This window comes from Bidens hawaiensis, unplaced genomic scaffold (assembly GCF_021521415.1).
Source record: "Bidens hawaiensis isolate Kalapana, Puna unplaced genomic scaffold, B.hawaiensis_p1.1 tig00024435_1, whole genome shotgun sequence".
Lineage (NCBI taxonomy): Eukaryota > Viridiplantae > Streptophyta > Magnoliopsida > Asterales > Asteraceae > Bidens > Bidens hawaiensis.
The window spans coordinates 242,289-314,377 of NW_027493853.1; the positions used below are offsets into that span (position 1 = coordinate 242,289).

Genomic DNA, 72,089 nt, shown 5'->3' on the forward strand with positions numbered 1-72,089 from the left:
AATCCAAACCTGTTCCTGTGATTAAAGAGATTTTGAGAAGACCAGTGTCTTTCTATGATGAAACTCACATTATATTTTCTGATTTCAATCCTCGAAAGTTTATTCATGTTAGTGAAAATGTATGTAACGTAAAGCCCAAATTCATTCCTACGGAACCTATTTGTAAAAACGTGAATACAAATATTGTTTAAGCTGCATACTTGCAACAAAAGTCAAAACGTCCTGTGACTTATTCACAAGCGGCTACACAACATTTGGATTCTTTGAATGTTAAGACTTCAAGAGAAACTCAAGAGGTGCCCAAGACTGAGGCCTGGGCTGCCTTTTTGAACTGATCATTTTCTTTTCATGTGTAGGGTTCATCCAAGACCGTTTCTGGTGAAAACTAGATAATGGATAGTATATGCTCTCGTCACATTACCGTCAACATCAATATTTTAACAAAGGTCAAAAATATACAAGAAGGGTATGTTGCGTTTGCTGGTAATTCGGGAGGTATGATAACTAAAGAGGGTGATGTGTCAAATGGGTGCATCATGTTTGAAAAAGTCAACTATTGTGATAAAGTTGATCACAACTTGTTGAGTGTGTCACAAATCTGTGATAAGAAATACACTACCGTATTTACTGATAAGGAGTGTCTAATTTTAAAACCGGGATACATCATTCCTGAGGACATGGTAGTCATGAGATATCCTTGATCGAATGATATTTATGTGATGAACATGACTTCTAAAGTATCAACTTCTGTGGAAACGTGTTTAGTTTCTAAGGCAACTGAAAAGGACACGATTCTTTGGCACAGAAGAATGGGTCATATTCATGTCAGGAAAATGAATTATTTAATGACAAATGACCTGGTTGATGGTGTTTCTTTGAAACATTTTAAGTTATCTTACCACTATGTTGCTTGTAAAAAGGGCAAACCGAAGAAGATATCACACACATCTAAGTTAATCAATACCATTGATACTCCACTTGAACGACTTCATATGGATTTGTTTGGTCCGGTGAATCGTGTGATTATTGCTGGTGATTGGTATTGTCTAGTCGTCACTGATGATTACTCAAGATATTCATGGGTATTATTTATGAGTTCAAAAGATCAGACACCCATTCTGGTTCAAAGTTTAATCACTAAGATTGAATCACTATACAAACTGAAAGTGAGACGTATTTGAAGTGATAATGGTACGGAGTTTATAAATAATGTATTGGATTTCTTTTTTATAAATAGTGCTCTCTACGTACCACAACAGAATGGGGTGGCTGAAAGGAAAAAACAGAGCATTGATTGAAGCAGCAAGAACAATGCTTGCAGATTCTAAGCTTCCTGTTCAATTTTGGAACGAGGCTGTGAATACTGTTTGCCACACGCTCAATCGTGTTTTGACTATGAAGAAGCTTCAGAAGACGAGTTATGAACTTCTGAACAAACGTAGGCCTAATTTAAAGTACTTGGAATCATTTGGGTGTCCGTGTACTATGTTGAAGAAAGATGCGGGAAAATTTGAAGAAAAAGCAATTGAAGGTTACTTCTTAGGTTACGCATCACCTAAGAAACGTGTATTTAACTTTACCTCGGGCTGTGTAGAGGAATGGTACCATGTTTATTATCAAAGGTACATCACACCTTCCCAAGGTAAAGGACCTGATTGGATGTTCGACTACGAGAGTTTATTTAATTCATTCACTCAAATAGTTGACTAACCAGATGAAGACTTGGTATGTGCGTATTTGGAAGACCAATACTTACCTCCGAGATCTTCTATTTCTAATTATGAAGAAGCTCTACAAGATGATCTCCCTGATGCATCTGATGTGATTTCTATCTCTTCGGATGATACTTATTTTGTTGATTCTTCCTCAGCTCCATTTCCTGAAACACATGAGATCGGTGAATCGTCTCATAATGCTGAGGAGAATCTCACTAATTTAATGGACAATGTTGTTGTCCCTGAGAATCCTATTCTTCGGATTCATAATTATCATCCATAGGACAACATCATTTGTGAACTTGATGTAGGTGTGCAAACACGTCATCAAGTTGCTCCTATAAGTGAGTCAAACATATTGTGTGCTTATGCGGATTTGCATTCTTCAGGAATCATGAATTTCACCAAATACACTTGCTTTTTATCTCAGGTGGAGCCAAAAAAGTATGGCACTTGAAGATTCATCTTGGGTAGAAGCGATGCAAGAGGAATTGCAACAGTTTAACCGACTGGGTGTATGGGATCTCATTGAATCACCCGCTAGAGTTAAGAAGCCAAGTCCTACGAAGTGGGTATTTAAATGTAAAAAGGAAGATCGTGGGGTGATCTTGAGAAACAAAGCAAGGTTAGTGGTACAAGGCTTTCATCAGCAAGAGGACATAGACTACACAGAAGTATATGCTCTAGTTGCAAGATTGGAAGCTATACGAATATTTTTGGCTTATGCGGCTTACAAGAACATTAACGTTTATCAGATGGATGTGAAAAGTGTTTTTCTCAATGGATAACTACATGAGAAAGTGTTTGTTTTGTAGCCTCCTGGCTTTGAAGATCTTGATTATTCGGACCGAGTTTATCATTTAAACAAGGCCCTGTATGGTCTACATGAAGCCCCGAGAGCTTGGTATGGCACGCTTGCTGACCATCTTACTGATAACGCCTTCATGCGAGGAACTGTAGACTGCACATTATTTTATAAGAATGTTGGTGATGCTCTGCTCCACGTCCAGATATATATCGATGACATTATCTTTGGGTCAACAAATTACAAGTTATGTAAGGATTTCGAGAATTCAATGCAAACTAAGTTCGAAATGAGCTCGATGGGAGAGATGAACTTCTTTTTAGGGTTACAGGTTCATCAGTCTGACAAAGGAATCTTCATTCATCAGACGAAGTACGTGAACGATGTCTTGATACGATTCAAGATAACTGCCGGAAAAATCCCTTCAACGCCTCTCCCCATGGGTCACAATTTATCACCGAATGAATTGGAGGATACTGTCGATCCTACCCTTTATCCAGCAATGATAGGTTATTTAATGTATCTAACTAATTCTCGACCTGACATAATGTTTGCAGTTTGTTTGTGTGCTAGGTACCAAGCAAGTCCCCGAGTGACTCACCTGGCGGCAGTTAAGCGTATACTTCACTATTTGAAGGGTAATCCGGACACCGGGTTATGGTACCCCAAGGACGATAGCTTTGATTTCACTGTGTTTTCCAATTCGGACTATGGAGGATGCAAGATTAACTTTAAATCGACCACAGCGGGTTGTCAATTCCTAGGAAGTCGGCTTGTTTCCTGGCAGGGTAAGAAGCAGACAACGGTCTCCACTTCAACCGTCGAAACAAAATACGTTGCAGCCTCGAGTTGTTGTTCACAGGTTTTATGGATCCAAAAACACTTGCGGGAATACGGTTTGAATTTCTTACTACTCCCATCTATATTGATAACTCTACTGCTATAAGTATCACCAAGAATCTCGTGCAACACTCAAAAACTAAACATATCGAAATTCGATATCATTTTATACGGGATTGCTCTAAAAAGAAATTAATTGATATTGAGAAAGTGCACACTGATTTTCAAAAAGTCGATCTGTTTACCAAGGCATTTGATAAAACACGTTTTAACTTTTTACTTGGTTTAAATGGATTAAAAACTCTTGCTGATATCCTGAAACAAGGATGATTATCTTTATTTTCTGTTTATTTTTCTTTCATTTATTTTTATGTTTCGGGTTTTGGGGGTGAAAATCTGAAAATTCAAAAATATAGTATTGCCAAAACTTAACAATGTTTGGTCAAAGTTACACCCCGTTCGACCTCCAGTCGAGAATAATTCAGGGTGGGGTTTGTCAAACCCAATAGTACTATTTAAATTTACCACGCCAGTTAACCTTAGTTAACGGTCCGATGTTCGTGAGGACTTTCCATGGCAAAGAAACACTACGTTATAAGCAACCAAACGGTTGTGTAAAGATTTAGAGCAAGTAAAGTAAAACAGTTTTGCATGTTTCCTCCCCCAAAGGAAAGGTATAAAAGTGGGGCCGTAAACTCACCTTGTTGGTGCTTCGGGTATTACACAAATCCGACCGAAGTAAATGCGTCACGTGCTAAGACCCTAAAAATGCAAGTACGTAAGTAACTTGTGGGATGGTTCCTAGAACCACTAGTATCCAACAATCTCCCATTGTTTTTAAAAAGACTTTTGACCAAAGTTTGACTTTTGTTGACTTTGACTAAAGTTGACTTTGACTAAAGTTTTGACCTTTGACTAAAATATTGACCTTTGACTAAAATGTTGGACTTAGAATGTTTACCTTATAATTCTAGTCACACTTAATCAATCATCAAGTATACACACTTAGCCATATTCCTTGCAATTCTATGATCAATACACTTTCACAACATCACAAGCAAGACTACTATTTAGTCAACTAGTTCTAAGTTGACTTAAAAAGTCAAAGTTCTAATTTACCACAACTAACATATCACAATTTGCAATTATCTCAATTCAACCAACACCTTTATCACCTTTAACAATTTATACCACCTAAACCGATTTTTCTCATCAATCAAAACTCACAATTAAATTACTGAATAAATCACGCATGTACACATCAGTATTAGGTTCAACATATATTTTTCTCACAATTTTTGGATTTACCAATTCGTCCAGAATATTCATATACTACAACAACATGATTTATATTTCTACAACAACACAGCAGTAATCAAAAATTTGTCAAAAAATCCATATTTGTCCAATTGATGCAAGACCAATTGGACTAGATTCCTAATTCAATTTACAACATCCTAGAAGTAGAATTATATCCATATCTATTTTTATCATCAAGTTATAAAATTTACAACTCAACTCAGAATTATTTTCTCTAATTTAGATTTGCATCCTGATTTTGTAAATTAATAAAAAGTATTCAAACAGTGTCCAAAAATTAAGATTTCGGACTTTCTGAAAACTAGATTCAAAGTACATGTTCATAGAATCAAAAATCGATCAAAAACTCAAACATATCATCAAGTTATCAACAATCCAAATCCGTAACATCTAATCTGCCAATAAACAGTTTTAACCACAATCAACTACAAATCACAACTTTTCTATCCTTTGATTCAACAATCATCAAGAAACATTCTTACCAAATCAAATTGCATGTCTTATTTTTATCCATTTGATTTCATAATAAGAACACAAGTATTTATAAAGGACTCAAAATATTAATCAAGACTCATACAAAAATCCTTTTTATTTGTCAAACTTTGATCATCCCCTTTCATGATCCAATCATTTGGATACAAGGTTCATATGAATTAAAAGAAAAATATAAACATAACCATCTACTCACTTGTTTGATCCAAAGGCTTAATCCCTTGTTTACCAAAAATCACCAAGTCTTTTGTTATGAAGATAATACTTGAGAGAGATTGTTTGTATGAAAAAGATGAGAGTATGTGTGTGTGTGTGTGTGATCTACGGCCAAAGAGAAGAGGAAAAGAAAAATATAACATTCATTGTTATTTACTCATCATTTACACACTCATTAAGGCATAATAAATTTTAGTTAACTTTAGATAACTTTATTTTATTTAATTTGTGACATGTTACAATTTTTAAAACATTTTCTAATTAACTCTTTAGTCTAAAGTTTAATAGTTCATCTAGCAAATTAACATGTAACACACCATATATTGTGTCACCTTAATTACCCAACGTTCTTACAATATCGCACAAGCATATAACAACTAGTCATGTAACATATAAATCATGTAACACATTAGACTTATTATATAAGGTACATGTAGCATATCATGTTTATTATAACATGTGTGACGAGTTTATTATTCTAATTACAAATAACTAGTTACTCTTACTTAGGTCATCAACTACACGACTAACTCAATGTATGCATACATGAAACTACATATATAAGAGTTCCTTAACTTAGTTGACAGAACTAACGGAGTTTACTGACACAGTTAACAGGATTTAACTGGGTTTAGTTAACAGAGTTAACCTAAAAATGCCGGATGTCACATCATCCCCTTGTTGAAAGAATTTTCGTCCCGAAAATTAATGTGATGTCACCACTAGACTAGGACATGAAAGGGATAGAAAAGAAAATTTTAGGTTTGTCACATCATCCCCTTGTTAAAAGAATTTTCGTCCCGAAAATTTTAATCGTACCTATGGTTTGGCTTCAGGTTTGAATAGATGTGGATACTTTTCTTTCATCTGGTCTTTGCGCTCCCATGTGAACTCTGGTCCACGCTTAGAGTTCCAACGAATGCGAACGATAGGAGTTTTACTGTGCCTACGGGTCTTTACGTCCTGATCCATGATTTCCACCGGCTCTTCGATAAAACGTAACTGTTCGTCCACTTCTAGTTCCTCCAAAGGAACTATCAAGTTTTCGTCAGCCAAACACTTTTTAAGATTTAATACGTGGAAGACGTTATGTACCCCGCGGAGTTGTTCCGGTAAGTCCAACCTATAAGCCACTGGACCGATTCGTTCCACGATTTCGAATGGCCCTACGTAACGTGGGCTCAACTTTCCCCCGTTTTCCGAAACGAATGACACCCTTCCACGGTGCCACTTTTAATAAAACTTTGTCCCCGACTTCAAATTCCAAAGGCCTTCTACGCTTATCAGCATAACTTTTCTGACGATCACGTGCTGCTGCCATATGGTTTCGGATCTGAACTATCCTCTCCGTAGTTTCATGAACTATTTCAGGGCCAGTTAGTTGGCTCTCACCCACTTCCGCCCAGCAGAGTGGTGATCGGCATTTACGCCCATACAGAGCTTCAAAAGGGGCTGCTTGTATGCTCGTATGGTAACTGTTATTGTAAGAGAACTCAACCAAAGGCAAGTGCGTCTCCCAACTGCTCCCAAAATCGATGATGCACGCCCTTAACATATCCTCCAATGTTTGTATTGTTCGCTCGCTCTGACTGTCTGTTTGTGGATGATAAGCCGTGCTCATATCCAGTCGTGTACCCAACGACTTTTGCAACGATTTCCAAAAGTTTGAGGTAAACCTAGCATCACGGTCCGAAATAATCGATATCGGCACACCATGACGGGAAACGATTTCTTTAATGTAAATGCGAGCCAGCCTATCCGTCTTGTCCGCTTCCCGGATGGCTAGAAAATGTGCGGATTTGGTCAATCGATCCACTATGACCCAAATCATGTCACAACCGCTGGGTGTCTTGGGTAGTTTGGATATGAAATCCATGGATATCTGTTCCCATTTCCCCATAGGAATTTCGGGTTGTTGAAGTAATCCCGGCGGTTTCCTATGTTCTGCTTTCACTTTGGCACATGTCAGACACTTAGCCACGTACCCAGCAATTTCCTCTTTCATACTCGGCCACCAGTATAGCTCTTTTAAGTCATGGTACATCTTATCTGATCCCGGATGTACTGAGTATTGGGATTTGTGTGTTTCGTCCATGACCAGTGTTCTTAGATCCCCATAACGCGGTACCCAAATTCGATCATGGTAATATCGAATGCCATCCGACTTAACCTCTGAGTTCCCGTCTACACCGCGCAAAGATTTGGCATCGAAATTCTCGGCTTCCAGAGCTTCTAACTGGGCATCCCTGATCTTTTCGGGTAAACCAGAGTGAATCGTTAGTTGTAAATCCCTAACCCTCCTGGGCTTCAAAGTTTCTTTTCGGCTCAAGGCGTCAGCCACCACGTTGGCTTTACCCGGATGATACTTAATAGCGCATTCATAATAGTTAAGCAACTCGACCCATCGTCTCTGCCTCATGTTCAGTTCTTTCTGCTCGAATATGTGCTGGAGGCTCTTATGGTCAGTGTAGATCGTACACTGGGTTCCATAGAGGTAATGCCTCCAGATTTTTAGTGCAAAGATGACGGCTCCAAGTTCTAAGTCATGGATTGTGTAGTTCTTTCAGCGGTCTTCAGTTGTCGAGACGCATATGCGATGACCTTTTCCCGTTGCATAAGCACACATCCATTTCCTTGCAGTGAAGCATCGCAGTAAACAACAAAGTCTTCTACTCCTTCGGGCAGTGATAGGATTGGCGCACTACACAGGTTGTCTTTCAGAGTTTGAAATGTTGTGTCATGTGCCTCGGTCCACTTATACACAATGCCCTTGCGGGTTAAGGATGTGAGTGGTTGAGCAATCTTGGAAAATCCTCCAATAAATCTGCGATAATAACCAGCTAATCCCAGAAATTGACGGATCTCGGTGGGAGTTTTAGGGTTTGGCCAATCCTTGATTGCTTCAATCTTGGACTGGTCCACTTGGATTCCCTCCCCACTTACCACGTGGCCCAAAAATTTTACTTCACGCATACAGAACTCGCACTTCGATAATTTGGCATACAGTTGTTCCTTCATGAGTAGCTCCATCATTAATCGCAAGTGCTCTTCATGTCCCTCCCTTGTCTTCGAATATATCAAGATGTCGTCTATGAACACAATGACGAATTTATCCAAATAAGGCTTACAAACACGATTCATGAGGTCCATGAATACGGCTGGGGTGTTTGTTAACCCAAATGGCATAACGGCGAACTCATAGTGTCCATAACGAGTGCGAAACGCTGTTTTCGCAATGTCTTCTTCCCGAACTCGGAGTTGGTGATAACCCGACCTAAGGTCGACCTTCGAGTAGTAACTGGATCCTTGCAGCTGATCGAACAGATCATCAATACGTGGCAAGGGATACCGGTTCTTGGTCGTCACCTTATTAAGTTCCCGATAGTCGATACACATGCGTAGAGTTCCATCCTTCTTCTTCACGAATAGGACTGGGGCTCCACACGGGGATGAACTGGGGCGTATGAAACCCTTATCTAGCAGTTCTTGCAACTGCTTAGACAGTTCCTTTAACTCCTTCGGAGCAAGGCGATACGGTGCACGAGCTACAGGAACAGCTCCTTGTGTCAGGTCGATTTGGAACTCCACTTGTCTGTGAGGCGGAAGGCCAGGTAGGTCTTCGGGGAAAACCTCAGAAAAGTCTCTAACAATAGGGATCTGATCGATTGAGACCTCCTCCTCCACAGCCTCGTCAGTACCTTTGTCGGTGATTAGGGCTAAGATCGCAGTATGGCCTTTACGCAGTAACTTCTGTGCCTTCATAAGGGAAATGATCCCAACTGTTGCACTCTCTTTCTCACCATGAACAATGAGAGTTTCTCCCCCAGAGAGAGGTACGCGGACGATGTTCTCGTGACAGACAACCTCGGCTCGGTGCTCGGACAACCAATCCATCCCAATAACTAAGTCGAAGCTACCAAGTTCAATCGGCATAAGATCTATGGGAAACAAATGACTAGACAATTCTACGGTACAACCCTTCAAAATATGAGACACTTGGATGGTTTTACCATCTGCTAACTCGATAGTGTACTTAGACTCAAGGGCAGATGGGGTGCTATTAACCATTTCACAAAATTTAGTTGACACGAAACTTCGATCGGCCTCGGTATCAAATAAAGTTAGCGCATAACAACCATTCATTTTATATTTACCGGTAATAGTTACGGAGTCGTTAGAAGTCTCACCTGAACCACCACCAATAACAAAGGCTCTTCCCCTGCCTTCACCTCCGTTGTTACCATTCCCATTGTTACCATTCTTCCCGTTGCCATTTGCCCCTCCGTTACCAGCATTCTTCAGTTTGGGGCAGTTTCTCTTAAAGTGACCCTCCTGTCCACACTCAAAACACCCTTTCAGGGCCTCTTGAGGTGGGGCTTGTTTATGGGGGTTGTCTGCTCGGCAAAAGTTGGTTTCGTGGCCATGTCTGCCACACTTGTTGCAACGGTACTTATCACATTTCCCCGCATGATGGAAGTTACACTTGTTACACTTTGGGAGTTTCCCCTGATATCCTCCCTGTTGTTGGTTCTGGCTCGGGTAGTTGTTCTTGCGAGGAGACTCAAACCGTCTCTGTTGATTGTGGCCTGAAAAGGTGCTCTTGTTGTTGGAGTTGTTGTTGCCACTACTCTCCCACTTGCGTTTATTATCGGATGTGCCAGTAGCAGACTTCTTGGACGAGAGAGTACCTTGTTTGACGGCTTGATCAGTTAACTTATGAGCTAACCGGACGGCATCGTGAATGTTGGCGGGATTTGCCGACGTCACCATACTCTGGATCTGCGGAGGTAAACCGTCAATATACATTTCGACCCTCTTATAAGCAGGATCGACCATTTGAGGGCACAGTATCGCTAACTCATGGGATCGTGTCATATAAGCCTCAATGTCGGAACCCTCCATCCGCAAATTCCAAAACTCATGCTCTAACTTCTGCACTTCACCATGTGGGCCATACTCGGTCTTGATCAGATTTTGAATTCCTCCCATGACATAGCATTGGTCGCATTTAGACCCAACAACTGAACTTGGGTATTCCACCAAGTAAGTGCTGACTCCTCGAGAGTCCCTGTAGCAAACTTCACCTGGCTCGCAGCCGGGCAATTACACATAGCAAACACTAATTCTGCCTTCTCTATCCAGCGCATCAAACCGACAGCCCCGTCGGTGCCTTTAAACGCATGGGGTTTACAATCCATGTAGTTCTTAAAGGTGCACCCTGCGGCTCCTAGATTTTTGGTTCACAAAGTAAGTGTTAGTGCCTGAGTTTCGATAGGTCATAATGACAGCAAAGTGTATACTTACCCCCTGCCGCCTGCCCCGGAATCTGGGCGGCTGCAATCGCTGCGGTCACATGCTCGTTGATGAGTGCCGCCAGTTCTGCTGGAGTGAGGTTGATGCTGCCCCTGCCATGGCCACGTCCACGTCCCGACATAATCCTACGCAGTCGTGAACATAGACCGGATTAATGCCTTAATTCTAGTACATCAATAACAATCAAACAACTAATTTATGAACATCACAACACAATTTAAGAAAACAATACTTGAAAAGATAACTTGTAATCTGATTACAATCATTCAATCCAAACATCATAGTTCAAAAATATCCTCTGTTGGATGGGAACAACCCTCCCACCTAGGTTCATAAAAGAAAGAAATCCAAACGAATACCAACTGACGATATCACTCGTCAAATACTCCCGATGACCCACTCACCTCGAGCTCCTCCTCGGGGTCTTCCTCCGGATCCTCCTCTGGGTCTTCTTTAGGGTCCTCCACTGGGTCCTCTGGAGGTGCCAGCCGGTCCTCCAGATCCCTAATACGGTTACGAGCAATGTTCAGTTCGTTAGTCAGATCTATCACCCTATCTGCAAGCATCTGCATCTTCTCACCTAGCCTCTCAACTTCAAAGGTTAACTTGTAGTGCATCTCTGACCTCTGATCGCAGAGCTCCCTCAAGAAATCCATCTTATGCTTGGCTCCACTCTGTTTCTGCGCTAGCTTAGCAATGTCCGACTTCATACCCTGTTTCCCACACTGCGCCTTATCCAGGCCAGAAACAAGTGCAACTATCACCCTCTCAGGAGGGCATGGCAGGGCGGGTAGAGTAGGGCAAGAAGGACCTACAACAGCTAGGGGTGGAACCTCCTCCTTCTCAATCATCATGGTCACCATCTCTGGGTACCATTCCCAGTTGCACTGGGGCTTAGGCAAGAACGTGTGCTCGGGTGAAGACTCCTCAGCAGTAGATGTGCCAGCATCAGGGATGGTCTGCTGCCTCTTCAGTCTCGGGGACGCAGGTGGTGTGCTCTCCTCAGCGATGATAGGTGCTTTCTCACGGGCGTGATCAGCTGACGACGAAGACATACTGTGACACAAGGGTTGGGGTTGGGATGAGTGAGTGGTATCTCATGTATATATGTGCAGTGTAACTAATGCATCATGAAAAGCTATAAACCGGACTGCAACCTATATGAAATGGTATGCAACCTGGTTCGCTATAACCAATGGCTCTGATACCAATCTGTCACACCCCCAAATTTCCACTAACGGAGTTTTACTGTAAGGCGGGTGACAAACCAGGATCCGAACACATTAATCACACCAAACGACATCTACATGGTCTTAAAAGTTTTAACAAATCAAAATAAAATGTTCAGAGTACTTAAGTGCTAGTGCGGAAGCTAAACAAAGTGCGGGAGCCATCTCCCAAACAAGTTTAAATAATTCATGGCGCTACAAGCGCAAAACCAATATCAAGTAAATGTTTTCAAACTTAAACCAATGCGAGTCCATGCATGCAATGTTATCCTAATCCAAGTGCTTGCTAGTGACCTGAGGAAAACATGCTAAAAAGAGTCAACACATATGGTTGGTGAGTTCACAGGTTTTTAAAGTAAGTTATGCTCTATCAGTTCATAAACATTTATAAATAAAAGTGGCCCATGGTTAACTACACTTAGTTAACTCGTTGCCGCATAGTGTTATGTTTCCGTCACGACCGAAGCTGACTAGTTATTGCCTCAAGTCAAGTATTGCCAAAACTTAACAATGTTTGGTCAAAGTTACACCCCGTTCGACCTCCAGTCGAGAATAATGCAGGGTGGGGTTTGTCAAACCCAATAGTACTATTTAAATTTACCACGCCAGTTAACCTTAGTTAACGGTCCGATGTTCGTGAGGACTTTCCATGGCAAAGAAACACTACGTTATAAGCAACCAAACGGTTGTGTAAATATTTAGAGCAAGTAAAGTAAAACAGTTTTGCATGTTTCCTCCCCCAAAGGAAAGGTATAAAAGTGGGGCCGTAAACTCACATTGTTGGTGCTTCGGGTATTACACAAATCCGACCGAAGTAAATGCGTCACGTGCTAAGACCCTAAAAATGCAAGTACGTAAGTAACTTGTGGGATGGTTCCTAGAACCACTAGTATCCAACAATCTCCCATTGTTTTTAAAAAGACTTTTGACCAAAGTTTGACTTTTGTTGACTTTGACTAAAGTTGACTTTGACTAAAGTTTTGACCTTTGACTAAAATATTGACCTTTGACTAAAATGTTGGACTTAGAATGTTTACCTTATAATTCTAGTCACACTTAATCAATCATCAAGTATACACACTTAGCCATATTCCTTGCAATTCTATGATCAATACACTTTCACAACATCACAAGCAAGACTACTATTTAGTCAACTAGTTCTAAGTTGACTTAAAAAGTCAAAGTTCTAATTTACCACAACTAACATATCACAATTTGCAATTATCTCAATTCAACCAACACCTTTATCACCTTTAACAATTTATACCACCTAAACCGATTTTTCTCATCAATCAAAACTCACAATTAAATTACCAAATAAATCACACATGTACACATCAGTATTAGGTTCAACATATATTTTTCTCACAATTTTTGGATTTACCAATTCGTCCAGAATATTCATATACTACAACAACATGATTTATATTTCTACAACAACACAGCAGTAATCAAAAATTTGTCAAAAAATCCATATTTGTCCAATTGATGCAAGACCAATTGGACTAGATTCCTAATTCAATTTACAACATCCTAGAAGTAGAATTATATCCATATCTATTTTTATCATCAAGTTATAAAATTTACAACTCAACTCAGAATTATTTTCTCTAATTTAGATTTGCATCCTGATTTTGTAAATTAATAAAAAGTATTCAAACAGTGTCCAAAAATTAAGATTTCGGACTTTCTGAAAACTAGATTCAAAGTACATGTTCATAGAATCAAAAATCGATCAAAAACTCAAACATATCATCAAGTTATCAACAATCCAAATCCGTAACATCTAATCTGCCAATAAACAGTTTTAACCACAATCAACTACAAATCACAACTTTTCTATCCTTTGATTCAACAATCATCAAGAAACATTCTTACCAAATCAAATTGCATGTCTTATTTTTATCCATTTGATTTCATAATAAGAACACAAGTATTTATAAAGGACTCAAAATATTAATCAAGACTCATACAAAAATCCTTTTTATTTGTCAAACTTTGATCATCCCCTTTCATGATCCAATCATTTGGATACAAGGTTCATATGAATTAAAAGAAAAATATAAACATAACCATCTACTCACTTGTTTGATCCAAAGGCTTAATCCCTTGTTTACCAAAAATCACCAAGTCTTTTGTTATGAAGATAATACTTGAGAGAGATTGTTTGTATGAAAAAGATGAGAGTATGTGTGTGTGTGTGTGATCTACGGCCAAAGAGAAGAGGAAATGAAAAATATAACATTCATTGTTATTTACTCATCATTTACACACTCATTAAGGCATAATAAATTTTATTTAACTTTAGATAACTTTATTTTATTTAATTTGTGACATGTTACAATTTTTAAAACATTTTCTAATTAACTCTTTAGTCTAAAGTTTAATAGTTCATCTAGCAAATTAACATGTAACACACCATATATTGTGTCACCTTAATTACCCAACGTTCTTACAATATCGCACAAGCATATAACAACTAGTCATGTAACATATAAATCATGTAACACATTAGACTTATTATATAAGGTACATGTAGCATATCATGTTTATTATAACATGTGTGACGAGTTTATTATTCTAATTACAAATAACTAGTTACTCTTACTTAGGTCATCAACGACACGACTAACTCAATGTATGCATACATGACACTACATATATAAGAGTTCCTTAACTTAGTTGACAGAACTAACGGAGTTTACTGACACAGTCAACAGGATTTAACTGGGTTTAGTTAACAGAGTTAACCTAAAAATGCCGGATGTCACAGAATCGGTTTAGCCTTATACGTATGTTCTGGAACTCAGCTCTATACGTGGAGTCTAAGGATCATATAGTTGCTGAGGTGAATAATAGACCGGTTGTGATATCAACCGAGGTGATACGACGGGTGTTGAGGTTTGGAGATAATATGGATAACACGTGTGAATTCAATAAAGGGTTGATCAGTGGTCTGTTCGGCCGAGTATTTATTGCACGTCTTCATTCATTGTCTTAGTGGACGTAAAGCTGGATTTGACGAGTGCCGGATTATGCTTCAATCGGCATTTGTCGCGTTGATTTTGAACAAACTGTTCAATTTCTCCGAGATGATCTTCTATCATCTCAAGGGAAATTGTTTAGTCAAGCATCGACGAAACAAATTTCTTATGTATCCACGATTTATGCAGCTATTTATTCAAGATGCTATTCCTGATCTGGTGATTGATGCAACGCTTCGCAACGATGTGCTGAACCTTGATCATATGACTGCTGACACGATGAGGAGAATGAATTTGTCTCATCAGTATACACGGAGGACCAAACGCTTGATTGGTCACATTTCAAATCTGACATATGTCTGTCCTTCTGATGATCGTTGGATCCACGATGATTTGGATTCCGAACGTGAAGAGGATCCAGGTGGGAACGAGGAAGGTTATGATGGAGATAATGGTGGAAATGGTGGAGATGGTAGTCAAGGGGGTGACCAACATCATGTTGAGGTTGTGGTGGCAAGTTCATCTGTTGCACCACATAAACGAAAGGGTATGGAGCTTGCTTTTGACGAACCGTCCTCACGTCGTGTTCATTATGGATCTGGAGTTGAAATAGGTTCTTGTGAGCCCAGGATGTCTGATACTCAAAGCCCGTCAGTGCCGCTTACTCCTGACACCCCGGAATACACATTAACGACAACTCTGACATCTGATCCAAGGCTTGAAGGAGACAAAGGAGCTATGTGATATTGTCATGGCTCAGGGTGAAAATTAAGGAACAGGAGGATCTAATTCTTCAGCTCACGTGCAAGGACGATCAACTTAAGAAGCTGAAGAATGATGACGATGATCCTGATGCCTTGGGTGCCGGAGGAAATGAGCCGAAACAAACTCACGGCTCATCCTCTAGTGTTGGTATGAGTAGCGGTATAGGCGGTGATAAACAAATGGTGGTTTATCATGATTCGACTAACGTTCAACCAATAGAGTCGATCAAAGCCAACACCATCATGTTCATGGATGACAAGAAAGGCATCGTGATGAGTTCTGCCAACCTTGAAAATATTGAAGAAGGGTAGTTCGTCGATCAGACCCTGTCACGTCAACAGATTGCTTTATTGTTGGGACTGAACGATGATGAACTCGATATGCTTGAGGCTGAGGATGATGTGGAAGTGATCAATGACGAGGAAGTCTTACAAGATCCGAAGATTCCTGATACGAACACGTCGTTTATTAATGAAGATGAGGAGATCGAGATAGAATATGTGACAGCAGAGGAATACCCCGACCTTTATCAACGATCCAATGTTAATAAGGTTATTCCTAATTTCAATGAAGAAAATGTAAAAGATACTAAAGATCATTTGGAAAAGGTCTCGAAGGGCAAGGGTAAGAAGTTTGATTGGAATCCTGATCTGTCGGTTGAGGATATTCAGGGTTGGTTCATGTACCGGAGAAAGCGAGCTTGTAAGATTATTGAAGCATATGGGTACGTGAATGAAGAGCAGAAGCAGGATGCGATCGTACGCACTAAAGCCAATCAGAAGACAACGTTCAATGCCGTGTTGACAGTTAAAGGTGATATCGTTTCCTGGCTTTATGATTTTGAGCTTAAGGTCTGTATAATCAAATGAAAGAACGGTGTTCAATACTATCAGAACATCACTGACATTCTCTCATTACCGCGATGGGATGTTCGTACCCTCGCGAGTCGACCTTTCATCAACCGCAGTGGAGATCGTCGAGCAGAATGGTTTCATCAACATTTGCTCTTCGAGGTAAATCACGGGTTTAAGTTCTTTAAGCCGCAGATTCCGATCCGTAAGCGTATTAACGAGAAAGATCCACGTACGGAATGGAGGAAGCTCATGCTTAAGGTAAAACCACCAAAAACGATGAAGTATGTACCGGTGAGGACTTTCCCGCAAGATCTTCACCTAACATTTAACCGTTGGTCCTACGACAATCGTACATGTGAGTCTGTCATTATCCTTAGGAAAGGTTTGAAGACTAAATTTATTAGAGTTATCTATCCAATGTGGCTCATTAACTTATCAGAGACTAGCAATGATGTGATATTCGTGAATAAGATATTGATAGAGCGCCAAGAAGACTATAACCGAGCTATGCAGTTCCAGCGTGTCGTACGCGTATGTCACGAGTTCGGTTTTCATAGTTGTCATGATTGGGTGTCAAAGAGCTTCAAATAAAGTAAAGACAAAGAGCTCAAGACGATGGGGTGTTTGTTAGTGCACGGTTTTGTCGTCTCGAGTCTTTGTAATTATCGTTTGTAATTTATTATTATTCTAATGTTAAGGGCATTTATGTAATTTATATTAGTCCATTAATGTAAGGCTAATTCTCTAAGGATGTTTAACGAATTAGCCAGTTCGTCTAATGTAAAGTCTAGTTCGTTATGTATGTTCTCATTCATCATGGAATGTTGACGAATGGGGGCATAACGAATCGAAGATTGGTTATGCTTTTCTTTTTTAGTCTACAAGTAAACGAACTGGATCCAATTCGCTACGGGATGTGTAACAAATTGGTTTCATCGTGTATATATAGGGTGTTTCATACCCTGTTAATTTAAGCTTTGATTATTGAGTAATGAATCTTTGTCCAAATTCTCTCTCGATCATTTCTTCACATTAACGTATTACTAATACACATATCTAATAACTAATACATACATATATATATAACTAATTAAGTGTATAATCATGAACTATATCCATTAAAGTATATTGATCTATTAAGGTAATCGATATCGTTTAGATCGTAAAAGGTAATTACAGTTTGGCTAGCTAATAAAATACGTCTTTGGATGTCAAAATTTTCCATTATAAATCATAATTTGAATTTGTGTTAAACGATTGTATGTTTGATTTATTTGTCTCTACTTATCTTATGTTTGATGCTAAAACTTCATTTACCTTTTTGACATTAATGTAATCACCAATGTGTCATTGGATCAACTCAATCAAACGTTGGGTCAAAGGTCAACAAAACTCAAACCGTTGGTCAACGGTCAACACAAGTCAAACTTTTTGTCAAATGTCAACAAAAGTCAATATTTGGTCAAAAGTCAAACATTGGATCAACTCGATCAAACGTTGGGTCAAAGGTCAACAAAACTCAAACCGTTGGTCAACGGTCAACACAAGTCAAACTTTTTGTCAACTGTTAACAAAAGTCAATATTTGGTCAAAAGTCAAACCTTTCAGTCAAGGTTACAAAAGTCAAACTTTGATCATAAGTCAAACTTGGTCCAACTTGGTTAAACACATTAAACAATAGGATTTTTTAGACACTGGGGGTTCTAGAAACCATCACACGTATACTCACGTACTTGTATGCTATAGGATATTTGTATGGGACACTCTACGTTTAGCTATTGATCTTTACATAACACGCGTTCGAGGTGAGTTTCACATCCATCTCTTTTACTTACTAATTTTGGGGGAGAAAGCATGCACAAACAATTGGATATTGTAAGACCGTTTTATCTCATAGATACATAGTGCAATTACCAACTGCAAGTTCCACACACATTAGACCGTTAACTAAGGTTACTAGGCGAGGTAATATTAAGTAGTACTACTGGTTTGACAAACCCAACCCGCGTTAAAACTAGACTAAAGGTCGGACGGGTGTAACACTGACCTAAACACATTTCCAAGTTCAAGTAAGACTTGTCGGGAGGCACATAAATGAACACATGTCGGCTTAGATGGTGATAGAACCCCATACTAATGTATCATGGCATCTAGAGTAATTAACTAGCAATAAACTTTGGTTACAATATCTACACGTTGAACAAACTCTATTTTATTTACAAACCTGTGAACTCACCAACCATTGTGTTGACACTTTGTAGCGTGTTTTTCTCAGGTCACTAAGATGCATATCAAGAGTTAGGATGCACCATGGTTGCATGTAATTCATCAAGAATCTAAGCATGATTTAGAGTTTTCATAAATTGTTATGTATGGGTGCCTAGTTGTGAACTCGTGTTTTGAAAATTATACTTGTTTTACGCTTCCGCTAATGCAAATCATGTTGTAACTGTATTTTCTCATTATTAATGAGTAATATTAAATGATAACTTTTCATGATTTAATGGTTGTTAAGTATGCGTGGCTAGATCCTAGTGTATCACGCGTCTCACGATAAAACTCTGTTAGTCGAAATTTGAGGGTTTGACATGAAGCCACCTGTTATCTAACTAACTATAAACCAACATGGTGCATTTATCTCGCGTGGTGATTTTATGTAATGGATCCCAACAACCAAGTTGTTGGCTTGCATTGTTCCGATTTGGTATAGTCTATGCAACCTGAAAGGTACATGTATCTATCTTAAGTATGATGTTTTTTTTGTTTTAATTGTATTCGCATCTAGACTCCTCAATGGTATTCTTGTTTGAATCAAGAACGAATGTACTTGTAAGTCTTTTGTGCTTTACTTTTAAAACTCAAATATGAATCCCAATTATATCACTTTAAAACTAATCGCATGATGCTAATTTAGCTTAGTTATGCTCTCTTAAAGTCTCCCAGTTTTCTCTATGATGATTATTTATCCTAGTTAGGTTCTCATTCATATATACTACATATTTATATACATACAATTATGAGAGAAATTATGCATCAACACTTGTACTACTTGTTTAATGGGTTATATCCACTATTAGGTTTCTCTCCACTATAGCTTCTCTCTACTACTCTACAGCCATGACCACCGTCGGTGGTGGTGGTGGCAATTCGACAGCCGGTCAACATCTCACTCGTTTCATTCACACACCGTCTACGATTTGGAAATATTTTCTTGTGTTTAACACCAGTGGGAGATGGCAATAAAGGGAGATGGTAGTGGTAGTGGTGGTGGATGATGTTTGGCAGCGATGATCGGTTGTAGTTAATATTATTTATATACATTAATGTCCTTACATGAAGTTTATGTTTGGAAATTCTGTGATTTAAAGTCTAGATAATGTGAGAATAGTATACATTTTCATATCTATACTATTTAATAAATAAAACTTTCTAAATGCCACATGTCATCATTATATTCATTTTTACAAAATTTTCTCTCATCTCTCTCATATTAAATACATTTTTCTATTTAATATTTCATTTTCAAGTTTTAATAATTTCATCCAAACTTAAAAGAATTAATATCATCATAAATATGTTAATTTGTTTAATATAAAATATATTGCATTAGTTATTAATATTAGATTTTTATAACTAACCAATACGAAACGGGTGAGTTTCTTAACTGATTAAAGTATCAAAAATTGTTCATGTCAAAACAGTTTAAGATTAAATTGAGTTTTGGTTCACGAGTTGGTTTAAAAAAAGTAGTCATTTACACCTAAGTTTTGATATAGAAAATAACAAAGAAATAATTTATGATTTATGAATTTTCTAACAACTTTTTATTTCCAAATTACGTAATATGTAATTTTTTTACCGTATAATATATCTTTATATATGTGATACCTTTTTTTTGTATTTCACATTATGTTATTATTTGAAAAAAATACTTATTCTAACCCGTGTGCTACACAAGTAACTAACCTAGTTGAAAATATTTGACGGTTCTCCTGTTTTGGTCAAAAATTACTAAAAGATAATTCAGTAATCAAACTTTGATTGTGAAATATGATGTTTGTAAGAATAATAGTGTTGACACAGTGACCTACGAGTAGAACCCTTGATCCTTGAGGATCGCTGGCACAAAACTTGAAAGTCGACTTACCTTAGAGAATATTAAATAAAAACGCAAAGTACAACTTGAGAGTGCATAACCGTTGCTTATAGTTACAAGAGTGTGTGTGTGTGTTTTCTTATGGGATCATATCAACTCTATATATAGTTACAATAGTAATAAAATGCACTATTAGGATCCTAGAGCCGTTACAAAATATCATTATTCATGATTTGACTATTGTAATAGCCCCCAACATCCTAATATTTATTGCTTGGGCGAGTCTTTAGCTGGGTATTAATTACTTGTCATTTCCTGCACGACCAATTCAAAGGTGAAACAAAATATGTTAGATAATAACGTTAGTAACTTAGGATATTGTCTTCTGTTCTAGATCATGACGCGCCGCTAAGATCCTTAAGCTGATTCTGACTTATGGGATCCTTAGAAATTTACCTATAACATCTCCAAACAATCAATAGGATAAAACTCAAACAAGACAAGAATTTTAATGGTGGTCGAGACCGAATTTTGAACAAGAGTATAACCAAAAGTGACGATCAAATCGTATAAGCTGGATTAGGGTTGGAAATTGTCAAAATACAGCTGACCATTCTGAAATTCAAATTCATTAAAACAACCCTTAGTCAAATTCATTGTGTGAAAAAATCTGAAAATTCATTATCTCATGAATTTTGAATACAATAATAATAGTCAACCCCGACAAAGAGCTCTGTTTCTTGGACCATAGTCAACCCGAGCCAAAGCTCTACTTCTTGTACCATGCTACCAGGAGCACTGCCCCTGGACCCAGCCACTAAGGGATGTTGCCCCCTTAGAACCCCGTTGTTAGGGATACCTAATAACAAATGCAAACAAACGGCACCGTGTACCTCCTAACTTGTTTAATATATGTAATAATTTACATTGGTCGACAAGTCAATTTAATTACACTTATCTAACATTAACATTAACATTATATAGATGTGTAATTATTACCTCAAATATATGGACATATGCTATGTTTGTGACATTGTATTAACATCAGAAGGATGTCATTTAGGTAAATAACTACTATTTACTTCACATTTCTTATGCATTTGGGATACATCATTATCCATATAATAATACGTTTAATATTGACTAAGTTATGTTTAAACATATTTGAATGAGATTTTGATAATTCTACTCAGCGTGTTCCTTATATTTCATTAATAATATATCGTATCCTGGATATATATATATATAGATCCAAAAGTTAGTTCCATAACCCCAGCTAGATGAGCCATTACTAATGCATTTTTCATCAATTCTTTTACTTATTCCTCAACTCATTCATGCGTTGATTTTTCCCATTCATGTATTTCAACTCAACCTACAATATAGCAATTAGTATTTCCATACTACTAAAATGACTTGAGTACTCTAAATCATCAACCAAAGTAACAAATGACGAACGAATTATAAAGAAAAAAGAAATAGTATAATATATATGTTTCGCCCTTAATGTCATGAATTTTGTTTGTTCATAGGAGTTAACGATTATTCTAAGCCAAAACATAGAACTTTTATTTCATTTCAATCACGAAGCTAACCATGCGTCTCCGTAAAGTTCAAACGGAGGAGGTTGAGGTTTCGGCAATTAATATTGCTAGTTTCATATGTCTCTCGCAATCACGATGACGGGTAGAGATGTAGTATCTTGTCCCGCTGCTGGTTAAGTTGACGACTCCTGGGCCACTTGTGATGAGGAGCGTAGCGTCTGCAGTATAACATTCTTCGTACGCATATTGGGGGAGTTCAGCAACATCATGGGTTTGATTAACAAAGTTAAAGAGTAGAGTGTCTCCGACGTTGAAGGTATGCAATTCTGCCCACCACGCATAGAAGGCCGGGTATTTTGGGTTTTCCCATCCATAACTATCGCCCACCACAAACTCAGTCGCGTGGACCATTGGTGCCACCAAAATGGCCAGAACTATAAACATGCGGAAGTTGAATGGTGTCATTTTTATTAGTCGTCGTAGCTTCCATCTCCTTCAATAAGTATGTATTTATAGGGATGTTAATTTATGGTTTCAACGTTAACACTTAATTCTTATTTTAGACGGACGTATTTGTGTCAAACTGTCAATATATTGTTTTGAGAAATAAATATGATAAATTTAGCACGCCAAATTAATACTCGGTTGTACGTATGTGGCATTACTTTAAGTGCATCTTATCTTGATGAATGATGATTCGTATGAAAACATATTATATCTACAAATAATTGTAATAAGTTTTTTAAAATTTTAACGATAGTGAGATTTACTTTTATCATATATTCAGTCAGTGTGGGTTTTTTTATACTTAGTGAATCATTGATATAAATAAATAAATAAATAAATAAATAACAAATCGATTATAGAATAACTATAATAAGTATCCTGTAGTGGCATTGCTAAAGAACCATAACAATAGATGATTATATGATTTAGCAAATTAAGGTAAGATAACACGTCAAGTTGCATCATACAGAGTTGATAACGTACAAATAACATGTACATGATCACATACTATCGGAATCCCCTCGTCCTGCGGTAGGAATTCAATATTTGCACAAAGGTAAAAAATAATGTTTATATGTCTATTAAACCTAAATGCATAACAGTTCTGCAAGCAAGCAAACAAACAAATTAAAATGATGAAGGTAATTAAAAAGGAAAAAACACAAATTAAAAAGAAAAAACATTGGAAAAATGGTTTAAAAAAAGTAAAAACATGTGTAAAATGCTAAATATGTGCTTAAAAAGTGTGAAATAAAGAAGTAAAAAATAGGTGTAAATAAGTGGTAAAAGATATGGTCTAAAAGGATGAAGGAAATAAACAGAAAAAAAAAGTGTTAAATAGGTTGTTTAGATTTTTGCATGACTTAGCAACGGTTTAAAATAATTTAACGGAAGCTGTCAGTTAATCCCGTGTTATGTACCCGTCGGTAATATACAACTAGTTACGTTTAGTTATATATATATCCTTTTTGTTTTCTTCTTTCTTCCTGTTTGAGATCCGTCAAGTATTATTCCATTGGTGTTACTCATTTCTCTTACACCATTAATTATTAAAGTATTAATATTTGTATGACAACAAATCATAAAAGCCAGCATATCGTACAACATATATACGTGCACCCAACCGGAATGTAAAATTTAACGCGTCTTTTAAGTTAAAAAAATTTTGATTATTTCTTAAACAACCATCCATTATTAGCATTTTCTCATTATGTCACGTTTTTAAACATTATCATACCATCCATCTAATTTAGTCTTTGAATAAAGAAACAAAATACAATTGAATTGTTCTTCGCTAAATAAAAGGCAAGTAAAAAGACCAGATTAGAAAGATAAGAATAAAAACCGTACACGTTGCAAAATTCAGAAGTTGTACTTGTACGTAGCCATCAATCACAAACATTAAACTCGGTTTAAGTTAAGATTATAGAAAGAATAATTACACCAAACCCCCTAATCTTTCATCTTAATTTATTCAAATATATATTATCAGAAATAGAGGTGGAAGAAGCCATGACCTACAACTATTTATACTAACGACTATATTTGTTATAGTAAAACTAAAACTGTATTAAGAATCCTAGCTAGTTAATAACCATAACAATTATGAGGATGAGCATGTAAAAATATTAAAGTAGATAGGGCAGTAATAACAAATTCCTCACCATTGTAATTTCTAAAAACAGAATTGTGTTGATATGATCTGGTGCAAAAATGGATTGAGTCAATACATGCATTAACAACACATCCATCAAGCTACAAACAATCTTCAGTTGATCCCTCACAAAACCAGGTTTAAATGTTCTTGTTCATCCTCATATGATAATATTTGTAACCATTTCTTTATTTGATCACAGGCATTTTAACAATGGCATGGTTTCGAGCCGGATCTCGTCTGGCAAACCTTGCGATTCGAACTACTCGACAACCGGGCGGATCGTACACCGCAAGAACCCGACCCCATCGATATTTCCATACCACATTTCCTAAATCAAGGCCCGCACCCGTCCCCCGATCGGTCCCGCTGTCGCGCTTATCCGATAGCTTCTTGGACGGAACCAGTAGCGTCTACCTCGAAGAGCTTCAACGGGCCTGGGAGACTGACCCGAATAGCGTCGATGAGTCGTGGGATAATTTCTTTCGGAACTTTGTTAGCCCGGCCTCCTCGGCTCAGGGGGTACCGGGCCAAACAATTCAAGAAAGCATGAAGCTGTTGTTGCTAGTGAGAGCTTACCAGTTTCACGGTCACATGAAAGCGAAACTTGACCCATTGAGTCTTGAACAACGGGAGATTCCCGCTGATCTAGATCCCAGTTTTTATGGGTTCAGTGAATCAGATCTCGACCGCGAGTTTTTCCTTGGGGTATGGCGGATGTCGGGTTTTTTATCTGAAAACCGACCCGTGCAGACCCTTAGAGCGATACAGACTCGACTTGAACAGGCTTACTGTGGAAGCATTGGTTACGAGTACATGCATATTGCAAACCGGGACCGATGTAACTGGTTACGTGACAAGATCGAGACCCCCTCGGTTACCGCTTATAGTGGTGACCGACGACAGGTTATTCTGAGCCGGCTCATTTGGAGTACTCAGTTTGAGAACTTTTTAGCCACCAAGTGGACCGCGGCTAAGAGGTTCGGGCTCGAAGGCGGGGAGACGTTAATCCCGGGGATGAAAGAGATGTTTGACCGGTCAGCGGATTTGGGTGTGGAGAGTATTGTTATCGGGATGTCACATAGAGGGCGGTTAAACATGTTAGGTAATGTCGTTAGGAAACCGTTGCGACAGATTTTCAGCGAGTTTAGTGGCGGGACGAAGCCGATTGATGAAGCCGGGCTTTATACGGGAACGGGTGATGTTAAGTATCATTTAGGGACATCGTATGACCGGGCTACTCGAAACGGGAAGCATATACATTTGTCATTGGTGGCAAACCCGAGCCACTTGGAGGCGGTGGACCCCGTTGTGGTTGGTAAAACCCGAGCAAAACAATACTATTCTAACGATGTGGACCGAACGAAGAACATGGCGATTTTGATTCATGGTGATGGGAGTTTTGCTGGGCAAGGTGTGGTGTACGAGACATTGCATTTAAGTGGTTTACCAAATTATACAACTGGTGGGACTATTCATATCGTGGTTAATAATCAGGTTGCGTTTACTACTGACCCGAGATCCGGAAGGTCTTCTCAGTATTGTACGGATGTTGCTAAAGCATTGGATGCACCGATTTTTCATGTTAATGGTGATGATGTGGAGGCGGTTGTTCATGCGTGTGAGCTTGCGGCTGAGTGGCGCCAAACTTTCCATTCGGATGTCGTCGTTGATATCACTTGTTATAGACGGTTCGGGCATAATGAAATTGATGAACCCTTCTTCACCCAGCCCAAAATGTACCAGGTCCGTAAAATTTTATTAATAAAAAGTATTAACGAATATAAATTATAGGCGATCCGCCCACCCAGTGACATTTTCTTGAGGGTGAAATAAGAGAAGGAAAAAAAAAAGGTTTTGTACAAGTGTGTAAAAGTAGTTACTTATTTATTAGGTATAGGATACAAAGAAAACAATACATGACAAGACAACTATGCAAATCTCAAAATACAGAAAACTAAATTATAGGTTTTGATCATTTCTGACCCGTTAACCAGCATTGGTTTTCTAGTCAACGTTGACTTCTCGGTACAGTTTATAGACTTTGTGATTGTGGGTTGCTACAGGTTATCAAGAAACATCCTTCTGCACTCGAAATCTACCAAAAACAGCTGCTTGAATCCGGTCAAGTTGCAAAAGAAGATATCGACCGAATACAAAACAAGGTTTTATCCATCTTAAACGAAGAATTCGTGGCTAGCAAAGATCACGTGACAAACAAAAGGGACTGGCTTTCAAACTACTGGTCCGGGTTTAAGTCCCCGGAACAGCTTTCGCGTATCTGTAACACCGGGTAAGTTTTTAACATGCAACCCACAACATTATCATAGTAAGTTCAAACTTTATAAAAGAATACTGATCTTGTTCAGGGTCAAACCCGAGATCTTGAAGAATGTTGGCAAGGCGATCACAACTCTTCCAGAAAACTTCAACGCTCACCGAGGGGTTAAAAAGATATTTTCCGACCGTTTGAAAATGATTGAAAACGGAGAGGGTGTTGACTGGGCGGTTGCAGAAATGCTTGCTTTTGCAACACTTCTAGTGGAGGGGAATCACGTGCGGTTAAGCGGGCAGGATGTGGAACGAGGTACTTTCAGTCACAGGCATTCGGTTATCCATGATCAAGTAACCGGGGAGCGATACTGTCCGTTGGATCATGTGATAAGGAATCAGAATCAAGAAATGTTTACTGTTAGCAACAGCTCTCTTTCAGAGTTTGGTGTTTTGGGTTTTGAATTGGGCTATTCAATGGAGAATCCAAACTCACTTGTCTTGTGGGAGGCCCAATTTGGTGACTTTTCGAATGGGGCCCAGGTGATCTTTGACCAGTTTTTGAGCAGCGGTGAGGCCAAGTGGCTAAGACAGACTGGGTTGGTTGTGTTGCTGCCTCATGGTTATGACGGTCAGGGCCCGGAACACTCCAGTGCACGCCTCGAAAGGTTCCTTCAGATGAGTGATGATAACCCGTGTGTTATCCCCGAGATGGAACCGACACTTCGAACACAGATCCAGACTTGTAATTGGCAAGTTGTAAATGTTACTACGCCCGCAAACTATTTCCATGTCCTGCGTAGACAGGTAATCTTAATTTTTTAAATTAGCCAGGCTGAATATGACAACCCAAACCTGATTATTTTTGTGTCTGTGTTTTTCCAGCTGCATAGGGAATTCCGAAAACCGCTCATTGTGATGTCACCTAAAAATTTGCTTCGCCACAAAGAGTGCAAGTCGAATCTATCAGAGTTTGATGATGAAAAAGGTCACCCGGGTTATGATAAACAAGGGACCAAGTTTAAAACTCTTATCAAGGATCAAAATCGTCACTCGGATCTCGAAGAGAGCATTAGACGTTTAGTTCTTTGCTCAGGAAAGGTTCGTTAAAGCATTTAATACACTGGAAATGACCCATTTTGACCTGTTACTGTTACTGACCCCTTAACTGGCCCGTTTTGTAGGTTTATTATGAACTTGATGAGCAAAGGAGGTCAGTGGATGGTAAAGATGTTGCAATTTGTCGGGTGGAACAGCTTTGCCCGTTCCCGTATGACCTGGTCCAACGTGAACTAAAACGTTACCCGAGTAAGTATTCTTATTGTCACTTGTAGTAAGTTCTTTAATGTTTTGACAATAACTAATGCTTATAAATGTTATTATGTGTGTGTTCAGATGCGGAGATCGTTTGGTGTCAAGAGGAGCCAATGAACATGGGGGCGTTTGCATACATTGCTCCCCGCCTTGCTACGGCAATGAAGGCTGTGGAACGAGGTAGCATACAAGATATTAAATATGTGGGCAGGGGTCCGTCTGCAGCTACTGCAACCGGGTTCTATGGAGTTCATGTCAAGGAACACTCCGAGTTGGTTCAGAAAGCTATGCAGCCTGAGCCCATCACCACCCCCGCACTTGTTTGACCCGATTCACAGCTACAGATCATAGCCTAAGTAAATAAAGGTACATCATTGACAAGCCAACATGGAACAAGAGTTGTATGTTGCAGTGTAGTTTCATTTATGTGGATTCAAGCAATGTCATAAGTGAATAAGAAAACTGATTTTGCCGGGTTGTCTTGTAGTTACGAAATAATTACGAGTAATGAGTTTAACTAATATGTGGGTTCAAGAACTAACAAGTCGTCTGAGTTATGTGCATTCAACTGTTATATTTCAGTACATGCGCGACATGTACTCACGCATTATATGTTATTTTTCAACAACTAGTTTTCCTATATAGCAGATGAGAAGTTTAACATCAGATGACTTGTTATGACCTAATATGGCCTTGTGTAAACTAAACAAACCCACTAACTCGTGGCGAAGCCCATTAAACCCTAAAAGGGTAGTAATTATACTAAGCATGTCTCAAACACCAAAAGAATATGTCATGGGCAACAAATGTGACTTTGTGCAACCAAAGCCAAGTCGCTAAAGTAGTATGAGGTTCATTAAGACCTAAAAGTGTACAATTAATGATACACGTGTATTTTAACACCAAATCAACTTGTTAGGATCTAATGTGACCTTGTGTAACCTAAACTAGCATGCTAACTTATGGCAAGGACTGTTACGACCCAACAGTTTACTAATTATAATTAGTATGCCTCAAACAACAATTAAATTGTCATGACCTAATGTAACTCAATGCAAGTTGCAACCAAAACCAGCCCACTAACACAATACAACGCTCATTAAATCTGAAAACTATAGCATTAAGAATACCATAGTTATTAAAAGCCCTCGCTTCTTGAGCACCCATTTCCAGGAAAAAAAGATCAATCTTTAATTGCGATTATACTAATTCTAAACTAGAAAAAAAAAAGAAAAATTAAGAACTGTGCTTCAATAATTAAACCAATTCCAACAAACACCGAAGCCTGGATTCTTCGTTAGACGCGCGAATTATTAATGCCGAAGATCGGGTTGTGTGGAACCAAGAAGGCGACAGGAACATGAGAAGATAAAAGCCGGGCAAATGAAACGCAAGGAGTACGATTGAAACTTAGATCTAGGAGAGGTCAAAGGAATTGCATTGAAGATTTTGTTCAAGTTTTGGAATAACATTTGAATCTTGACTATTTTAAAAATTTTGGTACTAATTAGATGATATTAAATGCTATATAATAGCTCTTTTTATTTACTTGAAGGATAGTATTAATTTCCTTATACATAATATATTTTTAACTTTTTTATTTAAGTGCGCTTGTTTTTCAAGCTCTTGTTTTTTTTTTGCTTTGCGCCTAGGCCCCCAGGTGAGACCTATGAGCCTTGAGTGCGCCTAGCACACTTGATAACTATGAAGAATACGCATGTATTTAAACACCAAAATGAGTTTTATGTCCTAATAAGGCCTCGTGTAATCTAAACAAACCCACTAACTGATGGGAAGGCCCATTAAGGCCCAACAGTGTTCTAGCCATCATAGGTATTAAACACAAAAAATAACTTGTGATCCCCTAATTTGACTTTGTTCAACCAAAACCAAGCCACTAACACATTACAAGGCCCAAAAGTGTACCATTCATTATACAAAGGTATTTAAATACCAGAATGTCTTGTTATGACCTAGCATGCTCTTGTGTAGCCTAAACTAACCCACTATCATAAGCATGTCTCAAACACCAAAACAACTTGTTTTGTACTATGTATTTTATACTCATAACAAGTATGGGGAACTAAAGTATAAATTTGTGTATGATTGTTGTACATATTACCTAGGGGTAACTTAGCAGAATAGTAACCAAGTTTTAAAAGTGTTCTAATTAGGTCACTCAAGTTTTAAAAGTGTTCCAATTAAGTCACTTAGCTTTCATGTTTTATTTAAATTATAGGTTTTAACATGTTTTTTTAGCATTTTTCGTTTTTGTTTCAATTAGGAAAAAAAAACATTTTTTATGCTGTTGTGGACTGGTGACATGGATTTTAGGTAATTTTTAATATAATTAACATGTTTTTCTTTGTTTTTCTAATATAATTATATATATTGGAAACCTCGGCCCTACATCTTCTCCATTTAATTATTCACATAAAAAAATTCCAATGATGGCTCTATTTGAAGGTTTAGTTGACCCAATTTGGACCAAAAAAAGGCACATGTGACCAGTTTTGAAACTTGGTTACTACTTTGTGGCATGGCCATATGTCGGCCTAAGTTTATCTTAGGATACTAATACTACCTCGATATGTAAACGTTAATCCTATTTTAATTAGCTTGACAAAGTTCACTAAGTATAGCCTCGAGTCATTTAAATATCCTGTAGTCAGCAAAAGAGCTTATGCACCTAACAAAAGATTGACACGTCAACAAAAGAATCAAGTTCAGTGCGGAATCCAAGTCAAAGTGACCAAAGGGTCAGCACAAACACACGTTGCTACCGACTGTTTTTCGGTAAATAAGAAGACTCGATAAATGATCCACTTATTGTTTTTCATTTAGTTCAAGGTCAATCTTTCAAACAGATTATTCCATAATCAAGCATTTAAATAAAATACTGAAGATCAAGACTAAATGACATGGCCTACACTATTTTCATGTGGAGCAATATGAAGAATCCAAGTTAACTAAAGAAGACTTGTATTTATGTGACCTGACGCATGTCACACAAATACCCAAAGATATTGGAACATGATTCTACAATATATGAGATTTGGGTACGTCCAAATCTCGCTGTTGGTCCATATCTTCAAGAAGTCACACCTTGAGAAAAACATAGCAAAATATAAATTTTATTGAGATTTGTGGGATCGTTTGCACATTGTAAACGTTCTGAATATTATCAAAATAGTCTGTATCCACAAATCATGTCTTAGTATGCTATAGGATTTGTTTGCATAGATCGAGGTTTGTCCATGTGTCATTTTTTTAACTTTTTCTTTTAATAGTTTGCTTGTTTCTACAAAAAAGCAAACATTGTTTATGTTGATTTGTTCAATTGATAGGATTAAACACTCAAAATCGTATTGTGCTTCTTCCCTATTTATTTCTTGTGTGTTCTTAGCACATCCTTTTATATATGATTTTCACAAACTTCCTAGTGAAAGTAGTCGTACAAAATTCTAGTCCAGTTCAGAGTAGTTTAGGACAAAGCAACTGTTTACACGATAAAATTATAGATATTCTAACATACGTATATATTGTATTGTGTATTCTATATGGATGAACTCACGTGTATACTATATAATGTAAAATGAGACGTTATATTTTCATATTTTTAGCATATCTACATCAACTTGTACACTGGTCTGCTAACATATGCACAAGCTATATTTCTAACTGATCTTAGGTTTTGGCATAAGGGTTGTAGTCAACATAGAGGGTCTAGCACCTTTATGTATAATAGACATGTATTCGCTTAACGAGTCGCAACAGAACCAGAACTTTTCTATGAAAGGGTCACAACAGAACCTTTTAAAGTCACTACAACTTCTCTGTCCATACAAAATTCAAGTTTAAACAGCTTTTGACTTACAGAAGTCAAACTTGGTCCAGTAACAACAGAACCTAAATCATTAATGCTTCCATACTTAAAAAAATGTCCAATACTCCAAACATAAAAGCAAAAGCCAAGAAGGTTAAAATTGATACTCTTTTCTATGTATTCATATTTGCTGCAATCTATCAAGTTCTCTAAAAACAAATACAACAATTGGGGACTCTATACCTAGAACATCAAACTATCAATCTCAACAATGGCACAATAAATCAAAACTATCACTAGAATTCTCCATCTTTTGAAGCACAAAACGTGTAAAAATTAACTGTAATATTACAACTAACCTTTACTTAGTGCAATGAGCATCAGTACCTTGCTGCACACAGTGAGTATATCCAAGGCCACCAAGAAACTCCCTAATCTCTTTAGAACTACTGTTGCTGGCTTGCAAGAGTCTCTCATCTTCCTCATAGATCAAGTACGGAGCTTCACCTTTCTTTCTTGAAAGCAACTTTTTCGCCCCTTTTAATACATGATACTCCCACCCCTGAACATCAATTTTCAAAAGCAACACAGGTTCATTCTCGGGGATCACGTGATCCAGTGGAACCGATCTTACTTGAAGCTCAATCTCTTCATTAGATTTAAAAGCCATCTTTGCTCCAGTGGCTGAAACTGCACTGTTGTCTAGCCGCCCAACCAACTGCAATAACAAAAAAATGTACCGTGTGAATATGTGATGTTCGTAACTTAATGTTTTCAGGTCAAACACCATGTAAAAAAGAGCAGGATCACCATAAGTTGTGTAATATTAAACCAGCCTCTACAATAAAAAAGAATACAAATAAGAGCAGTACATAGCTGAATCTCAGTGGTTCATGACAACAAGACCACCATGTCACGTATTTAAAATCCCACCTACAGCATGGTTATTTTAAGGCTGAATATCAATGAATCACGACTGTCACTTACACTAACATGTCACATATTTAAAATCTCATCTCATCTATAGAAGGGTGGTTATTTTAAGGCTAAAATCTTAGTGGATCGCAACAACAACAAGACCACTCTACCATTTACAACACCCTATCACAAATTTAAAACCCCCGGTTTGAAAAACATACCTTATGAAACGTGATGTTGCCAACTTGATCCGAAGTCGCCGCTTCAAAAACATGAACCAGATCCCCAACCCGATTAAAATAAATCCCGTTACAGATACTCTGCAGATTCTCCAACACCGGCTCAAACGCAAACACGCGAAAGCCCATGGCGAACGTGGCCATGCCCACATTGGCCCCAACGTCAACAAAAACCCCGGTTTTCCCCAGGCTCTTGACCTTGCCGAACCGTGAGGGATATATCTGGTCGCCTGAAGAGCTTCCCGTTGAGCATCCGAAGGATGTTCTTGTGGGGCGTATAGAAAGGGGTGGTTGACGCCTTCGACGAGGTTGGCGATGACTGGGTGGGACTGAAGCAGAGGTAGAAGAAGGTGAGGAGAATGAAGGAGCTGGAGAAGAAGAGGAAGAGGGTTTTAGGGGTGCTGAGATCTGTATCTCCTCCAACCATTTGCCATCGAATTGCTTTGATTGATTGAAGAAGATGAATTGAGTGGAGAGTGAGAGTGAAGGTTGGTTTGTTTGGATCTTGGAGAGAGAGATCAGAGATGTCCTGATGGGATAATTCTCAAAATAATAGTCCATTTGAAACAAAAAACTCCTAAAATAGTTCATACAAACTTATCTTTAACGTGCCATTATTAATCGTAACGTGAGATTTTTTTACCACTCATAATGTGACACGTGTAAAGGTACGTGAAAGTTGCTCACAAATCTGTCTGCGCCGATAGTTTTCTGGCAAAAATCTTTTTCTCATAAATTCATCTCCTCCGACGCATTTCAGGTGAATTTCATCTTTTTTTGCATAAAAAGAAGAGTTGTCAGAAAAGATGAATTTTGTTACAAATTATTTAAATTCGAGGGTTTTTAGATGAAAGTTATCTTTTTTTTGCATAAAAAGAATAGTTCTTTAAAAAACTATTTTGAAAATCATATCCACCACCTACCACCACCATTCACCACCACCACCCACCGCCCGCCGCCATCATCAACCACCACCACCCACCGCCATCATCCACCACCACCACCACTACCACCCACCGCCATCATCAACCACCACCACCCACCGCCATCATCCACCAACCACCACATTCTTAACACTTGCCATATTTTTAAAACTTTTATAAAAATCATCCGAGGAGATTAAATTTGTTGAGAAATTATCGTTTTTCTTAACTTTTTTGAAAATCATCTAACAAGACTAAATTCATTGGAAAAGTATCGTTTTTTTTGCAACTTTTTTGAAATTTCTCGTATGAGACGAAATTCACCTAAAATGCGTCGGAGGAGATGCATTTATGAGAAAAAGATTTTGGCCAGATTACTATCGGTGCAGACAGATTTGGGAGCAACTTTCACGTACCTTTACACGTGTCACACTGTGAGTGGTTAACAAATTTCACGTCACGATTACCAATGTCACGTTAAAGATAAGTTTGTATGGACTATTTTGGGAATCTCTCTCTTCAAATGGACTATTTTGGTTTTCTCTCTCCTGTTTTGGACTATTTTGAGAATTATCCCATCTCATATTGTCCTAAAAAAATTTAATATAATAGATCACATGAATTAAATTTTAAAAAAATAATAAATTGTCCTTAATCAAGTAAACGAATTCAGCTTGGTCTGGCGATAAAGCGATAAATATATATGACATTCAATCAAATGACAAATGGTTATGTGTTTTAGTCTAACTTAAGACATGAAGATAAAATAAGATGAAAAATAATTAGCTATACAAAAAAATAATAAATAAATAAATTATCCTAAATCAAGTAAACGAATTCGGATTCATTCGTTATAGAAATTGAACTAAAGAAGCTGAAATCCATCACTTACGTTGTGTTTCTGATTTCACTTTAAAAGAGAAGGAAAAGACAATGGAAGTTTTTCTTTCCTCTCTTTTCTTTTCATTCACTTCCTTTTCTTTCCTTCCATTTATTTCAAATTCGGAAAGTAAACCTTTCCATTTTACATTTCATTTACCTAATCTTTCATTTCATTTCTTTTCTTTTCTTTTCTTTCATTTAATAAAACACATAAACACACATTTTATTATTTTCTCATATTTCTTTTCTTTAATGAAACTCGAGAACACACATGTTATTAGTTCATCCCCTTTCTTTCCATAAAGAGGTCAGGTCTGATTCGATCAGACTTAAGGCCGTTTGGTTCAATAAAATGACGGTCTAAATAGCTGAATAGGCCTCTTACCCATTTAGTTTCAATAAAATGATAGGTCTAAATAGTTCAATAGGTCTTTTATCTTTGTTTTGTTTTTCTTTGTACTTTCAAGCTTCATGCGGCTTATGAGTTGCTCTTTTTTTTTCTTGGTTTTTAAAGTTTGGCATTAAAAAAACTAATACTTTTAACAAGTATTGTAAATCGTGGTTAAGCAGTAGGTGTAGAGATATATATAGTCATCTTGGTTTAAATATCAGGGGCAAATATATTGTCTCATATAGCCATGAAAGGCTTATGTAATAGCTAGATTTATATGCTAAACATGAAAGTAAGAGATGCAGTTTTGTGGTTGTAAAGAAAGCTTATTGTAAATACTAAATAGACACTCGCCATGGATTTTTGGACCAAAATGTCTTGGAACACCTTGTGTTTCTATAGCCAAGATAGTAGTGTACATTTCTTAGTTATATTGAGCACATACAAAAGCATGAAACCTTTACAAATGGTTTTACTTTCCTCCTTTCACTCCTTCACCCCTCTCTAAAAGTTTCATGAATAACGATTTAGCGGTCACCTCTACAATCATCAAGTTCGTAACATCTTTCCCATCTTGTACTTCGGGATCAGACTTTGATAAGGCTGATTGCGCCACTTTTAACACGATTCATTAATATCAGGCTAATATTAATTCATTGAGGTTGCATTCCTTTATTACCAATATAGTACAAGTTGGAAATCATATTTAAGATATTGCCAATCAACACGGGGAAGAATATAAGCTGGATGATAGGGGCATTATAGTAATGATATTTAGGTTCATAACATATGTGTAATTTTATTTATATGGGGCATGTTTATTATAAACAAAATCATCGTTTAATTGGTTACAACTTACACATATAAGATTAGATTTATATATACACATAAAGAGAGATTGTGTGTATTGATCACCTTTTCCGTGTTCAATGCAGGAAAATGGCATCAAAGAACAGACAGTTTACAAGAATCTTCATGGAACATCATCCTCCACCAACATTGGCATTGTTGGAAAATTTGTTACGTGTGCATTAGTAGGTTGTTATGACACAACGAATGCACACTAATAGACATTGATGAATGAGATATCGATGTGTGATTGTGTGTACTTGAAAGAAAATACTATAGTGGTGTATCCCACATTGGTGGGATGAAAAACTTGTGCCTTGTTTTTCCTCTATAAATAGAGAGGTAAACTAAGTTGCAACACACACCAAACCTTACACACAACACAAGCATTGTTGCAAGGTTTTTCCAACTTCTTCTTCTTCTTCTACATTTCTGGTTTCTTTTATTCGAACCTTTTTCAGGTTTACGGTTAACTCCGGCAGTACTACTGCTCCGGCTGTTGTACCCTGGGAAACAACGAGTTCTCTTGGGAGACTCGAAATATTGTTTTAAGGGCCCCGTGTTCAACACGATCCTCGGCGAAACCGTTTATATTTTTTTTTCGTATTGTATTTGGTTTATTTCTTTGATTCTGTATTGTATTTCAGATTCTTGTATTGTATTGTATGAGTAATAAAACTGTTTGTTAATTTTCTGTTTATTTACTCAATTCACGAATTCGGTTCCTACAATCTTAAAACAATATTTTTAAAACCGTTTCGTGAAAACTTTGTTTAAATTTTCAGAAACTATTCTGTTTTGATCCAAACCAGTTTTGTTTCAAAATAGTATATGTTTTAAAAACAGTTTTTTCTTTTCTGTTTTGGTCTCAGAATCAAGAATTGGATCTTCAAAGTTGGAATTAGACAGATTCGTTCTTGGTTTAACATTCTGAAATCAGAAAAGCTCATTTTTGGGCTGTTTTTGGCTATCTAGCACGAGATAGCTTATCGTGAAAACTTTGTTTAAATTTTCAGAAACTATTCTATTTTTATCCAAACCAGTTTTGTTTCAAAATAGTATATGTTTTAAAAACAGTTTTTCTTTTCTGTTTTGGTCTCAGAATCAAGAATTGGATCTTCAAAGTTGGACTTAGACAGATTCGTTCTTGGTTTAGCATTCTGAATCAGAAAAGGCTCCTTTTTTTGGGCTGTTTTTGTTATCTCGCACGAGATAAAGCTATCTTGCACAGGATAAATTTATCTGGCAAATTTCAGAATTTTCTGAATTTTTTTTCTAAGTTACTAACTTGGTCTGTTTTCTGTGTGCAAGAATGACAGGACCAACCCCAAACACTTCTAATGCTACCCATGATGTCCATTTGACCACCCCAGCCAATGTGGGAGCGACCACAATGGCTAACCATGCTGAAAAACCCGAAAAGTTCACTGGTGTCCACTTTAAGAGGTGGCAGCAGAAAATGTTTTTCTACTTGACAACCTTGAACTTAGCACAGTTCTTGGAGAAAACAGCCCCCATACCCACTGCCCAAGATAATTCCCAAAGTGTGAATGCTTTGGACGCTTGGAAACATTCTGAATTTCTATGTCGCAATTACGTGCTCAATGGTTTGGCGGATCCATTGTATAACGTCTATTGTGGGATAAAGACTGCCAAAGAACTATGGGAGTCTTTAGACAAGAAGTATAAAACCGAAGATGCGGGAACAAAGAAATTTGTTGTGGTCCGTTTTTTGGACTTTAAAATGGTTGACTCCAAGACTGTGATCACCCAAGTCCAACAACTACAACTTATACTTCATGAAATTCATGCCGAGGGTATGACACTTAGTGAAACGTTCCAAGTTGCAGCCATAATTGAAAAGTTGCCTCCTAGTTGGGTTGAGTTTAAGAATTATCTTAAGCACAAACGAAAGGAGATGACTATGATGAATTAATTGTTCGTCTTCGAATTGAGGAAGACAATAAAACGGCTCAAAAATCAGCTCGTGTGGAGCCAATGGCTAAGGCCAACATGGTTGAACTTGGACAATCTTCTAGGGGGGGGGGGGGGCATAAGGGTAAGGGTAAAATAAATAAGGGAAAGGGAAAGGTGAACCTTGGACCGAAGAAAGAGGTTGTGAAAAATAAACCTCAATCTTCAAATTTCCAAGGTGTTTGTTACAATTGTAATGAGAATGGCCATCGTGCGAACCAATGCAAGAAGCCTAAGCGTGAGCGTGCGCATATGGTGGATGAAAATGGTGAACCGTTGGTGGCAATGATCACCGAGTTCTCGGCAATGATTGAAGAAATCAATCTTGTGGGGGACAAACCGCAAGGATGGTTCATTGATACGGGTGCGACCCGTCATGTGTGTGGTGACAAGACCCTTTTTAGCACCTTTAAGGAGGCTGCTAGTGATGCTAAGTTGTTTATGGGGAATCAAGCAACGACCGACATCAAGGGTGAAGGGAATGTGATCTTGGAGATGACTTCGGGAAAAGAGCTTACTTTGAGAAACACTTTGTATGTGCCCGAAATTCGTAAGAATTTGGTTTTGGGTTGGTTGCTTAATAAGTTTGGTTTTCGTTTAGTGTTTGAGTCGGACAAGTTTGTCTTGACTAAGAATGGAATGTATGTTGGTAAGGGCTATGCCCTCAATGGTATGTTTAAACTTGATGTAACCGTGATTGGAAATGAAATGAATAAGGAATCTACTTCTGCTTATATTATTGAGTCTTTAAATTCAAATGTTTGGCATGGTAGATTAGGACATGTAAATTTCAATTCACTTCGTCGTTTAATTAAATTAAAAAGCATACCAACATTCCACATTGTTACAAACTTGAAATGCGAATCATGTGTTGAATCCAAACTTACAAGATCATCCTTCAAATCGGTTGAAAGAATAACCGAAACACTTGATTTAATTCACACCGATGTGTGCAATTTAAAAATGTGCCCAACAAGAGGGGGAAACAAATATTTCATCACGTTTATTAATGATTGCTCAAAATATTGCTATGTATATTTACTTAAAAGTAAATATGAAGCAATAGAAAATTTTATCTTGTTTAAAAATGAAGTTGAGTTACAACTTAACAAGAAAATTAAACGTGTGAGAAGCGATCGAGGAGGTGAATACGTTTCACCATTTGCGGATTTATGCGCACAAAGTGGCATAATACATGAATTAACCCCTCCTTATTCTCCACAATCAAATGGCATGGCGGAACGAAAGAACCGTACATTGAAAGAGATGATGAATGCCATGTTGGTTAGTTCTGGGGTGAGCCATGACATGTGGGGGGGATGCCATTTTAACGGCAAATTATCTTTTAAATAAGATACCTCTCAAGAATAGGGACGAGACTCTTTATAAGTTATGGAAGGGAAGAGAACCTTCGTACAAATACATGAAAGTGTGGGGGTGCCTAGCTAAAGTCACCGTACCACCTCCTAAAGCTCTTAGGATTGGTCCCAAAACTGTTGACTGCATTTTCATTGGATATGCTCACAATAGTAGTGCACATCGGTTTTTGGTACATGAATCCAAAAATCCATATGTACACGTAAACACTTTCATGGAGGCGAGCCCCAATACTGTCTCGAATTTTTAGGACGTGTTTCCTAAGTTAGGAAACACACATGAGGCCTCATCATCACGAGCGAATGATGTAGGTGCAAGCTTGTCAACACAAAATGACGACCTGGTTCATGAAGGAACACATGAACGGCCCGAGACTGAGGATGGTGATTTAAGACGAAGCGAAAGACAAAAGGTTGCAAAATACTTTGGTCCTGACTTCGTAAGCTTTATGGTTGAAAGTGAACCTAATACCTACCATGAAGCGGTGACCTCACCTGAAGGACCTCAATGGAAAGAAGCAATCAAAAATGAAATTGATTCGATCTTACAAAATCATACTTGGGAATTGGTAGATCTTCCAGTTGGTTGCAAACCACTTGGATATCGTTCGATATTCAAAAAGAAGATGAAAGCCGATGGAAGTATTGATAAATACAAGGCGAGGCTAGTGATCAAAGGTTTTAGACAAAAGGAAGGTCTAGACTATTTTGATACTTACTCGCCTGTAACACGTATAACCTCTATAAGGTTGGTGCTTGCAATCGCGTCTTTACGAAGTTTGGAAGTGCACCAAATGGATGTAAAAACGGCTTTTCTAAATGGTGATTTGGAAGAAGAGATATACATGGAGCAACCTGAGGGTTTCTCCGCCCCTGGTCAAAAGGGCAAAGTATGCAAACTCATCAAGTCTTTGTATGGCTTGAAGCAAGCTCCAAAACAATGGCACCAAAAGTTTGACCAAGTCATGATTAGCAATGGTTTCAAAATTAATGAGTGTGATAAATGTGTTTATGTTAAAAACACAAATGGAGGTTATGTTATTTTATGCCTTTATGTGGATGATATGCTTATCATTGGGAGTAATGATAAAATGGTTCAATCTACAAAAAACATGTTAAAGGCACGATTTGACATGAAAGACATGGGTTTAGTTGATACTATTCTTGGAATAAAAATCATTAAAACCAAAGAAGGTCTTACTTTGAGTCAAGCACACTATGTCGACAAGATTCTTGAAAAATTCAACAAGGAAGACAAGCGAGTGGCTCGTTCTCCTGTTGACACTACTCTACATCTATGTAAATATAGAGCTGAGCCGGTTGCTCAATTAGAGTATTCAAGAATCATTGGAAGTCTAATGTATCTCATGACATGTACGAGACCTGATTTAGCATACGCGGTGAGTAGGCTAAGTAGATATACTAGCAATCCAAGTGTTCAACATTGGAAAGCTATTATAAGGGTGCTTAGGTACATAAAATACACAAGAGACTATGGTTTTCATTATACCAACCATCCAGCTGTGATCGAAGGGTATACTGATGCGAACTGGATTTCGGATATGAAAGATTCCAAATCAACAAGTGGGTACGCGTTCCTACTTGGTGGGGCAGCAATATCTTGGAAATCATCCAAACAAACTGTAATTTTAGATCCACAATGGAGTCTGAATTCATTGCCTTAGACAAATCTGGGGAAGAGGCAGAATGATTACGTCAATTCGTGGAAGACATTCCACAATGGCCAAAGCCGTTTTCGGCAATTTGCATACACTGTGACAGTGAGTCTGCAATTGGTAGATCTCAACGTTCAATGTATAATGGCAAATCAAGGCATATGAGACGTAGACATAACACGATACGACAACTACTGTCAACGGGTGTTATCACGATTGACCATGTGAGGTCAGAAAATAACATTGCAGACCCGTTAACAAAAGGCTTAAGCACGGATAAATTTTATAAGTTGTCGAGAGGAATGGGACTAAAGCCCGCGATAAAGGAAGTATGAGGGAAACCTAACTTAGCATACTGGAGATCCCAATAGCTAAGTTCAATAGGCAAACTTAATCATATGACCAGAGGCAATCACTGTGGGGGAGTACCCCAAAACCAAAGGGAGTCTTGAACTTCCTAGTCCTTTCTCCTAGGGGAGTACCCTAAAACCAGTGACATTTGTGAGAGGTTAAGCATATTAAGGTTAAGTGAAATAACCATGATGCTTTTAATGATTCATGGGAATCAACTATGTTAGAGAGAAGTGTGGTCTCTTCGAATGGAATTGTGGGGAGGCGCAATTTCCTAGAGCTCTCGCAGAACCAGGACCGTGATCCATGACCATAACGGACACAAGAATGAGGGGTTGACCAAACCAGGGAGAGTATTGTGTGAAGGCATATTGTCGTCTACACAAATGGGGATCTGTTCAAAGTCATCGCGACTACAAACCGCTAGGAGGCTAAGTATGCTTCACAACGGAAGGTTCAAAGGGTAACACCTACCTATCCGGCAATACTCAACTGCTGAAACTTACTTCGAAGAATCGATTTCCATTCATGTGGGGGATTGTTGTAAAATTTGTTACGTGTGCATTAGTAGGTTGTTATGACACAACGAATGCACACTAATAGACATTGATGAATGAGATATCGATGTGTGATTGTGTGTATTTGAAAGAAAATACTATAGTGGTGTATCCCACATTGGTGGGATGAAAAACTTGTGCCTTGTTTTTCCTCTATAAATAGAGAGGTAAACTAAGTTGCAACACACACCAAACCTTACACACAACACAAGCATTGTTGCAAGGTTTTTCCAACTTCTTCTTCTCCTACATTTCTGGTTTCTTTTATTCGAACCTTTTTCAGGTTTACGGTTAACTCCGGCAGTACTACTGCTCCGGCTGTTGTACCCGGGAAACAACGAGTTCTCTTGGGAGACTCGAAATATTGTTTTAAGGGCCCCTTGTTCAACACGATCCTCAACGAAACCGTTTATATTTTTTTTTTCGTATTGTATTTGGTTTGTTTCTTTGATTCTGTATTGTATTTCAGATTCTTGTATTGTATTGTATTGTTTGAGTAATAAAACTGTTTGTTAATTTTCTGTTTATTATAAACAAAATCAACTTTTAATTGGTTACAACTTACACATATAAGATTAGATTTATATATACACATAAAGAGAGATTGTGTGTATTGATCACCTTTTCCGTGTTCAATGCAGGAAAATGGCATCAAAGAACATATAGAGTTTACAAGAATCTTCATGGAACATCATCCTCCACCAACATTGGCATTGCTACAACTTTAATACCCAGCTCCTTAATTTCATTATAAGAAAATATAAACTTGGCATCTTTATATAAATCTCATATTTTATACTAATATATTCCAAGAAAAACTAAATCTTGGACCAAATACATCACTAAAACACACCTCCTTCATTGTCGGTGCATACTTACAAGTTACACGCGAACATCATTTCCTTCCAATCTTTATTCCAACACGGGCCTCATTCCCGAGACCCGAAAAACGGAACAAGAAATTGAAGAAAATGCGCGTGCTAAATATAATCAGATACAATGCTTCATGTGAAAATCTTTGTCAGACAACATACCACCAATAAGTGCCTTAATCCTCTCAGCCCCGGGTCCTGGTTTCAGTTCAGTTGCATTCCGCACTATTCTTTCACCTATAGTTTTGTTTGCATTACTTCTGTCAAACCAATTACCTGCATCAGTTGCATTTGACTTTTTGGTCAACCTTTGCATGCATTAGACCGAAAATTTGACACGAACCTGAAAATCGTGTCAGACATAGAACATGACAAGAACATTCGCGGGTTGATATGAACACGACCCGAACTTTTTTACTTTTATTTTTCCGTCGTAAATTAGTATTTTAAAATTACTATTTTACAACAAAAAGGTACAAATAGATATTGCATTTCAATTATAATCTTACGTTAATTTCTATTTTAGGTTTTAAATATTAGCATAAAATACCCACCAACTTAATTTAGGACATAAACACATTTAAAATAATAAAACAAAAATGAATGGGTTAAACTGGTCAACCCGCCTGATTGACACGAACACGACCCGTTTAGTCAAACAGGTTCGCGGAGACCCGAAATCATTTATTCTAAACCTAAAGCCACCAATTTCATGCTAGGTTCATGTAGTATTGTAAACAAACCGAGAATGCGCGTGTGCATTCGTTTAGCTGCAACCGAACAAACAATCAAACATAAACAAGCAGGAATAACAGGAGTTTCTTGTTCGTGTTCGTTCATTAAGAAAATGAGTGTGTTCATGTTCGTTTATGTTAGTTTGTTAATAGTATAAACAAATGGTTTACGAACGTAAATAGATGAACATAAATGAGCCAGAATTAGTTAAAAGTTAAAACTAATGCGAAGAACAATGTGTTGGGCCTAAAGGTTATTAAAACTATACTAAGTTGTAATGGGCCAAAAAACTTAAATGGTGTATTAACAAAGTAAAAGAACGAACTTAAACAGATGTAAACAAACGTGCATAAATGAACATGAACAAATTCAAATGAACGGATGTAAAAATACACTCACGGACACAAAAGAACCTGAGACATGTGTTCATGTTTGTCCGTTTAACTAAATGAACAAAAATATTTGTTCTATGTTCATTCATATATTATATAAACGAACTTCCCGCCGAACAATTCATGGAAAGTTCAGTTCGTTTAAAGGCTTAGGCTCATGTCATGTCAAAAAGTCACACCCCTACAATAAATATATAAAAAATAAGTGGATTACTTGTAACGAAGCCATCGGGTTCACGGCCAAGAAGTTCAAGGTCAATCTTGTCAAGCAACACCTTATCGGCCCCAAATTTTCTAGCGAACGGTGCACGGCTTTCAACCATTCGTTCATAATCATCAATGGTGAGAAAATTAGGGTGTTGTTTTGGTGGGTTATCCCAAGAAATGAAATGAAGATCATGATTAACTGTCGTGTTTTTCAACTCTTCCGCGTTGCATATTACTGTGTGAAAATACCCTTTGGGTGAAGAAGAATGCCGACGGAATTAAATGTTTGAGCGATGTTGAGCTCTTTTAGCCATCGTTGGATGTGTTGATTAGCAAATTGCGTTCCGTTAACACTGATCAAATTCATGGGTAATCCGAAGCGACATATGATGAATTCCCAAATGAATTTTTTGGCGCTAACTGCGTTGATTGTTGCCACTCGCTTTGCTTCAACCCACTTCGTAAAGTAATCAATTGCTACAATGAGAAACTTTACCCGTCCGGGCGCCTCGGGAAACGGTCCCGTTATATCAATTGCCCATTTCTAGAATGGCCAAGAGGCTGTTACTGGGATCATGGAATTCTTTGGGCATAGGGTTTTCGGCGCATGGCGTTAACACGCGCTGCATCACCTCAACTCCTTTTTGGCATCCACATGCATGCCCGGCCAATAATATCCGGTATTCATGATTTTGGCGACCACCATTATTGGGCCCGCATGCACGCCACACATTCCTTCGTGAATTTCTCTCAGCAAATAATTTGCGTCTTGCGGATCTACCATCTAAGAAATGGCCTTAAGTATGATCGTCTGTACAAAATGCCATCTTGAATTGTATAATTCAACGCTTTGTGGCAAAACTTTCTGGTTTCTGCTTTCTTTTCTGTCAAGATACCTCTCGCGAGGTAAGTAACAATTGGTGTCATCCAATATGTTTCTGCCGCTGAACACACGTAAACTTCTATGTTCATTGCTGAAGGCGTTGTGAGAACTTCAATGCGGACGTCTTTCGCGAGATGTTCAAAACCAACTGACGCTAATTTTCTTAAAGCATCTGCTTGTTTGTTCTCGCTTCGCTTGATGTGTTTTACCTTGCATGTGGCGAAGGCTGCCATTAGCACTTTGGCCTGCGCTAGGTTTGACGCCATTTTATCATCCTTTGCGTCATATGAGCCTTCAATCTGATTTGCCACGATCATTGAATCCACGTGCGCTTCTAAGTGCTGGGCTCCTAACTTCTTGGCGATTCTTAACCCTACCAGCAACGCTTCGTACTCCGCTTCATTGTTTGTACTTTTGAATTCTAGGCGTATTACGTACGAGAAGTGTTGTCCTTCTTGGTTGGTTATTCTTAGCCCTGCGCGACCTTCATCATTAGATGCTCCATCTGTGAACAACTTCCAAACCATATCTTTTTGTTGATCGACAAGAGGTTCAACTTCTTTTCGGCATTCTTCTTCTTTTCCTTGAGGAAATTATGCTATGAAGTCGGCCAAAACCTGGCCCTTGATTGCTGGCCTGGGTTTATATTCAATGGCGTGCTTGCCCAACTCTATCGCCCATTTTGCTAGCCTTCCTGACAGTTCTGGTTTGCTCAATACATTTTGTAAGCGATAGTTGGTGAGAACATGTATTGGGTGGCCTTGAAAGTATCTTCTCAAGCGCTGCGTTGTCTATACCAGAGATAGAACTAGCTTTTCTAAGGTGGAGTATCTTGTTTCCGCGTCCGCTAAGGTGCAGCTTACATAGTAAATGGGTGTTTGAACACCATTTCTTTCCATCATTAGGACCGCAGTGACTGTTCTTTCTAAAGCTGCTAGGTACACTACCAATGGCTCTCCAACTTTTGAGGCTGTCAGCGCTGGTAGTTCTGCTAGGCGCGACTTGATTTCCTGGAATGCCATTTCTACCTCTTCTGTCTATCGAAATTGAGATTTCTTGAGGCAGTTTCTCAAGGTTGAGACGAACGGGAAAGATCTTTCTGCATGGCTTGACAAAAATCTATTCAGCGCGACTAGTCGACCATTAAGCGTTTGTACTTGCTTAATAGATTTTGGTGAAGGCATTTTCAATACTGCCTCTAGCTTTTCTAGGTTGGCTTTGAAGCCGCCATTGGTCACAATTACTCCTAGGAATTTCCCCTCTTCCATTCCGAAGAAACACTTTCCTGGATTGAGCTTCATGCCGATTGACCTTAATGTTTTGATGGTTTCTTCAACGTCTTTCAACATTGCTATCTCCGTGTTGCTTTTTATGACCAAAACGTCCATATAAACTTCTAAATTTCTCCCAATTTGAGGCTTGAACTCTGTCCATCAATCGCTGGTATGTAGACCCGGCGTTCTTGAGGCCGAATGGCATCATCTTATAACAATATGTTCCGCTGCTTGTTCGGAACGCCATTTTGTCCTGGTCTTTTGTCTCCATGTGGATCTGATGGTACCCTTTGTATGCGTCTAAAAACATTTAAACTGAAAGGGTACCTGTGCGTCCACCTTGAGGTCGATTTTTGGCAACAGATAGCAATCTTTTGGGCACGCTATGTTGAGATCTTTTAAGTCGATACACATGCGCCATTGGCCGTTCGCCTTGGGCACCATTACTGGATTGGCTACCCATGTTTGGTATTGGATTTCGCGTATTATGCCCGCATCTACCAGTTGCTGGACTTGTTCATCACAAGCTTTTGCTTGATCTGGCCCCATCTTTCTTCGTTTATGTACCACCGGAACAAAGGCTGAATTAACTTTTAATTCATGCTCCGCTTTGCTTCTTGGGACCCCGGTCATTTCCGCCGGGGTCCAAGAGAAGACATCTATATTCTTGATTAACAATCTTTTTAGCGCCGCCCGCGCCTCTTCAGAGATAGTTGGTCCAATGGTTATGCTTTATTCTGGGAATTCTTTGTTGAGCACCCATTTCTCCACTTCTCTTTCTTTGCTGGTCTTTGACATCTTCTGTGGCGGTATTTTTCTTTCTGCCATGTTGCACTCTTTGTTGGCGTGAATCATTGCTATCCCCGTTGGGGTTGGTACTCCCAATATTCCATGAGCTGTTTAGGGATTAGCGTTGAAGTCACCGATTGCTTCCCTTCCCAGGATTATATCATAATGTGGGTGAGGAGTTTCCATTACCAGGAAGTCTACGTCTTTCGTTCGTGAATGGACTCCGTCACTTAGTTCGACTAGGAATGTCAGTTGTCCTACCGGGAATTCAACACTTTGATTAAAACCCGCGATCGGAGCATTGACGGGCGTTAATCGCTGCCTGTCTTTTTCTTCCAGTAAGTCGAAACACTGGCGGTACATGATGTTGGATGTTGTCCCCCCATCGATGAAAAAACGCGGTGTCCGGTAGTGACCGAATACAACAGTAATCACTAAAGGCGTTTTCTTGTTTGCCCCTCCTTTTACTTTTTGGGAAGATGACTTGTTCCTCCTTCTAGACCCCATATTCTGTTTGCCTTCGTTTCTTGGATTGTACATTACCTGAAATCATGTTGGCGTGGAGGTCTTTGATTTTCTTTTCTGGCCTTCCGCCATCTCTTGGAGGTGGGCGCCTGTATATTCCTTTGATACTCTTGACGAGGTGATCCAACCTTCCATTTTTAACATACTCTTCGATGGCATCCTGCAGGTTAGAACACTGATTTTTTCTGTGACCATGTTGTTCATGATAATCACAATAACTTTTCATGTCTGTGTTCGGCCCCTGCTTGATTGGTGTCGGTTTCTTTAGTTGGATCCCCTCCGTATATATGATGTGGGTTGAGCTTTTTGTCAGCGGAGTCCATCTGGATGCATTCGTCTGACCTTTCTGTTTAGATTTGAAAGGTTCATACGCCGCGGACTCTTTTTCATTATTTAGTCTTGACCACACAGAAGATATTTTTTTTCCTTGGCGGGCTCTATTGATAACATTTCTGGCGTCGTTCTTTGCCAGTTCTTTCCCCAGAATATTCTCCATTCGCGCGTACCTCTTGGCCGCGATCATAACATCATCCCACCGCTGCGGCATGCCATCTCTGCCCGGAAGGTTTCGAATGAGGTCGTCACATTTTACGTTTTGGCGAAAGGCTGCCCGCAACAATTCTTCACTTACGCCACCGATGTTCAAGCCTTCTTGGTTGAACCTGGTAATGAAATCTTCCAGTGTTTCATTATCTTTTCTGACCACATTCAGGATATCTGCTGGGTCGCTGATGTGACGCCGTTGTTGGCTAAATTGTTGGGTGAACTTTTTTGCTAAGTCCTCCCAGCTTGTAATCTGCCCATCTGGCAACCTTTCAAACCAGGCTCTGGCGGCTCCGACTAGTGTTAATGTGAAAATGTGGCACCATAGCGGCATGGTCCACCCTGACACTAGCCCAGCAGCTGTGAAAGTCTGCAAATGATCGTCTGGATCTGAGATGCCATCATACTGCCCAACCGTTAGCGGTATCTTTGGATTTTCAGGTAACTCCACCTCAACTATTTTCGCTACAAAATTTGACTTTCCCGCCAATGTTGTTGGTCAGTATGGTTTTGAAAAATCTTATGCCGCGTGCAGATGATATTTCACCAGTTTCTTGGCGTTGTCTAGACCTTTCCTACTTTCTTCGTAGTCTGGATCATCTAGACGTGAGTCTACATCAAGACGCGACCGATGTGACTTTTCTCCTGCCGAGCAAGTGGCAATTTTTCGGTTGGTGCTTTTGTACGAATCGGCGTTGAGTGTTCTTTGTACTCTTCTTCTTCGTCGTTTCTACTAGATACTGTATCGAACAACGTTCTAGGTTTCACAACGGCCGCCATTTTTTCTTGGACCTTGTCCCTTAGTTTTTGTTGTTCAGCTTCCAACCAGGACATTATGTCTGGTGGCAAGGTTGCTTTGGGACGTGATTTGGTTTTTTCTTTCTCTGTGATGGTAGGGTGAATGGTGGACGTGTTAGCGAAGCCTTCATTGGTACCAATGATGTCCAAGATTTCCATGTTTCCTTCTTGGTTGGCCTTTGGGTTTTGGCCAACCTCTTTGGTGTAGTCTTGCTACTCATCTGAATCAAGAACGGAGTGATTTTTGAGTAACTGTTCTAGCTATATGCACGGATGACGCCAATGAAGAAACACAAATCCACCCCTCAAGGTCTAACACGTTAGTCCGAGGGGTTTGGGTAAGTATTCCCCACGATGGGTTATAAAACCTTCTTGGCGCAGACGAGTGTATCCTACAAAACAGAACACCGTGAGCTCGTTACGAGGAATGAGGGGATTCTCTCGTAACCACCCTCCGGCATGAGAATCAGTACTTGATAGTACGAAGTAGAATGTATTGACAGTTATAATAGGAGAGTGTATATCCTTTACCATTTGGAGATCCAAAGGTATTTATAGCCGGAGGAGAGAGAGAGAGTGGTCAACTACCTTCTCAGGTGTTTCCACCAATAATATTCTCCACCCGTGCGGTCGTGGAGGTTGGTGAAAGTTGGTGGACATCATGGTCTTTTGACAAGTACGTGTTGTACTATTTTGTACCGTCCTTTATGTGTTGTCCAATCCCAATTGGCTGGGTGTTTATTCCCTTGTAAATTGTATCTTTTTGTCCCATGCTTATGAGACTTTTGTGCCACCATTCCCTAGATGTCAGGGAATGCATATTATATTAAGATGTAACTTTGGCGCCATGTGCTGCGCTTGGCGTATGGCATTTTCGCCCGCCGCTTGTTCCGCCTAGCGTCCTTTTTACGCCATATTTAGGTGTTATACTTGGTTAAATGGTAGGTTTAATACCTACCTCTAGAAACATATTTTATTTAAAGTTTATGATTAATAAATATTACTTATAAATTAATATTGCATAAAATATAATTGTTTATAGAATATTCGTACTTATAAAGCAGTAACAATATATATTTATAAAAATGCCATTTGTTTATAAATTACTAAGCCAAATTATTATGTAAAATAATATTATATACCTTAATTTATGTATTCTAAATAAACAAAATCTTTTTAATATTTATTACAAAAACCCTTATAAACTTTTAATAACTTTTATACATATATACACATATATATACATAGATATTCACACACACACAAATATATATATATATATAGTTCTAACCGAGATTCGGAAGACAACGAGTTAATATGTTGGTTTTAATAAAATATAAATTATTTATCATTTATTAAGCTTTTAAACCATTAGAATTGAATTGTTTAACAAAATACCAAAAACAAATAAAGGCAAAAACGGAGAGGCAGAGGGTCGAACCCGCGACCTCTGCTCCCAAACGTTCAAGTGTTACCAGCAGGCCATCAAGGCGATGTGCAACATAAGTCCAACTCGTTTATTTAAAAACACACACATATTTTGACCATAGATCAAGAACCCTAGAAATTTAAATTGATCAATCTACTTAAAATTAATCAAAACAAGTTTAGGGATTTTGATCTACATGTAAACACGATTAAAATCATGTATTTAATTACCTCTAACATGTCCGAATTGAATGAGAAAGTCTGATTAGGGTTTTCGGCTAAAATCGCATTTAAACAAGATTCAAACGGCCTTCTGGGTTATAATTGATATGGGGTTTAGTTTTGTGGTTATGAGATGATGGTGTGGGTCAATTTAATTGACTTAATATCATTTATATACTACGTTTAGAGGTTGGTTTAGCCGCGGGTTGATTAGCTTGTGATTAGCTGTCAAATCGCTATGGTTTACTACAATTATACTATCGATTAACGCGTTTATGGATCAAGGAATGAGTTTGCATAATCAATTTTGTGATTTAGGCCATTAATTACGGATCAAAAAGAAGGGGGGTTTACCGTCAGTGAGAGGGAGAGATAGGAGGGAAAGAAATTGATTTTGTTTATTTGCTAATTGGTCCTTGGTCTATGATGTTGGTGCAAGAGTGGATAAATTTTAGTTAGGGGTATATCATGCACCTTCTAATAGTTTTAATATACTATTAAATAAATGAAACTAAAATCGAGTAGTGGAAAGTGAAGTAACTGATCGCTGATCGAATGAATTAATAAATTGTTGATTTTAATAAATAACGATAGTCTGGAAAATAAAATGTCACATAAATAAATAAAATAAAATAATTTAAACGAGTCAGGTTTTCGGGTCCGAAAATTGACGAATGTTACAGTGTCCTTATTAGCGAACCCGCCAAGATCAAGATCGGGAATAGAGTTGTGCAAATAATCCATCGCATACCCAAAAACGGAATCTAACCCATCAACACCACAATCACGCAAAATGTGGTCCTGTAATTTCCAAAATTGTGCTCTCGAGGCTACGAAAGCATAGGTGGAAACATCCTTAGCTAAATATACCCCTAAACCACCAAAATGGATAGGGAGGGAGGCTAGCCTCCATTGAAAATCCCCAAAAACGGACCCTCACATACCATAATCTCCTCAATCGTCGCACGAAGCCCTTTGTCAAAAACAGAGACAGCTTCCTTAACAAACATATGCTGACATGTTCGGAGTCCGAACAACAACTTAGCCACCCCCATACATGAGCGAAACAAGAGAAGCTCACATTGAGGGTCACGCAGGCGAGTAAGACATCTCATTAGTTCCAGAGCTCTTGAAGCTCTTGTAATGGCCAAACTACTGTAAACCCAGCGTCCCGGCTAACTGCACCTCCAAGGAGTTTTACCCCTAACTCCGGAATCCCAATCCCGATAGGATATAAACCAACTTTTGCCTTTACCCCATTGCACGATGGCCAAAATACTTTGGTCCTTTTAATATTAAGCTCAAGCCACAAACTTGTCACACCCCAACCTATGGCGGAACATGCCGGGGCGCAACATTGATTGTATCGTAGCTCAGAAGACACTAAATAAAATACACGTGTCGATATCTAAATTATTTATTCATATATCAAATTCCAAAAGCACAAACATTGTCTCCAAAATACCGTTACAAGTCAATAATTCAAAGCATAAATAATTTAAAAAAATGTATTCTTCATTTATCAAAGCAACCTAAAGTCTCATCTAACTTCCAATACTTGATTCATCCAATAAAGCTGCATTCGTCATGCGTGAAAATATATATTTTTGTCAACATAAAGTTGAGCAAGTAAACCACAGTTTTTGAGTATATATAATAATAAAAGGAAAATTCCATGCAATAATCGTATATTACCACAACTAGTAAACAATAAATAAAAGTTGTCTTTCAACCGAATCGCATTGAAAACGGTTTACTTCGACGGCGTATGATCATACTAATGAGGATGAGGATGAGGATGGGGTACCAACCAACATAAATTAAACACATAGTCATATTCGAACATAACAACTAATCGAGCAATTACAATTATGCGTATAACGGAATTGTAGTGAAAACAATAAATTGATTTTGAACGCATAACGCCCCCAAAATTGTAAAGCGGTAAAAAGGGAAATGTGAATTTACTTACCTTTAATGAGTAGGATAAACGAGGACGAGATAGTAAAAGAAAGGCTAGGATGGAAAACGATCAAGCTCCTCAAGGTTCACCGACAAATATTCCTAGTTATTAACAATAGAGTGAGTTAAATATAGTCATAAAGAAAAGTTAAGATTTATGACGGGTTTCGATGTGGTTAAAAATGTTGAAAGTCACATTATCGTTAAATATAAAGGTTATTAGTATATTGGGGAGAGATATTTTGAGAACTTGATGAGTTGTAAGAACTTTTAGAACTCAATTTTAGACCACACATTTAATTAGATGGTATGAAATATGTGGCTGAGATTAAATTTAATTAAAAAATGAATCAGGAGAGAGAATAAGTATTTTTGATGATTACACAAGTTTAAATGTTAGTTACACATGTGTAATAAGTCGATTCGGTGTGAAAAAATACCGTAATTTTTTGTACATTACTTACACTTACGTATTACACATGTGTAAAAACAATTTGTTACGTTGAGTTCTTAAAGCTCAAAGCGGTTCTCAAAAGAAATTAATCCTTAGTATATGTATAAATGTTATTATTATTATTTATGTTTGCTTCCTTTATAAAAATAGGTATTTTATGAAGTGATATAAAAGTTGTAAAAAGCTAAGACGAAAACGAGTCTTTATAGTGAACAAAAGTTTATTAAGCGAGTTGTCATCACACATATATTCATACGTATATACATGTATATATATATATGTATAAAGAATTTTATGGAGAAAAATTAAGGTTCAAAGACAGGGAAAACAACGAGACTAGAGGCTCGGTTTAACCAGTCTTCGTTTATTAATGTTATACGCATATATTAATGTAAAAGACAATTGTTTAAAGGTGTTAAAAAAATAAAAATCAAAATCGCGTCTAGGGCAGCTCGAACATGCGTCTGGCCGGTTTTAGTGTTTTAAACCAACATGCACCAGCCATTGGGCTGGTGCTACAACTTGTGAAAGGAACGATAACAATAGTGTAAATACAGACAAGCCAAAGAAAACTCCCAAAATCAAGTATGAACCCATGAACCCTAAAATTGGGTTCGTTTAATTCGTTATACTTGATACAAACTGAGTTAGGGCTTTTTTTTGTAGATTGAAAACGACCATAGAGCAATGTTTAATTATCGTGATTGATGATGTAAATAGTGGAAACGGCGAACTAGGGTTTGCGACTTAGGTTAGATTGCGAATGTTTATGTGTTATTTGACTTTGGGGTTTTGGTCGTGATGTAGTAAGGATGGTGTGGACGAGATTAATTGCAAAAAGATAGAGTTTATATAGGGTTTTAGGACCCTTTTAGGCCGCGGTTCGTAATTAACAACATAGCTGTCAATTCGTTAATGTTTACCATGAATAGAGTGTCGGTGTGACGCGTATAAGGTAGGCTAATGATATGGTAACACCAATTACGCGATTTTGTCCGTAAATTATGGTCCAAGATAGAGGAGGGGGGGTGTTGCGTCGGCAGTGGGAGAGGAAGAAGAAGGAAGAAGGTAAATTGATTAATATTTTCAATAAGGTCCTTGATCTATGGTTGATGGTTCAAAAGTGGGTATTTTGTTAGTTTAGGGTCGATTTTGCAAGATGTTCAAAGTTATAATCAATAAAACAAAAAAATAAATAAATAAAATATTAAACAAATACTTTCTTCAATGATAAAATACCTGAACCCGAACCCGGGCCGGGTAATGATTACAAACCAAAAGGAAACAGAAAACCTGAAATATTACAAAACTTGGCCCCTTGGATCTAATAATATCCAACGCTTTAGCCAATTCAATAGCGTCTCCTATAGTCGTTCCATCATCTACGTACCATGCATGGAAAAGTAAATTGCAACTATCTCGTAGTTGATGAAGTAGGGGATGTAAAGCTAATGCAAAAAGAAGGGGTCCTGAAGGATCGCCTTGTTGAACCCAGTAGTTGACTGGATACAATCATTCCCTACATATAGCCTAGCCGGTTCCCATAAAGAAAATTAACCCATAGGGAAATTGACGTGCATCTAGCACGAACTTCCTGCAGGAGTGTGGTCCTATCCACCAGGTTAAGGGCATTAGAAAAATCTACTGTAAGCAAAGCCAACGACCCATCAGAGTGAAACATGTTAAGAAATCTATTCGCTTTATGAAGCACCGCCTCCGCTCCACACGGGATCCCCAACCCAAGTTGAAAATCACCAAGGTATTTTACCCTCTCTTTCCCAACACTCCTCATGCCCACTTTGGATACAAGCCTTCTCCAAATCACGCCAACGAAAATAGGCCTAACCCCATTTTCGCACTTAAGCAGTGGCATTATGGGGGCCGAAGCCACAAACTCCGCCAAAGTAACAGGGCATCTCCCCCCAACCACAAGTTAACCACCTCAATGATAGCCTTAAGCAACTCCATGGCAATCGCGGATCCTTCCCCACATAGGGAATGCAAAATATTTTGGGCCCTAAGCCCATCTCTACCACAAGAAGTCCCTTTAAGAAAAGATTTAATACACCCTAGAACACTTTCAACGTCCACAACCAAAGAGGCCACAGATAGTAAGGCCTCAGGCAAGGCGGGCAGGGGCAAGATGGGATGCTTATCAAGCAATGCTTTCATAGTAGCATCACCAAGAGGAGCAATACCCGAAGAGCATAAAACTTTAGATGCAGCCGTGAAGTGCCCATCGGCAACTTTTCGAATACATTGCTTAGAATTGAGGCCCTTTCTCGAATGATCACCCCCGAAGGAGGCCTCATTGGCTCTTGAGCACATATCCATCGGTTGGATAAAGAGCGATTGAATAAGATCAACACATCCGCTTCCATCACCCCAACGTGCTAGGGCCTGCCGAAAAGAATGGCATTGTAAGGATTTCCTATTCCCCGACCTACGCTCCTGTCGGTTGGAAGGCTTGACAACTTGTAATGTGCAACGAGGTAATATAAAAATTTTAACCCACGCTTCAATGGACTCTAGCCTAGACACCAACTTGCACAACGAAACAGATAAGGAATGGGCAAATGCCATGCGACAGCTAGGAGGGATGCTTTTTACAGTCTTTAACAGAAGTGCGAAAATACGGTCAAGGAGGGTTGTTGAGTCAAGATTTGACCCAAAACTGATTACAAGGAAGATTAGAATCTTCTTAACCTCCTCAGATATCACTAAGTATGGAACCGGGCACACCTGAGACATCCGAGCAAGGTTTTACTTAGCCGGGCATGATATTTTGCCTATCGGGCAGGGTTATCTTCAAGAAGTCTTCTTTAGTGGATATCCGGGCAGGGTTCACTCTTTAGTGCATATCCGGGCAGGATTCACTAGTTAGTGTATACCCGGGCAAGGTTCACTATATCTAGCAAGTTTGTTCTTCATAGCAAAGTAAGGTTTACTTCAGAGTAAGCTCTTGGCTAAACAAGCTCATGAAACCAAGTGATTGGAAGACTGGGTAAGGTATTCATTAATAACAGTGGTCCAAGTAAGCTTGATGTGAGAAATGATATATTCCAAGTAACATCGGGCAAGGTTTAACTCTAGCAGAGTATAGTGCTACCGAGCACACTTTGCTAATAAGCTATTTCATAGCAAGGAGTTAAGGGACCATGGAAGAACAAGGTTGCTCGTAAGATCTTTCCAGACAAAGTCTGATAAGATCAAGAAGATTGAAGTCTTCTTGGTGAGTATTTACCTTTGGAAAACACTCCAAGTAAAGCATACCCGGAAAACTGTTCCCGGACACACTTCAAGGTTACCAAGTCTAACAAGAAAGGCAGAGCACAAAGTCTACTCGGAGAAGTTTACTTCTACAAAAGCCTACCCGGAAAACTTATTTTACACTTAGCATAGTTTTAAATATGTAATTTGAATATGTACGTTATATTTAGGGTTTCTAGAAGGAATGACAGCTGTAAAGGAGGTGTCAGGCCTATAAAAGGAATAATTAGGGCACGCCTCCAGAGGGACGGGAAGAGCGGATGATAAGACACTCATTAATTGTGAAAGAATATTGGTTGAGTGACGGCTGTTCCTAGAATCGTACGGATATAACTTTCTTATCAAGAAACCCTAGATAGATTATCGTTTGTATGATTTATATTATATAAATGGAAATCTTTTGAGTGAATCTTGTGTGTTAGTTACCTTTGATTAATCGTTCAGCCATTCAACTGTTTGTTACTGATTACGCCTTTAACAAACGGTTTTATTTCTAAAAATAGTAACCCGTCATTAACTCTCTTGTCAACACATTATTGTGTGAGTTATGACTTAATTTTTTAACGATCTACCAACAATCGGGGACCTGACAAGTGGTATCAGAGCCGGTCACTGCTATTTTAGTAAGAAATTTGTTGCTGATTGAAGATCTGAAGAACAATGACGTAAGCAATACACTGTTCCATTAAAGAGTGACGTCAGCAGCTCTGTTCTTCATTTCAGTCTAGATCTACAACTTTTCGGTGTTTTCTCTTACTTATTTCAATTAAAGTTTAAATCTTTATTACTTAATCTTGCTCTAATCGAACCAGAAACATCATATCTGTAGATCCGATTCTCAGATATGATAATTTTCAAACTTTGTTTTCACTGATTAACTGATTTTGATTTTCAAAATGTCTGGTTATGAAGAACAAGAGGTGTCTACTAATAAGATTCCTAGACTATATGGACAGGATAACTTTAAAAAATGGAAGGTCTTATTTGAAGCGTTTGCTATAATGATGTGGATATGTGGAATTTAATCAAGAATGGTCCACAAGACACTACTGAAGGTGCTAACGCAACTGCTGCTGTAAGAGACAGAATGAGGAAAGTGGATGACAGGGCCTTAGCCATGATAAAGCTAGGTCTGTCATGGGAAATGTTGACCAAGGTTGCACATCACACCAGAGCTAAGGCTATGTATGATGCAATCCTTGAAATGTTTGAGGGAAACACTGAATTGAAGAACATCAAGAAGCAAAGGTTCAAGAAACAGCTAGAGAGGTTTAAATATAAGGATGGAGAAAGATTGAAATCAATCCTGGAAAGATTCATAGCAATTTTGAATGAGCCAAGAACCACTGACTATGTCATGACTGATTTTGACTTGAATACCAAGATGCTAAACTAAATGCCTAAGGAATGGTACACTGCCTGCAAATTCATCCTAAAAAGCCCAATTTCAATGATTTGAAAGTGGATGATGTAGTGTGCTTCCTTCAGGCTGCTGAAATTGAAATGATTGAAAATGAAATGATTAAAGAAGAGAAGCCATGTTTCCAGGTCACTAATGCTCTCATTGCACCAATGAGCAACTTGTCAACCAAAAATCAACAACAGATTCCCATCATTGAAGAACCAGATGAGCATGGTGTGGATACACTTAAATCTTTTGTTGGTGGTAGTACAAGTCATCATGGAAACTAGTAAAGGTTCAATGTCCAACTGATGGATGATACTGATTCTGTCTCAATGGCTAGTGGACATGTACCTTACACTGGTGGAGGAAGTGGCCAAGGAGGTGAAACACAGGCTTTACTCTCCATGTTTACAGAATCATACAATGATTTTGTAGCAAAAAATCTGATTCATACCAGTGTCATCCAGGATGACCTTGAACAGATAGATGCTGATGATTTGGAAGACATGGATTTGAAATGGCAAGCAGCCATGTTGGCTCTTAGAAGCAAGAGGTTGTACAACATGACTGGTAGATCACTTCTATCAAGGCCTAATGAAAGAATTGGTTTTGATAAGTCAAAAGCCATTTGCTATAACTGCCAACAACCTGGTCATTTTTCTAGAGAATGTAACATGCCAAGAAATATTCAGATAAACCAGTCAAGAAATCAGCAGCATCAATATCAGCAGAATCAGCAGAGAATCAACAATCCCAACAACAACAACTTCAACAACTATAATTCCAACTTCAACAACTTTCAACAGCCTCAAATGAACAATAATCATCAAGTTGTGCCTCAGAATCAAAACTTTCAAAGAAACAACAATCAAAACCTTCAAACTATTCCAAACAACTCAGTCCCAACTAATAAAAATCAACCAATGGAATCAAGGGAATGTGGTTGTAACCACACAACATGAGGGTAATTTTGATTGGAGCAATCATGAAGAAGACATTGCAGATGACATTAAAAGAGCAAATGTGGCATTCATGGCCTTGGTTTAGAAAGAAGGTGGATCATCATCTCAGGTACACTCTACTCCTACTGTTGATTTAAATGAAATTATCAATGATCTAAAAACAAAAGTAGGCAAGCTGGAAAGTGAGTGTTTTAGGAAGTAAAGTATCATCAATGGATATGAGGCTAGTGAGCTGATAAGTGAAGAAAAGATTAAAAGTTTGGAAGATGACTGCATAAGTAGTTACAGAGCCCAGAAAAGATATACCACTGAGATTGATGGGTTGAAGAAGATGATAGTTGAAAAAAAAAGTGCAGAACACAAAACTGCAAGTTGAGAATGAATTTTTGAAGAACTTGGTCTCCACTGGAAACATATGTGGCGAATGTAGAGATGCATATCTACAACAATTCAGAAAGATAAATACAAAGCAATTCCACCACCATTCAACAACAGCTTTATGCCAAAAGTTGATAAAGAGAAAAGAGATGCATATCTACAACAATTCAGAAATGTCTTTCATGACAAAGAAGAATTTGTTGATTTGTACAAGAATGTTGAGGCGAATGTAGAAGGTGAGTTTGTGGTTAAGGAAGAGGTGAAAGAAGAAAAATCAACTGGAGTGCAAGTATCTGAAGATGACTTTGATTCTGATGATCTTAATCAAGATGATTTGAGTGAATTAAGTGATCAAATAACTGATGAAGAGATCAAGGCTGCTGATAGAGGATGAAGAGCGAAGAAACCTGAATCAATTGACAAAACCAAGAATGAAGAAGCATAATGAAAGAATGAAAAGAGAAAAAAGTTTGATTGAAATGAAAATAGTTAATACAAGTGACAACTTGGCTGACCTATTCACCAAGCCACTTGACAGAACCAGATTCAACTTTCTTTGGAAAGCCCTAAGGATGATCAACTCAGATGAGGTCTGATTGAGGACGTGTGCTTAGTATGTGTCTCTATGTGCTAACTGATTATATTGTTTGAGGTCACACACTGAATGTTGATTGAATATGTTTGCATATGTTACTTGTTTAATGTTAACTGATATATGTTTATGTGATTATATGTAGAACTTAGGTATCATTGATGCTTATGTTTGATTGACAGATAACTGTTTTTGATATCAGGATAAGTAATGTTTTATAGTGTCAAACTTGATATTTGCTTGTCTGATGTCATGATGAAATGTATGTTTATGTGTGCCATCTAATCATGTGATACTATTAAGATAGGCTAGACCTTGAATGTTAGTCCTGTCTGCTTGTCTTGATAATGTCTCTTATGATTAAGATTTGAATATGTTACAACTTTTATGTCAAAATTAGTTTTTATGTCAAAATTAAATGATAAAATGAATTTTCCAATGAATTTTGCATAATCACAAGAATTTTTATCAAAACATGAGCAAGTTGTTAATGGTGCATGTAAGGCCCCGATCCCGGTAGCCCTACTTTAACGTCGGATTTACTCATAAACACAGTTCTACAAATCAGAGTTCATTAAAACTTTCGCGAAAACGTTAACATAAATCATTCGTTACAAAACATTAAACCTTTTCTTTGATACCACAACACCAAACATTATATTTAAAACACCATTTCTATCATCTTCAGATGCCAGCCGTTCAATCCATGCCATGTGCCAACCTCATGCTAGCTCTTTAATCATATTCACCTGCGTGCATACTAAAAGTCAGCTACGCTGAGTGAGTTCTAGTTAATCAGGCAACATACAATTTATTCTCATATATTTCTTAACGTATCTGAAGACACGTATTAATACTTTATCTTTGTATAAATATCCATAAGAGGAACGTCACATAATATCTATTAAAAGAATCATGGCTAATGCCCATGCTATATATTTTCCAGAGAAGGACACTCTGTCTAAATTCTCCATAGAAGGACACTCTGTAAACTTCCATAGAAGGAACATCCTATATAATTCCATAGAAGGAACATCTTATATATTTCCATAGAAGGAACATCCTATATATTTCCATAGAAGGAACACTATGCTTTCCATTAAAGGAACACTATGTTTTCCATTAAAGGAACACTCTATATATTATCCGTAGAGGGAACTCTATACATAATTTATTATTTAATATCCATATAAGGAGACAATCACTATTCTTGGCAATACATGCAATATCCGAAGATCGTTCACGTATCGACAAGCAATCATCCTTACATTACATATAATATTCAAATATTTATTTATAACCTGGCAGTGCATGCAATATTCGAAGATCGTTCACGTACTATCTATATAATATACACACATCATTCGTACATCATATATAGCAATCGTATCTTTAAATTACCACCTGGCGGTACATGCAATATCCGAAGATCGTTCACGCACCGTCAAGCGTTCATCATACATGAATCATACAAGGCATACACTTACCACTTAAGGTAAGTGTATTAACTATCACATCGAGTATGCACACAGCCCCGAAAACATAACAAGGAATGGGGCTAGAAACTCACCTGAACTCAGTTACTTCTTCTGTTAATGGTTACTCCTTTCTTTGGTTGTGCACGGCTAACTGTTTAATCATTACATATATAAAATACTACTCCATCCATTTTCATTGTTACTTAATTAGTCTTACGCGTCTAAGCCGGTTTTACTTCCTTGAATCATTACCGGGTTAGTTAATCGTTACTCATTAATCCTTTATAGGTATCTTTCATAATTATCAAATTCCAAGGGCTAATGTGTAATTATCTCATTCTTTTCTAAGTCAAGGGACTGTTCTGTCATTCTGCCAAACTTCTAGTTCGTCATCCAGCCCTTAACGAATTGGACTATATAGCAAACCATTCCTCATAACGAAGTGGACCTTACAATAAACTGGTCATCATAACGAATTGGACCTCTTTCGTATGGTTTGGTTAACGAATTAAACCTCATAGCGAACTGAACCATTAAACTAACTGATCTTTTATAACGAATGAACCTTCTAACGAAAGAGGGTCCATTCGTTATCTCTCTGTAACGAACTGCTTAGCTAATTCGTTATCTTGTTTTACGAATTGGTGAGCCAATTCGTCATCTGGTCATGGCCTGATTCGTCACCTGATCATAGCGAATGGATGAGTAACAAACCAGCTAACATGGTCTGGTTCGTCATCCCACCCTAACGAATTGCCATAACGAACTGGTTATCCTTCACTTAACGAATTACCGCTAATTCGTTAGATTTCCGTAACGAATTAGGGTTAGGGTTCGTCAGATGTCATATGTCACATCAGAAGATGCCCTGATGTGACTTAACCTCTGGCGCTGCACTTGCCAGAAAAACGAGATCTCGCCTGAAAAGCGAGATCTCGCTTATTTCACCACCGTTTTTCACCGTTTTTCGTCCCGTTCGATCCAGATCTGAGCTAGGGTGATCCCTAAGCTCACCTTAGGTTCGGTTTATACCTGATTCCACCCGGATCTCATGACTTTAACGGTTTAACGGTGTCGGCTCGTGGTTTCGTGACTAAAACTAATGGGTTTGAGTTCAAACAACATCATACTATCATTACCTCTGGTCAGAATCGGTTCTCCTTCTTCTTCTTCTTGGTTTCGGCTTAGAGAGAGAGTAGGATGAGAGAGAGCTAAGTGTGTGTTTTGGTGGTGTATGGAATATGTGTGAAATGAATGAAAAATGAGAATTTAAGGTTTATATATTATGGATCATGGGCTTGAGCCCATGGTCCATCTTCCTTCCTTATTAACCCAAGTCCATAACCCATATCCATTACCCAACACTAGTCCGACCCATACTAACTCCTACTTTATTTATTATTTCCCCGCTAACCCTAGTAAACTTCCTTACTGATAATAAATAATATAATTAATATTATTTTAGAAATTTCAGGATGTTACAGTGCAGAGATATGATAATACTATTCAGTTCAAGCTTTATAGAAGCTTAAAAGAAGGATTTTCTAATGAAAAGTCTCAAGAAGTTATTCTTGCTGAAAATTATGTCATTTGCCCAGTTGGAAGGACATACACATATGTATGTTTGGTCCTATAATCTGTATAGATTTAAAGGATAGCCATTAACCAGAAAACTGAAAGCACTTGGGGCAATTATAACATGTTTTCTATTCCTTCACTTAAAACTATGTCAATCACTCTGACTTTGAAAGGACATATGTTCACATGTATGTTTGGTCATGCTGATCACTTTTAATCAAATAGGATAACCATTTACCTTTCAATTAAGAGATATTGGGGTGACTGAATATTAAACTGAATTTTAATGGAAAATGATAGGACATTAACTACTTAGCCAATCATATGGATTTAATAGGCCAAAAGGGCACTTAGTACAGTCATTAACATGTATGGTTGCTTTCTCATGATATGTAAAATCTAAGGTGATATAAACATAAAGAAACTGCTATATCTTATGTGCAGTTACATTGATGTCTATGCATGTTCCTATATATATCTTTCCAAATGATAGGCAGAAAAGTGATTATCCAGTCATACACAAGCCTGTTGGTATTTGGTCACCAAAATGAAATGTCTGATTTAAAAGAATGACACAGAACAACAGTGAACAACATACTTTTAAATATTTTATCAACCAAAAGTTGATTGATGTTCACAAAACATTTTTAGAAAATGCAAACATGAGGGTTAATTCTAGAACTACAGGGGTGGAGGCAATCATATAAGTCCATTAAACATCCTGAATGAAAGGCCTGTAAGTCCGAATTGCGTGGCATGTAAGTCCAATGTTCAACCTCACATATGTTTGTAAATTTGAAAAAAAAAACCTCAAAATTTTTCTACAAAAATTGTCCTATCATTAAAAGTTTTGACCAAATCCAGGGGGTCAAAGTCAAATTGGGGTGATCTGGAGAAAGCCAAATAAGCCTTGAGAATAGATAAGGAGCATCATAACACGTCATGTGTTATCCATTAAGAATCATGCATATTAAATGAAATTAAATCATATCACCAAAGAGATAAAATTCATGTTAAGTCTAGACCTGCTGTTGACCTGTCTAAGTTGTCATAATAATGCTGAAAATGAAGTATTGAGAAAGTTACTTAGTCAATATGATCACATTATTGAGATCTTTTCAGCAAAAGAAATAAATCATTTTGAAAGGAAAAAGGACTGAAATTTGATCTCTAAATGCACCATTTGCTCATAAACAATAATATGTAATGAAAAATACAGTTGAAAATTGGTTTAAGTCAAAAAGAGATGCATGTTGCCTTCAAAAGGTTGAATATGTATTTTCGGGCAAGGTTTGATGCTTTCTAACCTTCCCGGGCACAAAACAGTTGAATTTGTATTTTCGGGTAAGGTTTGATGATTTACAGCTTTTCCGAACATACTTAGTTAATTTTTGTCTTAGTTCATTAATTTCGGGCAGGCTTGGAAGTATTTTAACCATTTCGAGTAGAGTTCAGTACTTTGCTTAGAACTTAACTTTTCGGGCAAGCCTGATTTGCGTATGATTATCCTAGCAAGCTTAATGCTGACATAGGATTTCCGGACAAGCTATGGAGATTTTAGATTATAGCACACTTAGGTGTTTGTATGTTTAATTTCATTCCGGGCATGCCATGTGTTTTTTGTGATTATGATTTCTTTGAATTTACAAGTGTTTCCGAGCAGACTTTGTTCTCCAGGCACACTTTATATTCCGGGCACACTTTGTTCCATCAATATACTTGGTAATTTCAAAATTTGGCTTTTCGGGTACACTGTCTGTCAGGTATCTTTTTCCGGGCACACTTTGTACTCTTATGAAGGTTGTTCAGGCACACTTCGTACTCTTATGAAGGTTGTTCGGGCACACTTTGTACTCTTATGAAGGTTGTTCGGGCACACTTTACATCAAAGTATGCTTGATTGAATGTGTTTCTTATTCTGATAGGGTTTATGCTAGATTGAGCTATTTAATTTATATTTGAGAAATTTATATGGGTATCTTAATTGATTCCTAGCAAGGATGCTTATTTGATATTTTATACTTGATTATTTATCTTGTAATTGAGTTCTCAAAAAATCTGGTATTTCCGGTAAGCTTTCTTCATCATTACTTGACTTCAAATTATTTAACTTGACCAAGCAAGGTTTGTAAGTGGAGGGTATCGGGCAAACTTCGTCAATTTCATAATAAAAAAATTACTGGGCAAGGTTTGACACTTTGATTTTATCGGGTAAGGTTTTTGAGTGATACAGTTTTTTAAATGGAGAAAATTATTATGTTTGACAGCTAATAACTCACTACACGACAAAATGTATTTATAACCCACTTTCAAAAGGTATATAAGAGGGAGTTAGAGATATTTTTCAACATTATTTTCCCTCTCTCTCTCTCTCCTTCCACTGCATACTCTAAAATCAGCCTAACCGACTTATCGCATTTGTCTTAATCCAAACCCTAACTTTACCAGCCCTCTAATTCCGACTCGGTAAGCATTAATAATGTGTTTTCCGATCACGATTAGATGATTATGAACTTTGATTATTTATTTATAAGCTAACACTCTGTTTTTTGTGTTTAGGTTATAAACTTGTCGAAGAACAGGTTCTTTATGATATTTCTCTCTTTCTTCTTCATTTTTATAACTTGAAATTACTTAAAGTGATGAACTTTATGACTAATTTCATTTAGAATATGTTTGATTATGTTCTTTCGGATATGGCAGATAATGATGAACCGAAATATCCCTTTGAACAGAAGCACAACATGTGCGCCATGTTGCAGGTTACTCTTGACAATGAGGAGGTGGCGATGATGATAACGTGGTTGCAAAGATCAAATGTCAGTTTTGCCTTCACTGAGTGCCCAATCATTTATAGAAATAATTCACTTGATTTATGGCGCCCAACAAGACTGTATGATGACGTAAAAGGACAAAGGATTGAAGCTACAGTGGCAAGACAAGGAATTCGTATAACAGAAAAACTAATCAGAAGATGCTTGCGGTTACACGATGACGACCACAATCCAATCAACTTCAATACTGATCACCTGCTGAGGATTTTTGAACAAACATTGGGATACTATGGGACAGTACACGATGGGCAATTTCAGAAGGGAATGTTTCCTATGATATACAGATTTCTGATTCATCATGTGATTCAAGGATTCGCCCCAAGGAAAGGCTCATGGACTCTAATGAGTCGTGATTTAGCAAACGCCACAGTTGCTATCATCTATGACCTACCATTCAATTTCTCCTAGATGATTTTTGAAGGAATGGTAGGAAATCTGAAAAAGGTTGAAAAAGATAGATTTCTGCAATATCCCAGGTTTCTGCAGATAATCTTTAATAGGGAGTTGCATGATTTACCCACAATTGGCATTACTCATGTTTTACAAAATGCCAACACATATAAAAGAATTGCAAATCCGGGTAGTGGCAACAGATTTAATCCAAACATTCCGTTTGAGATTTGCCATGGTTATTAAACCATGACTTGGATATTATTCCAGTTCCTGAGCTGAGCTCAGAGGAGGAAGAGGAGGTTGCTGAGTTGGAAGATGAAGATAATGATGATGGAAATGAAGGAGGGGCTGGAGGAGCCATGATTGTTGATGCATTTGATCAGGGGGAGAACCAACCTATACCACAATCAACACCACAATTACCATTACCCACCCTAAACCAATCACCACATCTATCACCACAACCACAAGACCAAACCAACCAATCCCCAACCCAAACCTTGACCCAAAGCCATCCTGAAACATCAACACAAATTTCACCACCACCACAAATACCATCAACTAACGGCCCAATCCAACCAAATGTATTCATTCCAAGCCCACCTCACACTCAATCACCACCCCAACCAATTACAACAACACAGCCTACCCATATCCAAACTCAAACCACACCTCAAACCCCACCTGAATCATCTACACCACCCACATTTACTATCAACCCACTACCATCTACAAGTGAAAACATTTTTGAATATGCCAACCCAATAATCACTAAAACCACTAACCAAGACCAACCTGAACCTGACCCTTTCTCTACCTCACCACCAATAATCCCTCCAGCTTAAAACTTTTTGTTTCAAAGAAACCTTAATCTAATGTTGGAAAATGCGAGGTTGAAGGAGAGGAATGAGGAGGTAACCAAGGAGAATGTGTTGCTATTGGATAAGTTGGCCCGTGCAATGCTGAAAATTCAAACCCTGGAGCAAGAAGTTGAGAAGACCTCAGCTGCCCCAAAACAGAGGGAGAATATATTTGAGCCAACTGGTGCTATTGTTAATGTTGATGATGTAGTGATGGAGAAGGCTGGTAATAGAAATGTTGATGGGTTGACAAGTATTTTGAATGCTTATGATGATGAGGAAGAGAGTGAAGAAAGGAGGATGGAGGATGTTGAGTATGAAGGTGATAAATCTGATGTTGGAGAGGAAAATTATGATGTGAATGATGAAGTAATGAATGTTGTATGGAGTGAGGAGGATGATGATGAAGAGGAGACAGAGGATGGAATTGAAAAGACAAATGATGAAGAAAATGTGGCTGCCACTGATGTGGTCACTAATGTTTTAACTGACAATCAGACTGAAACCCAAAATGATGTAATCAATGAAGGGATGATTGAGCTGGATAGGGATATTGATGATTTCCCACCAGAAACTGAGGAAGATTTGAAAAGAAGATTAGATTAGGGTAAAGCAAAGGTCTATGAGGAAGTGCCTGAAAAGGCAAGTGTTATTAAAGAAGAGGAAGAAGAAGATCCAGCCACTGCTGCTGCCAGGAAAATGCAACAAGACATAAATGAAACATGGGAGAGGGAACACATTGCCCAAACCATGGATCCACTGGAATTGGCAGAGCAGGAGGTTTTGATTGATCAAGCCAACATTTCAAAAGTTCTAAATGATGAAGAGGCTGATGATCAAGATGTTATTGAAGCTTTGATCAAACTAAAAAGAGTTGAGGAAGCAGACAACTCTTTAGCCATGGTGGTAAGCATGTTCCAACCTCAAAATCAACTAGAAAAGGAATCAACTGAAACTGCTAAGCCAACCAATATGAATATGGAAGAAGAGATTGGTGAATCTATTGCCTCAATGGCTACAAAGAAATGGGCTCAAAAAATGAAGATGATATAAGACAAAACCCAAGTGAATGGGAATGTGTGGATGATCCCAAATATGGAAAGAAATATTCAAGAAAGAGGGACAAACCTGAATCATTTAAACCAGCTGAAAGGGATGAGCCTGCCAAAAAGGGGAAATGGGATAATATGAACAACTACTTTGTAGAGACCCCTGATGATGATGCAAGTTCAATAAGGGCAATACCTTTGCAAACTTTAAGGCCAAATGAACATGTGCAAGGAGTGCCTAATGTACCAATTCCTGAAAATCCAACTTCTGATGAACCTAAGATTGATGTAGTTAATGAAACAACTGAGGAGGAGGACGATTATGATGAAGATGAAACTGATGATAATGATTAAGATGATCAGGGAAAAGGTGCTGAAACTGCTAATGTTATGTCCCCATAAGTTACAGTAACTAATGAACAGAGGACAAACATTGAGCAAAGTCTGTTGGATGCTAAAAGGAAAAATCCTTTGATTGTGAAATTAAGAAGCTATGGCATAAGCTTTGAGACCTTAGCTGATTTGAATGATGATGAGCTGGAGAAAAGATTGAACAAAGAAAGGGACACAATTGAGAAATTAATACAGCAGAAGAACAGTGATACCCAAAAGTACAGAGAATATTTAAGAAAACATGGGTATTCTGAAAAAGATCTGAGTCATTTCAATGTTGACAAGCTGAAAGAAGCCTATGAAAGCACAAGGGAAGAAATTAAAGAAAAATTTGTGAAAGAATATGAGGAAGCTGAAAAGCTTGAAAATTTGAAAGAAAAATTTAGAGGAAAATGTGGTTATCTGTTGGAGAGAGGGATGGCACACAGCATGATTGATTGCTTAGAAAAGGATGCAGTTGAAACACTCTATAACAAAATGAAAAGAAAAGAAAAAAATGAAGGAGTTGCTACAAACTAAATCATCCAGTGATAAACAAAAGGGCTCAAAGCAAGAAAAAGAAAGTCAAATATTTAAAGAGTATCTGAGAGTGCACAATTACTCTGAAATAGATTTGAATAGTTGTAACTTTAAGCAACTCAGTGATCTCTACCATAAAACAAATGATGCTGAGAAAGAGAAGGAATTTGAGAAAGCCAAACTGAAAATTGCTGCTGAAAAGGAAAGACTTGAAAAGATCTACAGCAAATATGGGAGAAAGTGTAAATTTATGATAGAACATGGCAGAACACTCAATGATGTGGAATCAATGACAAAGGAAATGGTTGAAAATAATTTCAGATTTTTGAAAAGAAAAATTCAGAAAGAAGAATAAGAAAGACAGTCTGAGCCTCCCAAGAAGAAGAGAAAATTAACAACTTTGAGGAAGAAAAAAGAGGCTGAAAAGGAAAAATCAATAGAGGCAACTGCTGACGAAACCCCAATCCCAATGGAAGTCAAGCCTGAACCAGAAGATGAACCTATAATTCCTTGGGAAAATGAAGAAATGATTAAAATATTGAGGGGTATAATGATAAACCAAAGGGGAATGGATGAAGCCACTTTTAATGCCTTAGAAAAGGAGGACTTGAAAGAACTTTTCTATATCCAAAAGGTGGAATGGGAAAAAGTATTGTTGGAATGTGAGAATCCTAGAAGCTTTGTTCAAGGAAGATTTGTGCCTACAGGGCTAATGACTAATCCAAGGATAGTCAACATGATTATGAAACTTGTCAATGAAGCAGGTCTAAACTATGCAGAACTTGTCCAATATCTAGCTGAGATGATTGAATCCACATACATGAATGTTTTCAATGTATCAAGGCCTAGCAAACCAACGAAGTCTATCCTATTTAGGCCTCCTATCTCAAGACGGCACATGGCAGCAGGCAGAGGAGAATCTAGTAGAGCTGGGTGCCAAAGAACAACAAGACCACAATCCAATGTGGATCTTCCAAGATCTCTCTACTATGATTCAGTCTCTGAGTCTTTAAAGGTGATTATGGAAAGCAGACTGATGAGAGACATAGTCATAAGAAGTGATTTTGTTGAATACACTGAAGAGCAGTTGGAGAAAATGGTCACACTTAATCTGTATGACTATAGAGACAGAAACAAGTTAGCAGGGAGACAGCAAAATGATCTATCTAAGTTCCAGAGAGATGAAGCTGACAGGGGATTCCCATTTTTAAAGGAAAAGAGAAGCTGGAAAATGAATCAACTTGACAAAGCAAGAAGGACTGCAAAGTTGAAAAAGATGGCCAGTGCTGAATTGTATTACCATATGAAGGTCAAAGATAAGAATCCTGTGTCAAACATGAATACCTACACAAGCTCTGAAAGGAGAATGAGACGTCCAAATTACACAGTGCAGAAGAATGGCATCATTGCTGTAATTGAATACAAAGAAAATGATGGTCACTATGTACTGAGAAACTCAGAAGGGCTTATTTTGGGCATAATCAGAATAGATGATGACCTGACCTACTTGAACAATGAAGATGTGACAGACATAAGGGATTTGCACATACCTGAGAGTCACCCTCATCACTAGATCCTTTCTGTCTTCCAGCAAAGAGCTGCATCAGTGATAACAGAAGACAGGCAGCCTACAATGCCTCAAGAAGATGAAGATTTTCTTTAGAATAGGCTTTTATGTCTAATGTCTCCGGACAAAAATTCTGAATATGTAATTGTTTATGTTTTTGAATATGTAATTTGATTTTGATTTGATATATATTTTTGACTATGTGTAAGTAACTGTAGAAGTGTTTTGGGACAGCTGAGGTGTTCCAATCTAGGGGGAGATTGTTGAGTCAAGATTTGATCCAAAACTTATTACAAGGAAGATTGGAATCTTCTCAACCTCCTCAGATATCACTAAGTATGGAACCGGGCACACCTGAGACATCCGAGCAAGGTTTTACTTAGCCGGGCATGATCTTTTGCCTATTGGGCAGGGTTATCTTCAATCTTTAGTGCAGGGTTCACTATTTAGTGCATATCCGGGAAGGATTCACTAGTTAGTGTATACCCGGGCAAGGTTCACTATATCTAGCAAGTTTGTTCTTCATAGCCAAGTAAGGTTTACTTCAGAATAAGCTCTTGGCTAACCAAGCTCATGAAACCAAGTGATTGGATGACCGGGCAAGGTATTCATTAATAACAGTGGTCCAAGTAAGCTTGATGTGAGAAATGATATATTCCAAGTAACATTGGGCAGGGTTTAACTCTAGCAGAGTATAGTGCTACCGAGCACACTTTGCTAATAAGCTATTTCATAGCAAGGAGTTAAGGGACCATGCAAGAACAAGGTTGCTCGTAAGATCTTTCCGGGCAAAGTCTGATAAGATCAAGAAGATTGAAGTCTGCTTGGTGAGTATTTTCCTTTGGAAAACACTCCAAGTAAAGCATACCCGGAAAACTGTTCCCGGGCACACTTCAAGGTTACCAAGTCTAACAAGAAAGGCAAAGCACAAATTCTACTCGGAGAAGTTTACTTCTACAAAGCCTACCCGGAAGACTTATTTTACACTTAGCATAGTTTTAAATATGTAATTTGAATATGTACGTTATATTTAGGGTTTCTAGAAGGAATGACAGCTGTAAAGGAGGTTCCAGGCCTATAAAAGGAATAATTAAGGCACGCCTCCAGAGGTACGGAAGAGCGGCTGATAAGACACTCATTAATGTGAAAGAATATTGGTTGAGTGACGGTTGTTCCTAGAATCGTACGGATATAACTTTCCCATCAAGAAACCCTAGATAGATTATCGTTTTTATGATTTATATTATATAAATGGAAATATTTTGAGTGAATCTTGTGTGTTAGTTACCTTTGATTAATCGTTTAGCCATTCAACTGTTTGTTATTGATTCTGCCTTTAACAAACGGTTTTCTTTCTAAAAATAGCAACCCGTCATTAACTCTCTTGTCAACACATTATTGTGTGAGTTATGACTTAATTTGTTAACGATATACCGACAATCGGTGACCTGACAAGGGTCGCCTCCAAAACTATCTCACCCAAAGCAACTACATCTATTGCAAGTTGTGGATTAGGGATCCCCACAAGGAAGTCTTCCACCCCTCCCATATCACCCTTGAACTTTATAACCTTGTCTACATAGTGACGGTTTCGATTGAGAGCCTACAAAGACGTGCACTCACCGCACAACCATTGTTTGAAACCTTTAGAGCATCTGCCAACGCAACAAAAAGATCACAATCCCCGGATACCGCATACCGCATAGCGCATTTTTTCTCATCCGAACATAAGTGTAGCCGCTTTATATGTGCCACTAACCTTTGGATCTCCTTAGACACACCCAATCCATCCGGGCAGCAATGGAATCCTTTAAAAGTGCATGCCAATAACATTTTAAACAGCCCG

General features: G+C 38.0%; 2 protein-coding genes and 1 pseudogene across 3 annotated transcripts; 1 reads left to right on the top strand and 2 right to left on the bottom strand.

The window, feature by feature from the left end:
* The first annotated feature begins 24,458 nt into the window (after nucleotides 1-24,458).
* LOC143569261 (uncharacterized) lies at nucleotides 24,459-28,324 on the top strand. The gene is made up of 6 exons (XM_077055224.1): nucleotides 24,459-26,080; nucleotides 26,401-26,627; nucleotides 26,704-27,412; nucleotides 27,491-27,706; nucleotides 27,790-27,913; nucleotides 28,001-28,324. The coding sequence occupies exons 1-6, from the start codon at nucleotides 24,548-24,550 to the stop codon at nucleotides 28,243-28,245; spliced, it is 3,054 nt and encodes a 1,017-aa protein (XP_076911339.1). The 5' UTR covers nucleotides 24,459-24,547; the 3' UTR covers nucleotides 28,246-28,324.
* Nucleotides 28,325-31,899: 3,575 nt separating this feature from the next.
* LOC143569263 (uncharacterized) lies at nucleotides 31,900-33,329 on the bottom strand (annotated as a pseudogene). The gene is made up of 2 exons (XR_013141707.1): nucleotides 32,885-33,329; nucleotides 31,900-32,463 (listed from the first exon to the last, which is right to left on the bottom strand). The product of XR_013141707.1 is annotated as an uncharacterized LOC143569263 (transcript).
* An 11,535-nt stretch (nucleotides 33,330-44,864) lies between these two features.
* LOC143569264 (uncharacterized) lies at nucleotides 44,865-45,497 on the bottom strand. Its single transcript, XM_077055225.1, has one exon. It carries the CDS (start codon nucleotides 45,495-45,497, stop codon nucleotides 44,865-44,867), a length of 633 nt encoding a protein of 210 aa, XP_076911340.1.
* Nucleotides 45,498-72,089: the final 26,592 nt, after the last annotated feature.

Bases quoted from the DNA above. Each gene is read 5' to 3' on its own strand.
- LOC143569261 (XM_077055224.1), top strand. From the start codon at position 24,548: ATGGCATGGTTTCGAGCCGGATCTCGTCTGGCAAACCTTGCGATTCGA. The intron at 26,081-26,400 runs GTCCGTAAAATT...GGGTTGCTACAG, and splicing joins CCCAGCCCAAAATGTACCAG to GTTATCAAGAAACATCCTTC. The intron at 27,707-27,789 runs GTTCGTTAAAGC...CCCGTTTTGTAG, and splicing joins TAGTTCTTTGCTCAGGAAAG to GTTTATTATGAACTTGATGA.
- LOC143569264 (XM_077055225.1), bottom strand. From the start codon at position 45,497: ATGGTTTGGAAGTTGTTCACAGATGGAGCATCTAATGATGAAGGTCGC.